Source organism: Juglans regia, chromosome 3 (assembly GCF_001411555.2).
Source record: "Juglans regia cultivar Chandler chromosome 3, Walnut 2.0, whole genome shotgun sequence".
Lineage (NCBI taxonomy): Eukaryota > Viridiplantae > Streptophyta > Magnoliopsida > Fagales > Juglandaceae > Juglans > Juglans regia.
The window spans coordinates 5,443,761-5,496,564 of NC_049903.1; the positions used below are offsets into that span (position 1 = coordinate 5,443,761).

At 35.3% G+C, this 52,804-nt stretch overlaps 4 protein-coding genes, 1 long non-coding RNA gene and 1 other non-coding gene across 10 annotated transcripts; 3 read left to right on the forward strand and 3 right to left on the reverse strand.

Moving 5' to 3' along the window:
- Window positions 1–5,123: 5,123 nt before the first annotated feature.
- On the forward strand, window positions 5,124–12,661 carry LOC108990623 (callose synthase 11-like). Of its 2 annotated transcripts, XR_001996025.2 has the most exons (3): window positions 5,124–10,592; window positions 10,688–10,826; window positions 12,302–12,661. XR_001996025.2 is itself a non-coding variant. In XM_018964629.2 (2 exons), exon 1 carries the CDS (start codon window positions 5,264–5,266, stop codon window positions 10,577–10,579), a length of 5,316 nt encoding a protein of 1,771 aa, XP_018820174.2. In that variant the 5' UTR covers window positions 5,124–5,263; the 3' UTR covers window positions 10,580–10,592; window positions 12,302–12,661. The 2 variants fall into 2 exon arrangements, 1 of the variants encoding a protein (XP_018820174.2); XM_018964629.2 differs by lacking the exon at window positions 10,688–10,826.
- On the forward strand, window positions 8,253–8,332 carry LOC118348113. Its single transcript, XR_004801258.1, has one exon. It is a non-coding gene; the product is annotated as a small nucleolar RNA J33 (small nucleolar RNA).
- A 1,709-nt stretch (window positions 12,662–14,370) lies between the features above and the next one.
- Window positions 14,371–17,405, reverse strand: LOC108990636. Its single transcript, XM_018964651.2, has one exon. The coding sequence runs from the start codon at window positions 17,352–17,354 to the stop codon at window positions 14,463–14,465; it is 2,892 nt and encodes a 963-aa protein (XP_018820196.2). The 5' UTR covers window positions 17,355–17,405; the 3' UTR covers window positions 14,371–14,462.
- Window positions 17,406–18,436: 1,031 nt separating this feature from the next.
- On the reverse strand, window positions 18,437–26,784 carry LOC108990632 (probable ubiquitin-conjugating enzyme E2 24). Of its 2 annotated transcripts, XM_018964644.2 has the most exons (11): window positions 26,372–26,784; window positions 24,313–25,106; window positions 24,113–24,181; window positions 23,812–23,886; window positions 22,252–23,711; window positions 21,214–21,351; window positions 20,439–20,849; window positions 20,284–20,347; window positions 20,031–20,170; window positions 19,461–19,772; window positions 18,437–18,917 (listed from the first exon to the last, which is right to left on the reverse strand). In XM_018964644.2, the coding sequence occupies exons 5-11, from the start codon at window positions 23,701–23,703 to the stop codon at window positions 18,672–18,674; spliced, it is 2,763 nt and encodes a 920-aa protein (XP_018820189.2). In that variant the 5' UTR covers window positions 23,704–23,711; window positions 23,812–23,886; window positions 24,113–24,181; window positions 24,313–25,106; window positions 26,372–26,784; the 3' UTR covers window positions 18,437–18,671. The 2 variants fall into 2 exon arrangements, with proteins under 2 accessions (XP_018820189.2, XP_018820188.2); XM_018964643.2 differs by having other exon boundaries at window positions 24,113–25,106.
- An 8,295-nt stretch (window positions 26,785–35,079) lies between these two features.
- On the reverse strand, window positions 35,080–37,737 carry LOC109021787. Of its 2 annotated transcripts, none has more exons than XR_002001134.2 (3): window positions 37,391–37,737; window positions 37,200–37,294; window positions 35,080–36,217 (listed from the first exon to the last, which is right to left on the reverse strand). It is a non-coding gene; the product is annotated as an uncharacterized LOC109021787 (long non-coding RNA). The 2 variants fall into 2 exon arrangements; XR_002001133.2 differs by having other exon boundaries at window positions 35,080–36,221; window positions 37,391–37,722.
- Window positions 37,738–39,080: 1,343 nt separating this feature from the next.
- LOC109021786 (vesicle-fusing ATPase) lies at window positions 39,081–51,092 on the forward strand. 2 transcript variants are annotated; one of them, XM_019004505.2, is made up of 22 exons: window positions 39,081–39,364; window positions 39,918–40,013; window positions 40,092–40,173; window positions 40,258–40,308; window positions 42,189–42,359; window positions 42,952–43,106; window positions 43,197–43,305; window positions 44,454–44,553; window positions 44,637–44,692; window positions 45,723–45,788; window positions 45,885–45,967; window positions 46,140–46,273; window positions 47,121–47,331; window positions 47,695–47,826; window positions 47,918–47,978; window positions 48,091–48,150; window positions 48,413–48,471; window positions 48,634–48,721; window positions 49,245–49,367; window positions 49,968–50,033; window positions 50,558–50,738; window positions 50,830–51,092. In XM_019004505.2, exons 1-21 carry the CDS (start codon window positions 39,189–39,191, stop codon window positions 50,699–50,701), a joined length of 2,223 nt encoding a protein of 740 aa, XP_018860050.1. In that variant the 5' UTR covers window positions 39,081–39,188; the 3' UTR covers window positions 50,702–50,738; window positions 50,830–51,092. The 2 variants fall into 2 exon arrangements, with proteins under 2 accessions (XP_018860050.1, XP_018860049.1); XM_019004504.2 differs by having other exon boundaries at window positions 50,558–50,728.
- Window positions 51,093–52,804: the final 1,712 nt, after the last annotated feature.

Genomic DNA, 52,804 nt, shown 5'->3' on the forward strand with positions numbered 1-52,804 from the left:
TGATTTCTCAGTTGGGGAATGAAAGGTCAAAAGAGAGAAAGAAAGAGGGAGAGATGTTTTGGGTACATGCGACTGTAATGAGAATTTCTATAGAATATCTTCGTGTCATTATTCTATTGGTAGGTGTGAAAATGGGTTTCACACCCGTCTGGCCTGAAACGCGACTCTTTTCAAAATTCAACACCATGGTAGATGAATAGAGTATTTGACAATGCGTGACGCTCGACTTCAAAGGTACTGTAGTCTGTTACTTTAATGCTTAGACATTCGAGAGAGACACGGCAAAATGCATGCATGAATTTGAGAGAGAGAGAGAGAGAGGTGTTGCTTGACTATAAGTTTGCTTTGACATTTGTTCGCTCAAGTTGAAAACTTTAAAACCATTCATTAGGTTTGAATTTTGATAGGTGAAACAGAAATAGAAAATCGGAGTTTCTCTTATCGTGAAATGGCCATCGTCCCAGTTCTCATAATCACGAAAATTGAAAACGAATTTATAGATATTTATATATATAGAAAAAGATTTTAACTATAAAGTGATTTTATTTAAATAAATTTATAAATTGATATATTTTAACGTGATAGGTCATATTGTAAATTATTTTTATTATAAAATATTATGAAATCCTTTCACAATTATAACCCTTCTCACACACATATACATATACATATCCATATATATATATATATATATATATATATATAGAAAGAGTTTTAGGAAAAATAAAAAAATATAATAAAGCGTTGTAAAAAATAAATACACAAGCTAAAAGTATTGATATCAAAGATAAAATCTCGGTAAATAATAAAAATGTTTAACTCATTTTAAATCAATAGTTAATAAGACCTGTTACTTTTTGAACTTTTTATATAAAACAAATTAAATTCATTTCAATCTAATTCATACATTTTAATATAAAAAATTAAATTTATTTTAAACTAAAAAAGTTAAATTTATCTCAATAAAACTCACAAATAATTATTATTTACAACACATCTCAACATTCAAATGTAGTTTTAAAATTTAGACTTGATCAATAAATCTAAAGAAATCGTTCTCTTTTAATTGATGTGTCGTTTTAATAGTGAGGTGAGATGAAATAAATTGATATGAAAATTGAAAGTTGAATAAAATATTATTATTATTTAAAAATTTAAAATTTTTGAATTGATTATTATATTTTATATAAAATTTTAATAATGAAATTTTAATAAATTTTTAAAAAGACCTTTGCTACACAACCTCCATCACACTCCACATTCCATACTTTTTAAAATTTTTTAAATTTTTAATATTTTTTTAAAATTTTTTTTTGAGTTTATTCTTTTTAAATTATTTCAAATTTTTTATTTATTATTCATATAATAAATATTTAATAAAAGAAAAAAAAATAAAAAATAAAAATAATATGAAGTGTAGAGATTGTGTAAATAGTAGGAAATTGAGTAGATTTTTTGTTTTAAAAATTTTGCACTCGCCCGGGAATGTTTCTTTAATAACAAAAGTCAGGGAAACGTTAAAGACACCTCGAAACGCACAGGCAAACGACACTGGGGCTGTGTGAGATGACACCACCAATCTGTTGTTTCCGGCACGTGGCTCAGTTTTCTTTAAAAAATGGGACAATCACAAAACTTGAAGTCCACACCTCACAGCGAACTTCTTGTATTAATATGGATTCTGACATTTCGCAGGCACCGTTAACGTCTCTATGCATCACTTCACTCCCTGTTTTTAAATTGTGAGAGCATTGGTATTGGACTCATCAAATGAGTCTAATCTTTAAAATTTGATGATTTTAATTTTAAACTCTTGGCATTAGATTTATCATATGCTCAAATGTCAAGCTTTAAGCTACAGTAAATTTCTCTTCATCTTCAAATTTGAAGATTCACTATTCACACTCTATAACCATTATTTTATTTATTTAAATTAGTGTTTCCCAATTTTGAGCCACAATATATTTAAGTTGAGAAACAATAATTTAAATATCAAATTAAATTATTAATTAACATATAGTTAGTGTAATTGTAAAATATAAAAAAAATAAATTAAAATATTATTATTAACAAAATAATATTATATTATTATTTTGATGAATCCAATAGCTAATCCAATGTGGGGTTATAGATAGAGAAGTTTTAGATTTATGAAAAACATGTACTTTTCATCAAATTTTGAAGATGAAAATGATGAACCCAATGCTAATGCTCTGAGCAGGAACAAAATACCAAATTTAGATTGGTAAGATATTTTGTTTTTAAATTGCTCGTATTATTTTTATTATTTTAAAATTAAAATTAAAATTATAAGATTTACATCAAATTGTGTTATGAAAATATTTTATTAGATATATTTTACAATCGTGAAATATATAAGTGTCACGTAATTATTTTAAAAAATAGTGAATCTATGTTTAAAAAATTAATTTTTTTATATAGATTCTGTATTTTTTTTTTAAATGATTATGCAGCACTTGCATATTCATGACTGCATATATCATTTTTTTCTACTTAAAAATATGATTTTTCTTCTTTGTTGATTTCTATTTAGATATTTAAAGAGCAACGAGTTTAGCCTATTGACATCTCTATTACAAAAGACTTTGCATGCACTTTGTAGGAGTTGAATCAGCAGCGAAATGATTTATATTTACAAATCTCAAACTTGTAATTTGTATTATACTTACTTATTTAGTTTTTTGTGAAAACCTTTCATGACTGGCAAACTCTGCCTCACACCACGACAGTGCAAATTGCGATCAAACTCAACCTCTCGCTACAATAATGAGGTCGAGCATCCCCTCCACCATAGTTGAGTCCTTAGACACGCGGTGAACGACGGTTCTCAAATACCAAAGTTGAGTTCAAAGAACTTCGTGACCCTCGAAATGGAAGATCAGGCCAGAGAATCCTGTGGCACTCGCCATCAAAAAGGCCGCATAGGTAAAAAAACCCCACAACCCTCGCACATGGCATTTTCCAACAAATGCCAAGTGATAATGCTCACACTACAACCGTTGCGCAGGAATGAGCTTCCGAGCTCCACAACTGTCTCGCGAGGGTTTCCTTACGGAACAAGTTGACCGGCTTGGCAACCGCCTAATGCGGACCTAGGGAGTCAACGAGCTTCCTCACCACTTAAGCATGAGTCACACAAACAAATTCTAACATGAACCCAGAAATTAGAACATCAAACGACGATTTACACTAAATGGCAAAAAGTCTACTACTATCAACAACAGCAAAAATGATCATGGTAATTAATAATAATAATGATAAATCATGAAAATATACACTATTTGTCGACAATCAGACAAACATAAACAAACAAACTCAATGCCGAGTTGCATGCTCACATCTAATGCGGTAGAGTACATCTATTGCCAAATTAGAGCTCCGCACTCGCATATAATGCGGTTGAACACATCTCCCGTCTATATTTTAAAGTTGAGTTTTTCACCACTTAGCACAAAAATAAACAGAAAACCAGGGACCAAATAGAGAACTGTGGACAAAAGTATTGACTTGAAGATTCTCAATGCCTTATTGTTGAGCGAATTGACCTTAAAAATCATAGGCATCTATAGGGTTCAAATTAGCAGCCTATAATTTAGTTTTGAGATAAAACTGAAAATCAAATTAAGAGATAAGGAAAGAGACTTAGACACCTAAAAAGAAAATGTTTTATAAGGTAAGTGAGACTCAATCACTCAAATGAAATAGATCTTTATATAAGTAGAAGATCTTCACAAATGTACAAGAGCTATGTATAGATTCTACCACATATAACAACTCTATTAGATTTTTCTTAAAAGAGGTATCGTCTTCAACCTTTCAAAACTCTAGATTTTTCAATTGTATTGAACAATATGTGAGGTCATAAGAGAATGTAAAATTACTAATCATAAATGATTTTGCCCTTAAACAACTTATGGACGTAGACTTTTTATGCTGAATTATATAAATTTTTGTATCTCTATTTATTTATTTATTATTATTTTATTAATAAATGTAAAGAATATCGTATCGAAATTAGGCATTAACACTCTTAATGTTTCTATGCAGCACTGGAAAAATGATTCTTTTCATTAAAAATAAAAAAAATAAAAATCTCTTATTTGTCATATAAAATTCGCTTTGGACACTTTTGGAGATAAAACAGTTTATCATGAACAATGTGGATTTTTTTTTTTTAATTTTATAATTATATTTACTCTTGATATTCATGATTAATCTATCTATGTTTTTAACTCTATTTTTCTCATTCTTAGGGTGAGTTTGGATCACAAACTCATCATTATAATTTTTTCAAATCTCAATAAATAATTTAATTTTTTTAAATTTTAAAATAATAATAATATTAAAAAATAATATTTTAATAATATTTTATCATCTCTACTCAACTCACTTTAATATCCAAACACACCCTTAGTTCACGTAAATAAATAATTATTTGAAATATCTTACACCAATAAATAAAAGGGAAAGATAATATAATCGAAAAGAAAAGGTGCGATCCCATTAATAAGTAATTTTTTTAATTTTATGTTTCTTTAAATGCACATTACGAGCCAGTACAAAAATAATACTTGCATTATTCTGTTCCTTGCTTTCTCGAATTCCTAGACACATCTGTTCAATCTCTGACCCCCGGTCCGTGTCACGTTCGCCCCACTTTCAACCCAAACGATATCCATTGAGTTAACAACGTATTGATACAAAAAATCTTCACAATTTTCTTACATTCTATATTTCATAATTTTTTTATAATTTTTATTATATAAATAATAAATAAAAAATTTTAAAAAATAAACTCAAAAATTTTTTTTAAAAACATTTTAAAAATATAAAATATAAAATGCAGTAGAAATTGTATAACAAAACTCTTTACAATACATATTAAAACATAAAAATATTTTTATAAAATAATATTAATTTTCTAAAATATTTTATATTTAAAATGTTATAAAATATTATGAAAAGTAATATGTTTTTATCATTTTCATAAAGACTCCTGACCAAGCCGCACGTGTCTACAACCCTTCCCCTCGCGCGTGGCTTACACCACAACAATCCCAGACTTTTAAAAAAGAAACCGCACTGGGGCAAAACCCGACGAGTATCACGTTAGGATATACCGTTCGTCACTTCCCGTGCTTTATCCAAAGACCGAAGTCTGCTGCACTGGCAAAGCAAAAAATGAAAGCGGAGGCGCTTTTGAAGGAGAGAAACAGTCACGGTAGTTGATCGATCGATAGTCATGAACCTGAGGCAGCGTCCTGCGCCGGGGCGCGCCCGTATCAATTCGCACGCGCCGCCGGGACTTTTGGAAGCGGACGTCTACAATATAATCCCCATCCACAGCCTCCTGATAGACCATCCTTCACTCCGGTATCCGGAGATACGTGCCGCTGCGGCCGCTCTACGCGCAACGGGGGACCTCCGGAAACCGCCGTTCGTGCATTGGAACCCAAACAACGACCTGCTGGACTGGTTGGGACTCCTCTTCGGCTTCCAAAACGACAACGTCAAGAACCAAAGGGAGCACCTGGTCCTTCACCTGGCCAACTCCCAAATGCGGCTTCAACCCCCTCCAACTATACCCGACGTGCTCGCACCCTCAGTGCTTCGACGCTTCCGTCTCAAGCTCCTCCACAACTACACCTCCTGGTGCTCCTACCTTGGCGAGAAGTCCGAAATCTACCTCTCCAATCGAAGATTCAGAACCGGTACTGGAAACGACGAATCTAACGGTCTTCGCCGCGAATTGCTCTACGTTTCGCTCTACCTTTTGGTCTGGGGTGAGTCCGCTAATCTCCGATTCGCTCCCGAATGTTTATGCTACATTTTTCACCACATGACCAAGGAACTGAACCACGTTCTCGACGGTAAAATTGACTCCGAAACTGGTCAATCGTTCTTGCCTTCGATTTCCGGGGACGGTGCGTTCTTGAAGCGTGTGGTCATGCCAATCTATCAGACTATTAAAACCGAGGTTGAGAGCAGTGGAAACGGCAAGGTGCCGCACTCGGCCTGGAGGAACTACGACGATATAAACGAGTATTTTTGGAGTAGGAGGTGCTTCCAGAGGTTGAAATGGCCGCTGAATCCCTCGTGTAACTTTTTCGCCACGACGCCCAAGGACGAGCGCGTGGGGAAGACGGGGTTTGTGGAGCAGAGGTCGTTTTGGAACGTGTTTAGGAGCTTCGATAAGCTCTGGGTGTTGCTCATACTGTTCTTGCAGGCCTCGATTATCGTTGCGTTGGAGGGGAGAGAATATCCGTGGAAGGCGTTGGAGAGTAGGGATGTGCAGGTGGAGCTGCTGTCCGTGTTCATCACCTGGGCTGGCTTGCGAGTTTGGCAATCGTTGCTTGATGCTGGGACTCAGTATAGCTTGGTTTCGAGGGAAACAATCTGGCTCGGTGTGAGGATGGCGTTGAAATTCGCAGTCGCCTTGACATGGACTGTGTTGTTTGCTGTTTTTTATGGAAGGATTTGGATTCAGAAGAATGGGGATGGAGTGTGGTCTGATGAGGCTAATCGGAGGATTGTAAGTTTTCTTCAGGCTGGTCTAGTTTTCGTGTTCCCTGAGTTTTTGGCTTTGGCTTTGTTTATTGTTCCATGGATTAGGAATGTACTTGAGGAATTGGATTGGCCTGTGCTCTACTTGTTGACATGGTGGTTTCATACCCGAATTTTCGTGGGTCGTGGCCTGAGGGAAGGGCTTGTCAATAATTTCAAGTATGCTATGTTCTGGTTTGCTGTATTGGCTTCGAAATTCTCTTTCAGTTACTTTCTTCAAATCAAGCCTCTGGTCAGCCCAACAAGGGCTCTTTTAAATCTTAGGAATGTACATTACAAATGGCATGAATTTTCCGCTAGCCCCAATATAGTTGCTGTTGTGTTGTTGTGGATTCCTGTGCTGCTGATTTATTTCATGGATTTGCAAATTTGGTATGCAATTTTCTCGTCCTTTGTTGGTGCAGCTATTGGGTTGTTTTCGCATCTGGGTGAGATTAGGAACATTGGGCAGCTAAGGCTAAGGTTTCAGTTCTTTGCTAGTGCAATGCAATTTAGTCTCATGCCAGAGGTGCTGCTGATAAATACTAATATGACACTGGTGAAGAAGCTCCGTGATGCTATCCACCTCTTGAAGCTGAGGTATGGAATTGGTCAGTACAAGAAGATTGAATCTAGCCAAGTGGAAGCCACCAGGTTTGCCTTGATTTGGAATGAGATCATGGTAACTTTCAGGGAAGAAGATCTGATCAGTGATCAAGAACACGAGCTCTTGGAACTGGCTCCTAATGGTTGGAATATTAGGGTTATTCGATGGCCATGTGTCCTCATCTGCAATGAGCTGCTGATTGCTCTCAGTCAGGCAGAAGAGTTGGCAGATGAGCCTGATTGGTCGCTTTGGTTAAAGATATGCAAGAATGAATATAGGCGGTGTGCTGTCATAGAAGCTTATGATAGCATTAAATATTTACTTCTTATGATCCTTAAAGATGAAAATGAGGAGTACTCAATTGTCGAGACTTTGTTCAGGGAGATAGATTTCCAGATTAAGAATGGAAAGTTGACACAGGAATTCAAGATGTCTGTGCTATCAAAAATTCATGCTAAGTTAATAGCACTTGTTAAGCTACTGAATCAACCAAATAAAGACTTGAGTGAGGCAGTGAATATACTACAGGCCTTGTATGAACTATCAGTCAGAGAGTTTCCAAGGAAAAAGTCGTCCATTGGGATGTTGAGAGATGCAGGTCTGGCACCTCATAGTCCAGCCATCAATGCAGGGCTACTCTTTGAGAATGCTGTCGAGTTCCCTGATACCGATGATGCTTTATTCTTTAGGCACCTACGGCGTTTGTATACTATCCTTACTTCTAGAGATGCCATGCACAATGTCCCAAGGAATCTTGAGGCAAGAAGGCGTATTGCTTTCTTTAGCAATTCACTATTTATGAACATGCCTCGTGCTCCAGATGTTGAAAAAATGATGGCTTTCAGTGTTCTTACGCCTTACTATGATGAAGAAGTTCTCTATAGCCTATTGAATCTCCGAAAGGAAAATGAAGATGGCATTTCTACCCTGTTTTATCTGCAGAAGATCTATGAAGATGAGTGGGGAAATTTTTTGGAGCGGATGCATAGAGAAGGTGTGGTGGAAGAGAGTGAACTCTACACAATAAAGGCAAGGGAACTTCGTCTTTGGGCGTCGTACAGAGGTCAGACCTTATCCCGCACTGTGAGAGGAATGATGTATTATTATAGGGCTCTTAAGATGCTTGCCTTTCTGGATTCTGCATCTGAGATGGATGTAAAGGAGCGACCAGAAGATGGTTTGGATGGCCTACACTTGGGTACGCCACTATCTTCGCGTAATCTCAACAGAGCAACTAGCAGTGTAAATCTTTTGTTTAAGGGACATGAGCATGGGAGTGCTCTAATGAAATTCACATATGTGGTTGCATGCCAGGTGTATGGGAAACATAAGGCAAGGGGAGACCCCCGTGCTGAAGAGATATTATATCTGATGAAAAACAATGAGGCTCTTCGAGTTGCCTATGTTGATGAGGTTCACTTGGGGAGGGATGAAGTTGAGTATTACTCTGTTCTTGTGAAATATGATCAGGAGCTGCGCAGGGAGGTGGAGATATATCGGGTCAGGTTGCCTGGCCCCTTGAAACTCGGGGAAGGCAAACCAGAAAACCAAAACCATGCCATAATCTTCACCAGAGGCGATGCACTTCAGGCCATTGACATGAACCAAGACAATTATTTTGAAGAGACACTCAAGATGCGGAATTTATTGGAGGAATTCAACAACTTCTATGGTATCAGGAAACCGACCATCTTGGGAGTTCGTGAGAATATTTTCACTGGTTCAGTGTCTTCACTTGCTTGGTTCATGTCTGCTCAGGAAACAAGTTTTGTGACCTTGGGGCAGCGAGTTCTGGCAAACCCATTGAAGGTGAGAATGCATTATGGTCACCCAGATGTGTTTGACAGGTTCTGGTTCTTGACTCGGGGTGGGATCAGCAAGGCTTCTAGAGCGATAAATATTAGTGAGGATATATTTGCCGGCTTCAACTGCACCCTGCGAGGTGGCAATGTGACACACCATGAATATATACAGGTCGGTAAGGGGAGAGATGTTGGGTTAAATCAGATCTCAATGTTTGAGGCCAAGGTTGCTAGTGGCAATGGCGAGCAGGTTTTGAGCAGAGATATATATCGGTTGGGTCATAGATTGGACTTCTTTCGAATGCTTTCAGTTTTCTACACAACCGTTGGATTCTACTACAACTCAATGATTGTGGTTCTCACTGTCTATGCATTTTTGTGGGGCCACCTTTATCTTGCTCTCAGTGGTCTCGAAGATGCAGCCATGGGTACCAGTAACAATAAAGCCCTTGGTGCAATCCTTAATCAGCAGTTTGTGATCCAGCTTGGTCTCTTTACTGCTCTTCCTATGATTTTGGAGAACACTCTTGAACTTGGGTTCCTTCCAGCAATATGGGACTTCTTGACAATGCAGCTTCAGCTGGCATCATTCTTTTACACATTCTCAATGGGCACTCGTACCCACTTCTTTGGCCGGACTATTCTGCATGGGGGTGCAAAGTATCGAGCCACTGGTCGTGGTTTTGTGGTGGAGCACAAGAGCTTTGCTGAGAACTATCGACTCTATGCTCGGAGCCATTTTGTGAAGGGCATTGAGCTTGGGGTTATTTTAACTGTGTATGCTTCTCATAGCCCCTTGTCTAGAAACATTACTTTTGTTTATATAGCCATGACCATATCTTCCTGGTTTCTAGTGGTGTCATGGATAATGGCGCCATTTATATTTAATCCTTCTGGATTTGATTGGCTGAAGACTGTTTATGATTTTGAAGATTTTTTGAATTGGATATGGAATAGTAGTGGGGTGTTTTCAAAAGCAGAACAGAGCTGGGAAACATGGTGGTATGAGGAGCAGGACCATCTGAGGACAACTGGTCTCTGGGGTAAACTGTTGGAGATTATTTTAGATCTACGATTCTTCTTCTTCCAGTATGGCATTGTGTATCAACTGAAGATTGCTGCTAAAAACACAAGTATAGCTGTTTATTTACTGTCCTGGATATACACGATTGTGGTTGTTGGGATTTACATCATCATATCATATGCTCGGGACAAATATGCTGCAAAAGAACATATCTACTACCGTCTAGTTCAGTTTCTTGTCATTACGCTTACAATACTTGTACTTGTTCTATTGTTGAAGTTCACTCCCTTCCAGTTTCTTGACATTGTCACAAGCCTCTTGGCCTTTATCCCAACAGGCTGGGGTATGATATTGATAGCCCAGGTGCTTAGACCTTTTCTGCAGACCACTGTGGTGTGGGATACTGTGGTTGCCTTGGCCCGGCTATACGACTTGGTCTTTGGAGTGATTGTTATGGCTCCTGTAGCGTTGTTGTCATGGCTGCCCGGATTTCAGGCGATGCAAACGAGGATTCTGTTCAACGAAGCATTTAGCAGGGGTCTCCAGATATCTCGCCTTCTTACTGGGAAAAGGTCCAATTGAGATGTGAATAGAGGTACTTTCTATCTAAAGCTTTTCTTAAACGTTCACTTTCTCCATCATTTATTCAACATAAGCTCTCTTTGATAATAATGAAGGTTTTGGTTTTAGTGGCTTGCTCTCACTAGGTTTAAGGTTCGAATTCTTGGGTGCAAATCATCTCTAGGGACCACGTTCTATCGGTGAAAAGCTGATGATTTACTTGATCCGTGTGATCGGGACGCATTACAAGGATTCAGGACATAACTAGGTAAAAGACATGTTGCGTTTGCAAGGTCTTTGGGATTCCTGGTCATAAAAAAATAATGAGGGCAGTACCATTTTTTTTTGTTCTTTTTATACATAAACGTACAAACATCCATCTATGCAGACGTATTGTTCTCCTGCTGTTTTATCCAGATAGATTCTATTTTAGTAACATCTCATATTTGATGGAAATTGTATTTAGCACTCTTCCCTATGAGAGGGTGTGCGAGATGAACCCCATAGCCAGCATTTCGTTTCTAATCCTTTATTTGATTTACCTATAAAGAGAGAGAGAGAGAGAGAGGGTGTGCGAGTTTTTTGGCGGTGGGGGGAAGTGTTCCCCAAACCCTCAGTTTTTGCTCGAATATAATGTTGGGATTTGTGCCCAAAAGCTAGTTTTGAATACGACATTATTGAATAATAAAAATTGACGTTATTGAATGGAATTAAAATCAGTTGTTTTTTTTTATGTCATCGTAATATCTTGTTTTGACAACTTAAAAAAAAAATAGAAAAAAAATCTTGTTTTGACAATCATTGTTCATAAGATGAATTGACGTCTTCTTTTGTGCCTGATTTAGGTGTGTTGAGTGTGATTATGTATGGAAGATATAAAGAACAAGTTCCTAGTAACTTGTTAAATTAAGTTTAGAGTTAGTGATAAACTCTGTGAAAATGTTATTTATGCTATATTTATTATTATATTATAGACTGGTTTCTCTTATTAGTATAGTAGTTCGTGTAGAATGCGTTAAACTGGACTTCAATTAGAGCAATATTTGTCAAGTTACTGTTCTATGAATAAATTTCTCTCATCTACATAATTGCAAGGACTCTCGACCCCAAGAGATAAATGGACTCAAAGATGGAGTGTCGGGCTTTTATATTACTTATGAGTGAGATTTTTTATTTTCTTGACAAGTAAAAAGTTTTGTTAATAGTAATAGAAGCACAGGCTAGCACATTGGACATATACAAGGGAAAACACCTAGTTAGGTAGAATAAATAGGTACAAGGAAATCATAAAAATCAAGCCTGTTAAAATATCTTGCATATAGAAATAATGTGATGAAAAAGAGTGATCTAAGCTCCACTAAGGATCTTTCCTTATCTTTGAAGTTCCTGTCATTTCTTTTTCTCGAAATGCAATATTTAAGGCATGTGAGGACCATTTTCCAAACTCCCACAATTTGGGGATTGCCATAAAGATTTCTCCAACTAGCAGGAAGATCAATCACCCTTCCAGGCATAACTTATGCCAGCACGAGTGACATCTTATATGACCAATGCCCCCAATACATTAAATCACAACTAATGCGTTGAGGTATTTGTCATATGAGATCATTAGTTCCAGTCACTTTATTCGTTTGGAACAAGAAACATATTTGTTCATTAGTTCTGGTTTGCCTTTTCATCTGATAATTGATGACTGCTGATGTCGTTTTATGTAATTTTAACTGGGTTTGTGTTGTGTTTCAGGTTATGAGGTGGGACTAGGAGCAGAAAATGAAGTAGATAGGTGGCCTTTATTTTTACGGACCGAGGTGTTTTCTGATTTCTTTACGGTGCTGTGGCATTGTTTCTTGCCGGGGAAATTATGTTCTTATTTTTACCTTTTCAACTTCATCTTCCAATCACTGTTACATCGGATTGCACGCATACGTGCCTTTGCTGCTGTAATCTTGTGATGGCACTGCGCATAATCAGTAAACGTAGAGTTTAGCCATGTTTTCAGGGTTCGGTTATGTACAGATTGTCCATGTACAGTGTAGTTTCCATGCTAGTTTTTGGCAATCGTACTAATTTTGTTGATCCTTTTAAGCAGGGTTATCTCAAATTTATCCTGGCGGCATTATTGTTCTGCTTTTGCGAACGCCCATTTTGTTTTAAACTTTAATTGCTTTATAGTCCTGAAATCTGTAATGTTTTGGATATGAGATATTGAACACCTGTGCCCATGTTTTATTCACCCATGAAACTTTGGTTCTCATGGTACATGGGTCCGAAAGGAAGTTGTAATGAGCGAAACAATCTGGGTTTTCAGCAAGTATGCGGTCCTAAAATTGGCTGGGTTTACTGCGACCATTATGAATCCACTAAGCAGTAATCACCCTTGAAAATCGTCTTACAAGGAAAAGGTACTTTGAAATTTATAAACTACCAACTAATCTCATATTTAGTCGATATGAGATTGTACAATCAGCTTCGCAGCCGACGTCTACAATGGTTTCGGCGCTCATACGAGCTGGCTGTGCGCTAGGTTTTTCTTAGCTCCGAATGAACACTGACATGTCTGCATCACCTTCCGTGCCGCACAATTGCAACCGTGTCAACATGGACTGCATACGTGGCATGACTTTGATATCATTTGTTATGAACTCACTAGGTACAACTCACCATTGAAAATCAACTTACAAGGAAAGGGTGTTTAGGAGTTTTTAAACTACCAACCAATTTTATATTTAGTCGATGTGGGATCGTAATAGGGACATTGGAAAATTGCATTTTGTGGAGGTCTAGAGGTGCAAATCGATTGGTCCGGTCCGGTCCGGCGATAGACCGAATATTTTCGATCAATCATTTTTCTGGACCGGACCGAACATCCATAGGGATCAGACCAGACCAGTAGCTATCGGTCCGGCCTTTTTTTTTTTTCTTTTTTTTTTTTTAAATCAATTAATAAATTTTTTTTATTTAAAATACTAAATTAAACTAAGTGACTTATTAATGTGGATTATGTAACAAACTCAATAAAAAAAATTTTATATAGTCAATGATAATAAATTAGATGAAAATTATATTATTAATTTATATAATTATTATATAATTAACTAATTGATATTATATATTGGTTAATTCATAGAATATTAACGAGTGTTGATAACATATTTAAAATTTTATATTGTTAATAGTGATAGGTTAGATGAAGATATATATAAAATATTGTTAATTTATAGAATATTAATAAGTATTAATAACATATTTAAAATTTTATATTATTAATTGTACAATTATTATATAAATAATATATATAAAATATTTTTTTATTTTTATTTTTCATTCGGTCCGGTCCGATCCGGAAAAACCGTAGACCGGATCGAAACTTTTCTGTTCTCTAAAACGTGGACTGAGACCGACCGGTCTCAGTCTTGATCCGAACCGAAACGATCGATCCGTTCAGTCCAACCGGACCGTTTATCACTCATACGGAGGTCATCAAGCACATATCCGCCGATTATAAACTTTTTTACCAACCTGCAGCTAAAAGATAAGATAAGTCACGAGGGAAAATAAAAAGAAGTAAAGTAAGAAATCAATAAAATTTGGTAGGCGTATATTTTTTTTTTGCTTAAAAAAAAAAAGAAAAGAAAAGAAGAAAATTGTAAGTTTGTAGCTTTCACTGGAACAGCCATTCCTAGGAGCCGAAAGAAAGTGAGTACAAAATACAAATGCCATAGCCACTCGGAGCAAACGATGAACTCCAATTTCTTTGGGGTCGGGTCCGTCCTATCACTGCCGGATCATAAAATTGGCATTGCAGTAGCAAATTTTGTAAAACTATAAGTTGCATTATATTCGTGGAAAAGAGTGAATAGAAAAAGAAAGTGATTGCTATATTTATAGAAACAGAAATCATGTATCACAATTCGTCATTGCTAATAACAGATACTCTCTCATATACAGATGTCTCTCTAAATCTCTTGGGAAGAATACAACGGCCTCCAAATCGCTGCTGCAAGTAAACAAGCACGGTGAATAGCAGACCACCACATGGGATGATGATGTCCCATGCAGTGGAATAAAAATCCATCCTATGATTTGCATAAAGGTATGATGAATCAAGGTACCACGTAGAACTGTGAGCCCTGTAAAGGTCATAGGCATGAGGCAGCAGACGAACAATGGTGGTTCCAATGTAAAAGGAAGAGGCAAGAGCCTTTTCTCCTGAATTAGAAAATAAGTTGAACAATATTTGTGGAAGTAGAAAACCATCCAGGAGCAAACCAGCATAAGATTTGATGTCCTCCCAGAAAGGAGGAGCATGCTGCTTGTAAACATTGCGCTGCGGTACTAGAAATTTCCCCAACTGTCTCTGGTAAGGCTTCTTCCATTGGTGCACAGACCAAGCAATCAACCCACCGGCTATATACATTGGTAAAGCCACATATAGAGCCTTTCTTTCTGAAACCCACAACTCCTTTTGGCTTCCATCATCTTGTCTTGCAGACCAAGTCAGTTGGAGAAGGCGCAACTGCAAAAGGAAAGCTACCATTGTTACCACCCTTACTATTACTTCATTCACTTCAAGCCATCCACCGCTCCCAAGAAAAACATTCGTCTGGTTATGGCTACCCATGAACAAGGCTTCAAAGTTCAACAGCAGAGGAATCATATGCCCCAGCGTAAGAACGATGGCCATCACAATGGAAATGAAGGGAAGCACTTGTGGGTGCCTTTTCATGTAAAAGAGCTGCAGGCCCACAAAAAAGCATGCTAGTGTATTAGAAATCAGAACCATGGTAATCTCCAAGTCCATTCTCCAAATAGATGCTTTAGCTTGGGTATTGGTTATTGAATTTGAGGACAATTGAAGGGGTTCAAAGTAAAGAGGATCCAACTTTTCTCGTTTGCTTTCAATGGTTCCCTTTACAATTTCACCATGCTCGGCATGCAACGGAGGGAATTGAACATTAATCTGTATTTCACAGTCTAATGAATCATTTCTAACCAAATTTTGATTAGTCAGTCCAAGATGCCGACACCCTATCATGCACAGAAGACCTGTATCTCTAGAATATATTCCTTCTGCAGAAATATCAATGGCTTTGGATGAAGTATCAACACTGAACTTGAAATCGGGTCGAGGTATGAAGCTCATTTTGTAGCTGATATTGAGCATGCTGCTATGGCTGTAGTTCATGTGGAAGGCAGCAGGCCCTGTAACACTTGGAGCTGTCAACACAACTGTGTGCCCATAATACTGTTGCAAATAAAGCTGATCACCTACAAATAATGGGGTCGAATAACCCGTTGCTACTTTTCCTGTGCTGTTGCTAATAGACATATCAAACCTCATGTCCAATGAATACCCATCAGGATATGTCTTTCCCTTGCTCCTAATCTTCCTTTTTGCACAATAATTTCTTGCATTCTCAATCTCAGTATACTCATATTTAAGACCTTGGACGTCAATTGATCTTGCCCAAGAACTCTGAAATCCAATTTTGCCAAAGTAACCAAAATCGTTCACATGTTTCCTGCTCCGAATTTCTCCCACGATAGTACTTCGGTTCCTTAAGGAGACAACTGGAGGAAAGATCAAACTCAACCCGATCGAGCAATCTCCAACAGAAGCATTTGCCCAAGACTCTGTAACATTCAAAATTCGGCATGCAACACCACAAAGCCTATTCTCCTTCTCATCCCACTCAGCCTCAGCAATCAACGTAGTATTAGGATCAAAAGGAAAGTCGTAACCAGTATAACTAGAGTGACGAAAACTCAACAACATCTGCACCTTTCGTCCCTCCCAACACCAAATTCCCCGATAAAACATAGAATTAGGCAAATACCGGATACTCCCACCAAAAGGATTACAATTGCCACTACCACAATGACGCCCATATTCCAGTGAATAACTAAAAGTCTGTCCACGGGGAAAGGGACAAACAAAACGGTTCGTCCTGTTTCGAGATAAATTCTCTCCCCCATCGTAACCACTCAAACAATCACTCCCATTTTCTTTCTCAATAAACGTGTATTCATGATTCGAGTATTTGAACCCCATTATTGAAATTGGCTCAAAATAGTTTGAATCATCCTTATCATTACTCGAACTTTCTAAAGTCCCACCAATCAAACTACCATAAATGCTTGAATTAATCGGATAATTAAGCTTAAGAACAGCATTAAAACGGTTTCTCTTACCTGGATCAACGTAAGTCGAGAAGGATCCGACCATACAGAGTTTCCCAGAAGATTCAGACCAGTACCCATCAAGCAAAAACCGGGCTACGGGCCGCCAAGGCAACCGTCTCGGTCCTCGGAACCGAATCTGGCGTAATAGCCGGTGCGTCGTGTTGCTGAAAACTGGGTACATAGCCGGGTTCCGGAGGTTCAGGGTGGCTTGGACCTTGAAGACGCCATCGGAGGAAGTATTTTTGGAATGTAAGGGTATGAATGTGAGAGATTTCGGGGAATCGGTAGAGGTTTGGTTGAAAATCCGGTCGCCACCGGAAAAGAATCCTGTGCGGAAGAGGAGGAACTGAGAGGTGCTAGTGGAGTAGGAGAAGGGGAAGCTGTTGGTGGACTCGGGAACAACTTCGTTGCAGTGCTGGGTGTACGATATTTCGGGTATTGAGTTCGAGGTAGTGGTTAGGCTTTGAACCAGAGATGTGTTGGTGGGGATGTTGGCAATGAATAAGAAGAGGAAGGAGAGGAGGGGAGCAAGGGGGGATTTGCTGGACTTTGAGAGTTTTCTTTGGAATTTGGGCAATGAAGGTGAAGAAGAAGAAGAAGAATCGGAGTCCATTGGTGGGAGTTGGTAGGGAAGGTTGAGAATCTGAGATGCTTTTCGGATTTCAAACTTATATAGGCCTCTCCGAGCAGGGGAGCTGTAGCTTCGTTTGGTTGGGGTCCCCAAAAACTCCATTTGGAAAACGCTTTTTTTATTCATCATTATTACACATTACAAGTTATATTTTTTTATTTTTATATTTTTTTCCTATTAAATATGTGTTATATAGATAATAAGTTAAAAGAATTTAATAAATTTAAGAAGAATAAAAAAAATTAAAAATTAAAAATATTTTACAAAATAAAAAAAATATGATGTGAAGATGATGAGTCGCAAAACTCACAAAATTCAAAATTCAAAATCATGTTTCTTTGAAATTATCTTATATTGTCATGGGCACCATTTTTTTTTTTTTTGGGGGGGCGGTTTTTGTCTTATTTATATGCGACCAGGTTTATGCTTTGTCATGCCATGATGCCATCAACAAAACATCTGAGAGGTAAAGTCGATGCCTTTAGATTCGAAGTATCTACACATAACTTGTATTGAGTTTATTTTAGTTTATTTTATTAAGAAGATATGACTTTGTTTCCATCGCCATTATTCGTCAGTGTCGATGTGAACTTTGCTTGGGGTCTTTTGAATATGTAGATTGAAGAAACCAGCAAGTGTACATCCAAAACTCACAACAAAAAAATATTACAATTATATGACAACCGTTATCGTATTCTGCTCAAATGAGTTCGGCTGAAAAATGTATTATAATAAAGCCTTTGAAAAATGCAATTCATGACGTGAGACTGATAGATAAGTATAAAATAAAATATAACTTTCTAATAATTTGATATCATCTAAAAGGATGATGAATAATATTACTCGCAAATGGCTTTCGCATTTATTTTCCTCGGTCGAGGAAAGAATTCTTGGGAGGAAATACATGGTGAATTTGTGGGAGAGACTGGTGGGTTGGAACTTGGGATGGATGTCATGGATTTAACTTCATGCCAAGGAGATGTAAACCTCTGAAAATTGGATATGGGATCTATTTCCTTTGCCATGCTAAAACATCCTTGTCAAAAATTACAGACACAAAATCATTATCAAGCACACCAACCCAACATGGAATTTTATTTCATAGCCTGAAAGTCTGCAAGCCATAATCTATGATACATATATAACACAGCCTTACTAAGGCACTTTTCACCACCATGCATGACACAACAACCATATATTGACAAATGACCAATCTTTTGCCAAGCAAGTGTTGATATCATACATATTTACAAACAAAATAAAGGTCTTGGTATGGTAATTCAGGAGTTACCAGCAAATTCATTTTTCAGGCTCAATAAAGTGGCTGTAGTCCATGCCCTTGTCAGAAAATGCTTCCACAAGCTTTGGCAAGAGCTTAGCAACCATGATTTTGAATCCCTTAGAACTTCCCTTTATATTTTCAACCTCGGCCTTTCCGCACCCAAAAGCATAGCCCACTGGAGCTCCTTCCATATATGCCTTACAAGCCATTAGAATAGACTCTGCGCATTGCCTGAAGTGTTCTTCCACTAATGCCTCGAAGTGCTGCACCAGCAAAAAGTTGAACATAAAAAATAATGCTTAATCATGAAAAAGGATAAATTCAAATGTAATAGCATTTTCTCTAATAAAATAGGGTTTGGTCATGTAAGTTGCCAATTTTTTTTTTTTGTGATGTTCAATTCCTGAGACAGTATGTATTTAATCGAGACATCTTTAACATGGACATCCCATTTGAATCCTCTTAATAGATTAATTATAGACAATGGAATTTACGTAATTCAAGTCATTGCAAACAATAACTACTGAAAATATCTTGATCCAAAAAAAAAACTATTGAAAATGGTGCAATACATCATTTGTTGAAATCGTGGCAGTGATACCGAACATGTATGGATACTCGTGTTGAAGGCTATATGCTAAAAATTGTTGAATACTATTATAGTAATTCAAGAAAAATATAGTGCTCAAATTGTTGCTTTCATCTTTCTCTATATTGTCCAAGACTCCAGAGGTAATTATCATAATAGCTGCCACAAACCACCACAATGGTAGAGTGAATTGAGATTTGAGAACTAATTATTGTACCTTAGGAGGTTTTCGTAGTAGGTACAGCATGGACTTGCAGGTGACAAGGAATGCATTTTCATTGTAGCTTACAGAGTTTTTCTCTCCCTCAGCTCTTCCAATCTGCTTATCATACCCTGCCTCATTGAAATAAGGCTTCTCATTAAGCACGAGGGCCTGGAGGGAGAGAAGAACTTGAAGAATAGTTGAGCTCCCTGGATTCCATACTTCAGAGCCTGTACCCGTCCATGTATTGAGAAGACTGAGACAGACCTTTCCAGATTCATACAAGTTAGGGTTGACACGGAGCCCACCAGAATTGTAGTGCACCAACTGCATAGGATTTCATGTCACGATACCAGCATTAGATTTTGTTTATGAGTGATTTTCATGCATGTATATATGCAGAATAGATTCATGCATGGACTGTGAACTTGGACACCCTCACTTTTGACGGGGTCCTCATTCATTTTGGGGTATGGGCAGTCAAATAAACATTAACTTCTATTTCATAAAAAATGTAGGAATTATGAGGGCAATTCTTTTTGACACAACAAGCACAAAATCGACAGGATAAGTACGATAACTTACAGGTGGTTCGTAAGGATACTCCGTGGGAAGGAAAATATCAAAGAAGAAAAGCCCATCATGATATGGAGTTCCAGGTGCACCAACAATGGCTGCTCGCAATAGATCCATCCTTCCATCAAAGACACGGACATAGATTGTTTCTGTGAGGTCACGAAGGTGTAATGAGCAATAGTACATTGAATAGGGTTTCGAAATTTGAATAGTAACCCTTCTGATTTCCAGCATAAAAAAGAAAAGGATAATTAGTGCTAACCAGGAAGATCTTTCTCTAGAATGCTCCATTCTTGCTGAACCTTCTTCAACCAAACTCTTTTCACCTATAACAGAATACAAAGGGGGGAAAAATATCATTCTGACTGATTGAATAAGTTATATTCTACATTTAGAGGGATAAGTCAAATTTCTTGCCTGAGACAACGCCAACCGTTTGTCAGCGCCAAGAAAGTGATGGTCTGAGCAATCACCAACCATTTCAAACTGCCTAAACTGATCAGAGTTCTCACTGGTGGTAGAAAATGGAACAGCTTCAGCATCCAGAGACTCTTCCACTTCATGATCTGAACTTGTCTTTCTAAATGTTTGCAACAGTTCGCAAGTTTCCAGCACTTCTTTCTCATGGAGAATTTTAGATTCATTTCCACCTTCAGAAATAAGCCCAGATACAACTGGGCGTGAATCTGAAGTTGAACCAATAGATCCAAATAGGCCTGTTGCAATGTTAATGAAAAATCCAATGGCAGCTTGAGGAAGGGGAAAGTAACCAAACTCCCATGAATGCTTTTTGTAATTTTCACCAGCACCATCAGAATCCAACAAATCCTGAACATTAAAGCTGCTATTAAGTTTGCTCCAACACAAATGCAGATGATACAAGGTTTCTTTTTCTAACTTCCAGAATTAATATACCGGAAATACTAAACAACCCACTCACCAAAAAAACTTAGAAGTACAGAAAGACAACTATTTTTTCCAACGAAATGATACTCATTCTTAAGATACTCAGTACCAAGTCTAAACTGCCACCAAATCTTCCAGTTCTATATCACAAATTATCTTAATCACCCATTTCCTAAATATTTTAGCCACCAATTAATCCAGGGCCACAAAACCATCACTGTAAATATTTAACACTACTTATAAGTGAATCACAGAGAGAGAGAGGGAGGGAAAGGGGAGGCTTTACCTTTCCTTTATGGTTATAAGACCATTTGTTATGTTCAACTATCTCCTGATTTGATTCCTCAACATTTTCTTCATAGAGCACATTAGTTGCAGTTGAGCCTTCATACTTATCATTCCGAAATATCTCATAAGGTGCAACCTGCAATGATGATCATCAAAGAATTAGAAGTTACTGAATCCCAACAGGATACTACCCAGTTATGCATGAACCAAGAATAGATAGTAACTCACAAAAATACAAGTTTTATAAGTAGCCGAAGTTGGCTGCATATCATAACACTCTTGTTTAGTATGGGTGGCTCACTACCACATCTATAACCTAATCACTGCATCTTACTAAAAGCTGGAATGATGATCTAGTGAACAACAGCCCCAAGAAACAAGAATAGAGACACATCTTCCAAATAAGTACACGTTCAGCTAAAATTGGTCTTATAACATTACAGAATTACCTAGTTGGTTACTGTAACTATTACATCTATTACAGGACGATGCTTCATTAAAAGTTTAAACGTATGCTGCAGTAACAAACTTTTTCCTCTCTCCCCTAGTGTAATTCATACAAAATACTAAAGTTGGAGAAAGATCATATGACACCTCTAAATTGTCAAGTTAAACAAATCAAGAAGACATAATACACCAAGGCCACTGGCATATCATTGGAAAAACACTGCTCATCCATATTTCATAGGAATGAAGATAATACATCAAGCTCAGTGGCGTTGTTTTCTAGTTCAGTGGCTGTTCTGCACAAATTACCACCAAATTCACCAAAAGTGTGTATCAATCTACATGCACAACAGGCTTCAGGCGGGAATCTCATATGTCCCTACACGAGGGAACCCTGAAGCAAACCCAACTGGATTAACAACGGTCACAACTCATCTGTAAGTAAGGTCGAGAAAATTCTCAACCTTAAGAAAGCACAAGAGTACATAACCTGTCCAAAAACGGTAGTATCTTATATAATTAGAAAAGTGTCAACAAGTTACTGACTATGTATATGCATAAATAAAGAATTAGGATGACTACATCATACCTTGGTTACGAGACCAGTAGCCCACCTCACCTCAACAAAACCGTCTTTAAAGCCCCTCACATTGCCAATATAAGATAGGTAAGACTCATTGGGGTACTGATTCTGATCCTTGCTGCAGTTCTTGCCTTCTGAAACAGACTCCACACCCATGCCAGTTTCTGAGGTGGCATGATCACTATTCGCTGAATCCCCAAACTGGTTCTTAACTAACCTAAACACAATATCACCAAAAGAATATGAAAACTCCGGGTGCTCGGCCAATTCATAAGCACTCAAAATTTCCTCCATGTCTCCATCCAAATTGCTTGCTTCACTCACAGAATCAATTTTCCATTGGACCTTTACAGTTCGTTCCTTCGCATCCACAGACTGCACAACACCCCATCTGTGGCTGATAGACACGAGTGGACCATCACAAGTTCCCTTTTCCAACACAAACTGCTCAGGAAAGAATTCATAAGAATTTATAACAGTTGCAGGGAGTAAATTTTGTGAATCGAGTCCAAACGAGCGGCTGCCATCCTGCCACACAACATCAACTTTAGTCTTTGTCTTCACAATTACAAAGACTTCATCTAAGTTTGAGTTTCTTCTCTTAAATCCTCTTGCCAAGTTCTTATTTTCTTTGATTGGCTGACCAGTAGACACATTAAGAAAATCCAGCTCCATTGTACCCTCACTGCCAAGACTTGGAAGTACACACCAGTCACCTAGTTGCCAATTTGCATGTGAAAAACATGACAACAGATTCAAGTTTTTTGAATCCTGCAAACATGGTGGAGCAGGCAAACTCAAATCACAACCCACAGGAGCAGAAGCAAGCCAATTCACATAAACCAAACCTGCTTCCACAGCACAAACAGTCCCTTCATCTTGATTACGCCTCCAAGAACCACATAACCAGCTAGCTGATTTAGAAACGTTCGAGAGCCTAACCCGCACTCTCTGTCCTGGGTAATATGGGTACTGTGAATCTTCCAATACATCAGGAGAAATTGGCAAGAGCTTCTCTTGATCTGTGGCAGTGACTACACACTTTGCTCCATCATCAAAGACAACAGTGACTTTATCAACTACTTTATCCACCCTTCCAAGCCAAGGTCCACAAACCACATAATCCCCAACTGTAATGGAGCGGATCTTCAGAAGTTTCTTGGAATTGACATATTTTATTGTTTTTCCTTGAACACTCTCCAAATCCACCAACATATCAATGCCAATCACTCTACCCATCTGTCCAGATCGGTCTGTTACACAGCACACTAAATCCCCGTGTACAAATCCTCTCTCAAATGAGAGAAACTCATCAATTTTCTCAATGCTTTCCTCAAGGCTTGACAAGATGCTCCTGGCCTGCCCGCCATATATGCATTCTGTTTCCTCCTGATCCTCACTACTACTGCTTTCACTAGAACTCTCCCAATCAGAGTCACTAAGGAACACATCCATCATTCAGATGCCTATTATAAGATATTACTACAACTCAGTCTTGCAGAAATTACATAATTTCGAGAATAAAAAAAGAAAGGCAATGACACAGAAGAATTCTGGATCTCTCACCTCAGCTGAAAAAGATACAGAATCAGAATTATGTTTTCAGGTGGCCTTTTGCTCTAGTTCCTCAGCTGACCTTCACTGGAAATCACAAGAACAAGGTTCTTTTAGAAAGTCAATATCTTCACAACAAAAGCACATATTTCAAACATGTATAAGAGCTGAAACCAACAGTTAACCACATTCCTATTCGCTAAAGCAACTGTGAACAACTTAGGATGTACTTTTCAGGTAGTAACCCTATAACAATATTTGCCACAAAGAAAACTAACAGTAGATATTGAGAAAGGTACCATAAAAGTTTCACCTTTTTAGACGAACTGGAGAAGCCAACACCTCTATCACTCCTAGTTTGAGCACACGTTCTTAATATGTACTGCAATAAGGATATGCAGATTGTAGTCGTACCAAAGGATGATAACAAATGCTAAATTAATATATATATTCCAACAGATGTGTATATTGATAGTGTGTCTATATCTCCAATAGGATATGTAGATTGCTAACACTGGAGATATGATGCCAAAGGAGATTTGCCCTATAGGGATAACGGGAGTCGAGTTACGACCCCAAATGCCAAAGGAGATTTGCCCAATGAATGAACTGAAGTTCCCCCTAGAAGAAACTTCTCAAGGAGACTTTCCCACCACAGAAGAGCTCAAAAGCTACCACTGCCGGATAAGAGATTTCCCAATAGAGCGGGTGGAGTTCCAGGGAGATTGATGACAAATGATGTTTTTCCAACCAGACAGCTCTTCTCAAATATCTGTTGCCAAAGAAGTTACCCAACCAAAGGAACCTTTCGTAACTTTTGCCAAAGGAGATTTGCCCAAACGAACAGAATCCTCACAAAATTATGCAAGCAATTTGTTCTTCACATGCTTATTGCCAAAGGAGATTTGCCCCCAAAAAGCCAAAATTTCTGCCACGTTTATCTGCTGCCAAAAGAGAATTGCCTCATGTAAGGAGTTCGATTGAACAGCTGAAACTGAAAGTCACAATCAGGAAAGATCATGCCACCTAACTGACCACCAATCTTAGATATATCTAGCAGCTTGATTGACAGAAACTCAGTTTTGTATTGTGTCTCTGAGAGAGCTATCTGAATAATCACTATCTCAAAAAAGCTTCTCTAAGTGGCTTAACCCTTAACCCAACAGTTGAACCTGCGGCAACACTATTTTGTACAAGCAACCTGGCTACAAACTGGATGTTGACTCTGAGAAAACTATCAGCGTAACCAAGCTTCAGTGCCAAAATACCGAAGAGCTTCTCCAACCAATTTTACATTTCCTGAGAACCTGCAAACACAGACTGTTAATAATAAGTAATTTTATTAACACAGAATAGAAGCAGTAAAATCTGAGAATCTAGAATTGGTTATCTGATTGTTGCTACTATTCTTACAAATTTTGTAGACTGATCAAATAAAGAAAGGCACAGAAAAGGGGGCCACAAGTAGATGCAGAAGAAAAAAATAGAGGTTTAAAATTGTTAACATTCAATGTGAAATTTGTCTTTAAAAGGCAAAAAAGAAAAAAACTATTTGCGTGTGTATGAAGGAGATTTTTTTTTTATCATATGCATGGAGGAGAATTAACGGACCATTACCAGAATATTGCATTCATACGTTTAAGAACAATGGATATGAAAATATGCTTGATTTGGTTCGATGAATGAACCTCACAAAGTAACTATCAATTCAGAGAGAGAGAGTCGTCTATGGAGTAACAAAATCCACTGTTGGTCCCTCACTTTTGGTGTTGCATTAGAATTTCGGGATTTCAGACTACAAGATGCATTACTTAGAAATGTAGTTTAGACAACACATGAGAGTTAAGGGAAACTAGAGCAACTATTGTACAGATACTCTACTTTAACCAAGGCATTTTGAGGAATAAATCTGAAACAACACCTTTAACTTAATCACTTCTATTTCATGTATCAACAAGGGTCCATTTTCACAGAGATAAAATTGAAAGAAACACATAAAAAATTGTAACTGTCAGTTCTCATATCTCATTCAAGAAATTAAGAACTTAAGATGAGAAATCAAATACCTTGCATCAAAATCTTCAAATGCAAATGAAAGACAAAGATATTCAAATCGTAGCAGCCATAAGTTTCCTATACAAACAAACCTTCACTCCAAAGAACATATCCTTCAATGACTTACGGAAAGTATTCATGATAATCTATTCACAAAACTTGTACCCCTCAAGAAACTTAACAAAGAGAGAACTTTTGGAAGTTTTTCATAAGAGATAGAACAGAAAACATCTTACAACAGGCTTTCATGACAGAAAATCACAAAAAAAGAAAAACCTCCAAACTTGTGCGCCTAAAAAATTCAAGTGCTCTAAGAGCCAAAATATGACCAAAAGTAAAGCATTTGCCATAATCTATCAAAATTAAACACCATATTTCTGAACTGCGAGAAAAAAGTAACATAGATACTAATAATGGAAAAGATAAAAGCTAATTCATCAACCCCACAAACAAATAAAAATGACATTTGGAAAAGACAGAGATTAACCGACAGAAATTGCAGACTGAAATACTGTACCATTGCAGTTGCCACCTCTGCTAACCACTGGAACTCTAAATTTTTTCACCAAACCCAAGAAAACCGCACAAAGTCTCCAAAAAGCTGATCTAAGGAATTCGACCCAGAAAATTATTGACAGAAACAAAGTTTCTCCTACAGTTCTTTCTTCCGTTTCTTGCACTTTCTCACTAACTTTCTTTCTCAGCCACTAGAACCATTTACTGTTGTTGAAAGAAGGGAAACGATGGGAATTCAGAGAGGCCAAGCTCCTCCCCGAACGCCGCCCTTCAAACCATACTCGAGCCTCCAAACCATTAGAACTCCCTCTCTCCCTCCCTCTCGCTCTATCTCTCTGTGGGTTGGTGTGTCTCACTGTTCTGTTGCTGGGAAACGTTGAATATTCCGAGTGTGCTCTGCTTCTGTCTCTCTCATCCAATTAGACTCGAGAGGGCGACTATTAAATGGATACGAAAGAAAGAATATACCAACCGTATCAGACGTGCCGTCGTTATACAATCATATCATTTCATGTAAAGTTATAAATAATTATAAAAGTTATTATTTTTCTTACCATTATGCGCTTTGTTTCTTTTTTTTTGGCAAAATCTAATTAATTGTTGGATAAAAATACACGCATCTATATATCGTCATTTATATCTCTAAAATGGTAAAAAAAAAAATGTAGAATATAAAATTGAGTAATAGGATAGTGGTATGATCTTTATTGTCATTCATCCACCCAAATATAGGATCTATGGGGGGGTGCTAGATTGTCCATTACCCTTTACAACGACATCCATGACCTTCCTTAAGAGTGATCTATTCATTATAATTTATTTCTTTGATGCATGTGTCAGCTGCCTGCTGCTGCCATACCTAATTACATTAACTTTTGGCAATGGCTTTCTTAATTTGTTTCCAGCACTTCACATGTTTAGCTTATTGATCTTCGTATTATTTTCATGTAACCTTTTTCAGTATGGCAAAAGAATATGCTTAATTGGTAGCTTACAACGTCACATCTTGTGGCGAAATATTATTTATAGATAAAGAGTACACTGCTTTTCATGAATAATAGTGAGTTGAGATGATGAAATGAGTTTTGTAAGACTCATCTAAGATGAATTTAAATATATTTATATGAAGTTAAAAAAAATTGTTACTCCGCATGTAAAAAAGTGTTGAATTGAAAAGAGTTTGAATCTCTTGACACGAGGTGCCAAGTGATTTATTATAAAATATATATATTTAAAATAAAAGGGTGTTTAAAATACAAAAGAGAAAATTTGAATTTTTAGATTTTCTTTACTCCTTTTGTGTTTATGTTATTTTAATAAATCAAGTGGCACCACATGATGTAATATCAAGAGGGTGATATGAACTCTAAATTTAAAATGGTCAAATAGCATTTTTCTTAAAATATAGATCACTTATATCAAAATGGCATGATTGTGTAATTCTTATAAACAAACCTATACCAATTAATGTACGTGACAGTGAAGTTCTACACAGCTAGAGAGTGACGCAAGGACGTGCTTAAAGAAACCAAGTGAAGTCATTCGTCATTTCATATGCTTTTACACGTAACATGAAACCTAACACACAAAGCAAATTCACGCTGTAATCATCATCCATTAGAGAAATTATACATGCCATTCGACTTTGTTCCCTATAATTCTATATATGAGCCAGATCAGGGGCCGTAGCAAGAAACTGAAACTCTGCAAGTGCATGCACGCGTACGGGCACATAGCTTAGCTATGGGTTCAGGGCCACCCCCATCAAATTATGGGGCTTTTTGAAAATCTTCAAATATTTAGGTAGACAAGAACCGAACAAAAGCCATCACTTACTTCTTCTTCTTTGAGCCTGTTTAGGTTTGAGTTTGGAAGTTTAAAAAGTGTTTTTAACTGTTTAAAATTTTTTTTAAAGAAAAAATTGTGTGTTTGATAAGTTAATAAAAAGTATTTTAATCGTCTAAAAAAGTTGAAAATCTATTTTTATTAAAAAGCATCAAATTAAAATTTTTATCGAAAAACTCATACAGATAATTGTATATTTTTAAAAAATTAATATGACTAATTTTAAAAGTGATTTAGATACATGTTTATCAAAAAGTTAACAGTTTTTGAAATATATAACTTATTATTTAAGTTATATGCTATAAGTCTAAAAGCTACAAGCTATATTTCCTACTACAATTCTAAACATATATTTCTTCTTTTTTTTTATTGATAAAAAAGTAGGCAAAAGCTCAAATATACGGGACATATACCCATCACTTTAATTAGATTATGTTCACCGGCACATAACATTCTTTAATTTAAGAATATTGATAGTCACTTTTTAAAAAAAGATGCAATCTTTGTTAAAAAAAAAAAAAAATGTAATTTATTCTATCAGCACCAAGACATGACTATCAACTTGGTGACATGCATATGCCCTGAATATGCCTCCAAATTCAAGGTGACCCGTCCCGTAGAAATCACAAAAGGACAATCAACTGCAGAAATTTGAAAAGGATACTTTCGAATGTCTGCTGGATGTCATGGCCACGATACACTTAATAATTAACTTAGCATACCCAACTGATCATCACCCATGCATTCTTCTGGTGATCAAACTCCGTATCTATACAACCAGGGACGAAGCCAATTGCCACCCACGCCGCCGCGCGGCGGGCTCTGAAGAACAAATTTTATTGGTTGCATATCTTTCCAGCTTGCAATTTTTGACAATTCAGGCGTTGTTTATTTTTACAATTGGGTTGAGATTAAAATTAAAAAGTTAAATAAAATATTGTTATAGTATATTTTTTAATATTATTTTTATTTTAAAATTTGAAAAAATTAAATGATTTATTTTATTTTATATTAAAAATTAAGAAAGTTATAATGATGAGATGAGATGAAATAAGATAAGATGTTTTTTAAAAACAAACAAGAACTTAATTTGCTCATATAAGTTTATAATATAGTCGGTCTCTCATAAAAAAATTAAGGGGTGTGTATTGTCCATAATTTCTTAAATTGGCCCTTTTATCATCATTAAATGAACTTTTGGTCTTCAATAATTTTTGTTCTATTGCATATAATTTAAAGAAAATTATAATTTTATATTTTATATTATTTCTCTTTTATAATTTTTAATTATAAAATCCGCGTTTGGCTCGGTAGCTAACTATACAGTATGTAATTCATATACTACTTAAAACCTCTTAATATAATTTACTGTTATACATTATTTAGAAAATCCAAAGCTTAGTTTATCATTCACATATAATTATTTATTTATTTATTTATAATTCATACATAACTTATTTCCAAAGTCTAATCTCTTATTTTTAATTACAATATATGATAAGCATACATGTAAAATTTCTGAAATTATTGGAAGAATGAGATTTCAAAATTTATGATCTTTTCCTTTCTTATATTTTTACTCAATTTATTTATATATTGTATCACTTTATTGATGGTGTTCTTAAAAAATTTGAATTAAACTATTTATTCTAGCTTAAAAATATTTGTAATTGTCAAAATTAAACAAAAAAGTACAACAACAAGCTGAAGGTAACTTGTGCAAGCATTGGTCATGATCGGTACTCCTCGTCCACAACATATCCTCTCTCTCTCTCTCTCTCTCTCTCTCTCTCTCTTATATCTATATATATATATATATATATATATAAATTAATATAGTATTTTACTCGAAGTGTCTCCTACTGTTGATACAAAGTGTTCCCAGTCTATGGAGGCCGGAGAATATTGATTTGGATTAAGGCGAAGAGGCAACCACTGCTGAAGATAAATGACTTTTTTCAACTGATTATTTTTTTAAAATCTTATAAATTATGATTTTAATATTTGTCGCAAATAAAATACTTCTATAGCATAAATTTTATTTGTGGTGATTTTTTTTTAATACATTGCGTTTGATTTTAGCGGAGATAAAAATTATCGCAAATAAAGATTAATTGCGGCGACTTTTTTTACAACGATTATAAAATTGTTAAAAAAGACTTGATTTTTTGTAGTGTACTATTGATACCCTAATACTATATCATTCAGTGTACTCTCTCTCACACACACACGATAGTTGGTGTAAATGGGGAGGCTAAATGAGCTATATATGTGGAACAGTAGTAGTAAAGATATATATTCTCTTATTATTCGCATATATAACTTAACCGTTGAAGGTGGATACAGAATTATTCTTTATTATTCCATTATTCTTTCCTTGAAAGACACGCATGCATATATGGTGGAAATATTACCTCATTAATTAGATTGGCTTCAACATCCGTCTTCATCATCTTGACTCACTTGTATGTTATCCTTTTTAAGCAATATATACACTTTTAATGTACGTACTTATTATGACTGTGAATATTGTATCAATTATTGTACCATCTCTCTATTACTCTAACTAATGTATATGCAGTTAAATAAAGGTGAGACATTTAGTGATAAGCAGCGACACTTATTTGATATGCAGTGGAGAGGACATATGTTGGACACGTGAGCAACTTTTGACTTATCTGATATGATGAATGAGAGCCGCTGAATCAAAGACACGTGCTGCAATTTGTTGAGCATGTATATATATGCCTTTTAGCCATGTTAGGGTTATGTGTGGTTTTACATTTGGACATTTCTTTCTGCCGTCTTCAAGAGCTCTGTACAGAATAGAGAGATAAGCTAGGGTTTACTGAGGGAAAAATGAAAGCTATATTGTGGCTTGTATTTGACTCAGTATTAGCTTGATCTTGTATAGGATACATTGGCTTTTGAATATTACTCAATAAAAAATAATCTCTGAGGCTATTCCTGCCGTGAATGTAGGCCATAGGGTCGAACCACGTAATCTCTATTTGTATTCCTTATTCTTTATTATTTTATTATTTCTTGTTGATTTTCTGCTTTATTCTAGCTGTTCTTGATATTTTATCTCCAATACGTGTGATTCTTTAGTTGGATTTCAAGGTATTGAGTCATTTAGGCTATTAGAGACTGTGGTTGTATTTCTCACAATGACTACATTAAAAAGAAAGAAAAAAAAAAAAGGAATATACTCATTATGACAAGAATTTTGTTTTTGTATAAAATCATGCATGTCGTCTAACAATAAGATCATGATCTAAATTGTTAATCGAGTAATGTTATTCTAAGATCTCTATGCTACATATTATTCACATAATTTAAATTATAAGATTTGATTTATAATATTTAAATATTTAAAATTTATTTTATAAATCAAATTACGTTAAATAAATGATATGTGGTGTATATGTTTAAAATAACATTTCTCTTGATAAACCGTTTGGAGGTCAACTTGCATGCACTCTCTAAAACCACTTCTCTCATCCTCTGACCTCTTTGATCTTCTTCCTGCGCCAATGAGATGTGATTTTCAAAGGAAATATGTGCATGCATCGATCTTTGCATAGTGAATGGGTGAGAGAAACATGAGAAGACTCTCTCTCTCAATCACCTCATCATGACCTGTGGCAGTCGTCTCCTCTTGCCTTGCCCATTTCATGTCACGAATATTTTTTCTCTTCAACAAAATGAGAGAGAAATAAAATCAATAATGTATGGAGAATATAAGCATGAGTTCGGAGTTGTTAATCACACTAATTTATTTATTTTTTTCTCTTCACCAATTTGTTTATAATGAAAGGGCAAAAAATATTAAAAAAAATAATAATATTAGAAAGAGGAAGAGGAAATCCACGTACTGCAGTGCATTATCTTTTTTTTAATGCATAAAAAGTTGGTACCATTGACAATCGTTAATTAATAAATAATTAAAATCGCACTACAAAGCACTAGAAGGATTTGATGTAGTGCTTGTTACAGGGATTAAACTTAGAAAAATATGGTGGAGTTCTATAAATGCATTATTTTATAATGCTTTTTCCTTAAAAGGTAGCTGTTCGTTCCGTGATGAAATACTATAATAAAGCCCGTAGGAACCAATTACCAGTATTAGATGCACACCATATATTAAAATTAAACAAACATGAAGAATTTGGTTCATCGAATTTCTTTCTGTTTTGGATTTAAAAAAAAAAAATAGCAATTGCTTTTCTGTTTTCAGCACAACTAGTTTGACCCAAATGAATAGTTGTCCAAAAGCTGTCTTTCTTGTACTCCATCCGCAAATTCATGGTAATTGAAGAATTTCTTTTATTTAAAAATTTAAAAAAATTAAATCATTTATTTTATATAAAAATTTAAAAAATTTATAATAAATAAATTAAAAAAAATTGTAAAAACAAACGAATCAATCTACCATTTTTCTTTTCGCTTGAGACAAAGTCGATGCTCTTGTTTCAGTGAATAATCGTAGAATACCCTAAAAACAACTTTTATATATGAAGTTTGCTGCGCATCAGCCGGAAGCCGCCACACACTCAACGCAACGAGTGAAAAAAGAAAAAAAAATATATACCCGTGAGGTGTGCGGCGGCTTCTGACTGATACGAATATTTTTTCTTTATATATATATATATATATATATATATATATAAGATCTAGCAACCACGTGTGTGTGTATATATATATATATATATATATATATATGTATATATATGAGAAAATTTCTCTCCCCCATGAAGGGCCGGCGCCTAATGCTTTGTTGAAAAGACAATGGAATACAAGTCCAATCGAAACTCCACCATGTTCCATCAGACAAAGAGGAAAAGGTAATCTCTAGTTAAATTACAGTGAAGCAAAGAAGTTGTAATATTTTAGATATATAGATCATGCAGCATGCTTATCAGAATCCACTGATTTTTATTTTTTTTTCTGTGTTTTTATAAAAATCAGTTTTCGACATTATTATTGTCATATGGTGTAATGGAGAGACTATTGTGGCAAAGAATTCCATTAGCATAATCATATATTAAATGAAAGTGGATGCAGATGAAGGTGCTATAGCAAATACCCAGTCTTCATGATATATAGTTTGTTGCAGAAAGGGGGAATGGATAGGTGGCCAAGAAAGAAAGCGAGTCCACTTAGAAGCACTTTGCTTCATGGAAAGGGATATTCTCCAAATACTATATGCTCAAGAGGCCCTTCAACCACCCATAAGATCAAAGGAGGGATTGAATTTGTTGCAAACATCAGAGGGAAAAAAAGCAAGATCCATAAAGTTGGATTGTTGGGGTCACCATATGACCTGTAAATAAATCCCAGCTGTCCATGAGGCATTATTAATACCATCCCCCTCTAATCTTTCCCATTGAGAGAGAGAGAGAGAGAGAGAGAGGAAACAAGTACTATTTCAAGCATATACTTAAAACTTGGTAGTGGGTTTTAAAGGATTTAACACACCTGGCATGCATAGAATTCATGAGCATTGGGGGGGCTTAGCCAACAAAAGAGCCTAACAGTATAAAGATAATCTTATTTCTGCACTGTATATAATTTGTTTTATACCGTCATTTCTTATAATATGGTTTTAATCTATTATAGTAATGACGCGGAGGAAACCAACTATGAATGAAAATATTAATTTCCTATCTAAAATAGGGAAAATAAAGTTTCACCCTGACCAAGTCAGCTATATATATATATTTGTTTAAGTCCATTTAGTTGGGAGGGGGTTGGAGTGGACTAGACTGCCTCTACTGTTATTAGTGATGGGGATGGACTGCCCTGCCATTATCATTTGAAAAAAAATCTATTCATTATCTATTTTCTTATCATCTCCTCATCATCTCATAATGTAATATTAAATAATAGGTTCACGAGTAAAATATAATAAATAATCTCTAATTATCTAATACCACATAATAAAATAATGAGAAGATGATAAAAATTAAAATGATGGATAACATTACTTTTATATTTATCCATACGTTCCAAAACTTCATTCGTAGCCATAGGATTTATCTTTTATCTTGTTTTAATTTTACAAAATTTATTTTTAGTATAGCGTGAAACATGTGTAGAAATCTGTTTTTTGTTTCAAACAAAGTTATTTGTCCATACTCTTCCATTTGTTTTTTTTTTCCTAGTATATTGAAGAATGAATTATGCTATATATCACACTTTCATTATATTATAGTGATATTGTCTATTAATTCTTGAATTTTTCTTTCCCAAAATAAAAAGGATCAGCCAAGGACGTAACATTTTCTTTTTAAGAATTAGTTGAATTATCTTCACAATGAGAATTAGAAGTAATATAATTTGCAAGTGAATCTAATCATATATTGCAAGCTTATGGAAGTGGTGGGTTTTAAGCCTGACTAAACGAATCACCAAATGGCTGTACACATTGATGCCGTACATCCGCTATGGAACACTGTCGAGAGTTTCAAAGAACACCGATCAAGGCTCAAGTCGACCAGTGGATCGAGAATGACTCTTTCTCTCCTTCTGGCCTGTTGTGCAATTTTTTCAACATCAATAGACATCATCCATAATCTTTAGATGTAACTCGAAAAAATTCAACAATTAATTATCATCAACTTCACAGAGTGAAATATACATGAAATATATAGTATATTGTTTGGATCCTAAACTCATCTCAACTCATCATTACAACTTTTTCAAATCCCAATACAAAATATAATAAACAATTCAACTTTTTCAAATCTCACAATAATAATAATATTAAAAAATAATATTCTAATAATATTTTATCATCTCAACTCAACTCAACTCAACTCACTTTAACATCCAAACACAACTTAGAGCAATATTGTCAACTCACACGTAATTATTTCTTTCGAGGTAAAACAAAATAAAAGGCATCAGAAAGACGGGCATTTGCATAATAATTATCCACCAAGCAAACATACGGATCTAATCGGTTGATTAGCTAATTATGCAGTTTCAAGCACTTTCAACGACATAGAGTTAAGAGTCAATGGACACGTATAGACGCGACACAGTAAATAATGCTATTTGCTCATATCTCTGCCATCCAAGAACCACTTCTCTAGAGAATCGATTATGGTTTGACTCGGATATAAGACAGGAGGCCGGTGCACCCTCGATCGAGCTCACGAGTTTTGACTTTAGAAGAAGTAAAAGCAATGAATCAATTGCAAGGTACAGCTATGATCATTATGCAATGGTACAAGAACCAAACAAGTGCCACTTTAGAAAGATTTGGGAAGATTTCTTACACAATTTTGCCACTACATATATGCTTTTGACTCCTAGCTCTCGGCAGAATCTAGCTAGGAGCAAATTTAGTTCTCTTAGATCTTGAATTCATCTCTCTATTTGGGAAAAAATCCCCGGAAGGTTTAATGATTTGAACTACCAACTACAATAATACAAAGGAGAACAAAATGTAAACGGCCCAACATGATTTGCCTAATTGGTTGGTAGTTGATTACCTGCTTGACTTGACATCCAAGATGTATATGGTCCAAATTAGGAATGGGAGAATGCTCATCATGAGGCATCAAAAAGTCAAAACCCAGGAGTTTAAGGCTTTAAGCAGGACAGCCATTATTGTCAATGTATTATAGCCTTGGGAAAATCCCTCTTAAAGCAGCAATTGCAACTTTTTCCAGCTTCTTCTCAGCATCCTTTAAAGGCTTCCCAGTGACTATCTTTTTCGGGTTTCTCAATTCCTTGAATATCAGTTAACCTTTAGTGCGATGACAATTCTTACTTCTCTCTTTTCTTTCTTTATTAATATAACTACCTTTGCATCTAGTGCCCGAGAGAAAGAGTAACCCAGTAAAAATAAGAGAAGCCATGACATGACTTTCACGGTGTGTGTGTGAGAGAGAGAGAGACAGAGACAGAGACAGAGATTAGTTTCACACTCACGTGCTCTTCAAAGACTGCATCAACAGCTGCATCTGGTACAATGGCCTGCAATAATGGTCTGGCTACACGGAAACATCAATAAATTAATCAGTTAATTGAAAGTAATAGGTGTTTGGATTTTTGTAGGGAAAGTAAACTAGATAACTTGCCAGTAAGCTACGGAAGACCACAGCGGTTCAAATCAAGGGAGTCCCAAATTAATGTCATTTCCATAATCCATATCACCTCCCAAAAAATGCCTACAATGGCATATGCATGCATGGAAAAGATATCACAAAGAATATTCACTATAGCGGGAATGTATGTAGTACAAGGAAAATCATCATGAGTTTATATAAAAGCTGACTTGCTATATCTATTTTGACTTGAAAATAAAATTGGTTTCCTCTCTTTAGTATAATTTTCTCGCCCCTTTCTTTGTTGTGAGAAAAGTAAGTTCTTGATGAGAAGATAAAAGCTATTCACGGATGAGCGATATCCTCCCATGGCAAAAGACACATAAACAAGTATGGCATAGTTCATGGAAGTGCTCTTCTTTTAGCAATACTATCTGCTTTAAGTCACCTATATTTTATATATATATATATATATATATATATATATCTGCTTTCGAAAATTATAACATAATGAAATACTCGATGGACCAAAAAAAATGAACCGACAGGACATTTTCGAACAAAATCAGGACCAATTCTCACCCGTATATCTTTTAAATACCATGAAAGAGCCATAATCTCGGGAGACAGCAGTTCTTTTAATTCAAGCACATCGAAAAGAAAAATTTATGCCACATTATTGCTCGTGAAGACAAGATTACAAGCAAGAATCGAATTGTTAATGTGAGTGGGATCACACAAAGATGGATCAAGCCGTATGATATCCTATTGTGCCAAACCCAGGTGCATGCTCAATCATATGTAACCAAAGAGCACGCCAAAAAGAAAATGACACACCTAACCATTCATTCCCAAAGCGTATCAAGAATGCATTAGTACGAACACATTATCATACGTGACGAAGCAAATACAAGAGCAACCCACCTTGTAATTCAACTCGCAGAACTTCTATCTCTCGGGGAAAATGCTATTGCCATTGCTCAGCTGGGACTGCTGCGATCCAATCTGCAAATATTACCCTACATTCAGTACGCCATAAACATCCAGTCAAATATAAGACCCAAATAATAATAAGGACGACGACGAAAACCGGCTAGTAGAGCTTGAAAACCCACCCGATTGGATCGTTCAAGCGGGCGCACTACTTTGTAAACCATCGCCTTCGACTCCGCTTCTCTCTCCTCCGCCGCGAACTCTGTCTTCAAATTTAATGCGGAAGCTCTCCCAGCGATATCATCCTCGGTACTCTCGCCTACTTCTTCGTTGCCGTATCTTCAGTGTCTTCTCCAGTCTTCTTCTCTGTTGGAAGAGAAATGCCGAGGGTGGGGCCAGTGGTGGGAGCACCAAGTGGGTCCAAGAGTGTTGAAATCGTAGGCGTATTTGGAGGCGAGGGGTTTGTGGTGGAGGGAAGGGAGAGTGGTGTTTTGAGGAGACGAGAATCGAAGCGTGGCGGCTAGAGTGTAATCGGTTCGGTTTAATTTTAGACAAAATTTAGCATCGTATATACTGATTTTATATTTTTTAAAATCAATTATGGACAAGTTATCCTCTTAAACATAGATTTCTATCTTAACAGTTTTCGATCTGATTTTCGATTCAGTCCGATTTTTAGATTTAAATAATTTACAAATTTATCATAAAAAATCAGTTAAAAAAGAAAAACTGCTTTAAAAAAATCTATTTTATTACAAATTTGTTACTATTTACAAAAATCTACTTTATAAAAAAACTGCTATGTAAAAAAAATTATGCTATAAAAAATCTGCTTTATAAAAAAATCTGTTATGTAAAAAAAATCTGATATAAAAAAACTGCTATAAAATAAAATGTTATACAAAAAATTTGTAATAAAAAAAAATTATTTGTGATGTTAATTGCGAATTTGTTACTAACTTAAAGTATATCAATGTACTAATACTATATATTATACATTATGGAATATATATTATATATTATATAATAATACTTTGATACTAAATTATTACTAATACTATATACTAATAGTAATGTTAATATTAACATATTAAATTAATTATACTATTATACATATATTATGCTATAACTTTTAAGGCCATGTTTGGTAGGTGGGATGAGATACAAAATTTTTATCTTATCTCATCTCATCATTACACTTTTTTCAAATTTTTATACAAAATATAATAAACAATTCAATTTTTTCAAATCTCAATTCACCTTTTTCAAATCTCAAAACAATAATAATATTAAAACATAATATTTTAAACTCTCAAACAAAACACAAAATTTTCATCTTATTCCTTAAACTTGCCTACTAATACTATATACTATACTAATAGTAATATTAATACTATATAATAATATATGGTCATAGTGATAATTATATAATATTTTATATATAATTATAATATATATTATTATATATAATTATAATTTATATTACTGTATATATTATATAATATAAAAAATATAATATATAATATTAAAAAAATTAATTTAAATTTATATTATAATTAACTAGTCCGGTACTAAAAATCATATAACTAGATCCAGTCCAATTCTAACCGATTTTTACATTTTAAAAACCGATTTCACCTATTTGAACCAGTTCAATCCGATTTTCCTGTTAAAATTTACATCCCTAGCCGTCAGTGGCAGACATAACGTGGAGGAACCGCCTGTTCGCGTGGGTTTTGGCTGCAAGATCTCTGATACGGGCTAAAACTAAAGCCCAATACTAAGTTCTAGGCCTCAGACCATTTTATATGGGCTTTCTGTTTGGACCTTGTACCATCACTCGTCCTCCTTTCTATTTCTGTGCCACACCTGGATGACAAATTCGAAGTTCCTTCACGCACTCCCTTTTCTTTTCCTCCATTTCTCCTTAACGACAAAGCAACGACCAACGAGCCGATCTCTGCCAGACCCGATCAGAAAATGCGGTTCGCTTCGTCTTCTTCTTCGGCGAACATGATCGTGACCAGCACTCCTGCTCCGGACCTCGCATTCACTAACCTCGCCTACTGCTCCCACTCCGATCTTCACGGCTTCGCCGTCCCTGGCAAGAAGCTCTACCTCGCTTCCGTTGGAGATTTATTCGTTCTCTCCGTTGCATATCCTTCTACGTCAATTACTTTAAACATATGGATTCCAGTTATGAAACTCTTGTCTGTTTTCTTACTGCTTAGATGTGATCGGAGAGCCTAGATAGTTTGGGAAATTTATAGTTTTTTTAATATTCAATTATCATTATTAATGTTTTTTTATTTTCTTCAGTGCTTCCACCTTTGTGTTTCTGGTCATCAAAGTTTTTGTAACGGTCTTAAATTATGATACAATTTGCATTGTTGATTGCAGATTGTATTAATAAATCTCAAATTGTATATTCTAAATTTCCATACTATTACTCCCATTCTTATTAGAAAATTAATTCTACATAGGTGTATCTTCTGTACACTCCCTTTCGCTCTTTAATAAAATTACCTTTATTTAAAAAAATCAGTAGAAGTGTTGGAATTTGCTTTTGATACAGTGCTTGGAGCTGATTCAAAATGTTGATTGAGCATTTTCTTAAAAACTTTATTATGAGATTGAAATTTAGAGCGACCATCAATTGGATCTGGGAAGAGTTTCTTGTTTTTTTTGGTGGCCTTAACTACGATATACCGGTCACGAAAGCATACGCAATGGTCATATTGCCCTAAATTCGATTCAGCGTCGGCATGCTAAAGTTTCTGCTGGCGATACGATATCTGTTAGCAGGTTATTCAATACCAATATATATTCTTCTTGTCGTGCATTTTTTTCCTTGTTTCTAATTATTAATGGGAATTGTTTTAGGTTTATCCCACCTGATGGTTTCGATCTGGCATTGCTGACACTTGAGTTGGAGTTTGTGAAAAAGGGAACTAAAAATGAACAGGTTATATAGACTGTCGAACTTTTGTTTCTTTTAGCTTCACGGAGGATTTTGTGTTTGAAATGTTTTATTTTCTCTCTCTTTTAGATTGATGCTGTTCTCCTCAGTAACCAACTAAGAAACAGGTTTATCGACCAGGTATATTTGTGCATTTTTGACATTCCATATGTTTGGTAATATTTAATTGTTTGTGCATTAGCTGTGATTGATTGATAATTTGATTTCAATAGAACTGTATCACTAAACTAGCAGCATTGCTCTTGTATATGTCCCGTATACGTGGTCTTTTGCCTACTCTTTTGATCAATAAAAATTTTGTTTACCAATTAAAAAAAAAATTGATTTCAATAGAACTTTTAGGAACTTGGGTATCTCATCTACTATCAAAATTTGCACTCTGATGCTGTCATGTGGTCACCAAATGCTAATAAATCACATTTAATTTGATTTTAATCAATGGCTTTTTGGAGATGTCGTATTTTTTACTTATCAGAAAAAGGAGATGTCATATTTTTTTACAAGAACAATGGATAGTCCAGGGGCAGGAGCAACATGCATAATGCTTTATGTGGAGGAGGCACATAATGGTGATGTGCTAGAAGAGTGAGAAAATTACCGACCATTTGTTGCTTCATTGTGAAGCAGTCAGGGCCTTGTGGGTGTTGATCTTCCAACTTCTTGGGATTGAAGGGGTGATGCCTCAATGGGTGGTGGAGTTAATGGTGGTTTGGGGAGGTAAGAGACAACTTGAGTGTAGAACTATAGATATATGGAGGATGGTTCCGTTGTGCTTAATGTGGAGTATTTGGAATGAACACAACGTCAGTTTTTCTGCTTTTATTGATTTCTTGAATTCTTGTTCCCAATCTCCTTCTTTGTTCTCCGATGTATACTCCTAGTGCACTTGGCTTGCACCGCTAGGGCTCTTCAATAAAATTCAGTGGCTTTACTATAAAGTAAAGGAAACAATATGGCCTCATGTAACTAACTGAAACGATTATGTTGTGATGGGTGGAAATTGGAAAGTAATATTGGAAAAGATTGAATAATATAGACATTAATTGGAGAGAAGTTGGGGGTTCCAATTTCCATCCTTTGTGGAAGAATGAGAACTACTAAGGATGGTTCAATCATGTGCAATGAAGACCACCAATTGTGTTAGTAATGAGGATTTTTTGGCTGAAGTTGAAGAAGCTACAAGGATTAGGGGAAAAACTGAAGAGAAAATGGATTAATATGGTCATAGTTAACATAATGGTTTTAGAAAGCCATAGCGGTTGACTAAGATTAGTAAAAAAAGATATATTTAAGTTAATAGATTTGTTGGGTTATTACTTCGAAGTTCTATGTTCTGGCCGTACATGCAACAAACACAAGGAATATTTGAATAGATTATTGTCTTACATTTTTTTTTTTTAATGTCGGGAAACCTCTCCTAGGTAGGGCCCTTCGGACCCACCCTTGCAGAGAAACCCCGGTCCCGTGCACTACACCCTCGGAAGTTTCCCTACACGGAATTGGTTAAATCGCTGGCTCTTTACCAGGGAGTGTGGCCCCAAAGAATTGTTTGCACCCATGAGGTGTTGAACCTTGGACCTTAAAGGGAGTGATACCCCCAAGGCCAAGACCTTCACAACTTGGGCCAACCGCTTGGGGTTTACTGTCTACATTACACGGTCATGTTTAAGTCCAAGTCTTTCTTATCCAAATTGATGTGGTACTTTATAACAAGGTGAATGTTGGATTTTTGGTGTTTTGAGTGTGCATGAAAATAAAGAGGGAAAAGACTAGGAAGTTTTAAATGGGACTTTTTATTTGATGATGTATCCTGGCTAAATGTCTGCTATTAAAAGATTAAATATGCCACAAAAAGTAAGTAGCGGGAGGGGGTGGGGGGGGGGGATAAAGGGAAAAGTAATTATTCTGTTATTCTTCCTTCTCCCTCTCTAACACCCTCTCTCTTTTTCCTTATCAAGAGGCATTGAGACTTATATTTATATTGGTGTTCTGATTTGTAGGTTATGACAACAGGGCAAAGAGTAACATTTGAGTATCATGGCAATAATTACATTTTCACTGTCAATCAAGCTGCTGTAGGGGGACAACAAAACTCTAATTCTCTTGAAAGAGGGATGATTGCAAGTGATACACACTTTGTCTTTGAAACATCAAATGCGAGTGGAATAAAGGTTAAATTTCTGTCTTATTGTGTATACATCCAGTGTACTCGGCTACACTTATTGATATTAATAAATTTTTACTTATCAAAACAAAAATTTCTGTCTTATTGTGAAGTTGTCCTTATAAATACTGTGCTTGTCAACTTTTTTTTAGCTTATTGGTTTAGTTATATTGAACTTGTAATATTTAGCCATCCCAAAGTTAAATATGATGTGAAGAACATATCTGTATACAAATGTCTTTGATAAAACTAACTTGGGTTATTTTCTGTGATTGTCATAGCAAAATCTTCCATGATTTATGTCTTTACATGAAAAACTAGTCATTGCCATCCTAGATTGGTGGCTTATATAACTGACATTTCTATTACTCTCTACGGATGCTAGAAAGAGGCGCTTCCTTGAGAAATAGATCAAAACATCTCTTTCAGCAGCATCTTTTCTTGATTGTTCTTGGTGCTTGGTCCTCGGCTGAACTGGAACCTATCTAACATAATAACCATTATAATGGACATTTTCAATCACACTTGCCAATCGTAATTATCATTTGTTCTGTTTAATGTCAAAGATTGAACCTATTGCCTCATATTTTGATTTTCAGATTGTCAATCAGCGTGAAGCTGCCAGTAGCAACATTTTCAGGCAAAAGGAATTTAATCTTCAATCACTTGGTATAGGTGGTCTAAGTGCAGAGTTTGCAGATATATTTCGAAGAGCCTTTGCTTCTCGCGTTTTCCCTCCCCATGTGACAACTAAGTAATATTATTGGTTTTTCATTTATTTTAAGTCCTGTCTGTTTTTTATTTATATAAGGTGCCATTATTTGAAAATCTCATAATCTTCCAGATTGGGGATTAAGCACGTGAAGGGCATGCTGCTTTATGGGCCTCCTGGTACTGGCAAAACACTTATGGCTCGTCAAATCGGAACAATGTTGAATGGGAGAGAACCAAAGGTTTGAAGACTACAGGCATCGATGATCAGTACCGAAAGGTGTACTGATCAGTGTTTGTTTTTTAAATCAATTGTGTATTTAAAAAAAAAAAATACTAAAAAATAAACACATACAAATGCTTTAAAAAAACACTGATCGGTACACTTTATTGGTGTACTAAGCATTTTCCTTGTTTATTATACATACATACATACATACATACATACATACATACATACATATATACATATGTTTCAGTTGAATTAATCTTACTTATATAAAAAACATATATATATACATATATTTGTATTCACAAAAAGTAAAAGTGTATGGTTGTTTGAGGCTAAACACCTTCCTATCATTTACCATCTAGAGATGCGAGTTTTATTTTGATTTTTTTATTTTTTATATCATTTCTAAAATGATAGGGAGATCTAGAGACAGAATGTTCTAGTATATGGATCTATGGAAACAAAATATTACTTATAACCATAATAGTAACTGATTAATAGTATTTGTAGACGTCATCGATAAAAAAAAAATGAAATTGTAAAATTAGCCTTATCATTTTCAGTAGATTAGGCTTTGTCATTTTTACTTTTCTGTGGGCAACAGAATTGCACATCCTTATTGTCATTTTCAACAATTTTCTTACACAGATTTTATAGTTGTTTGTTAGATTGTAGCATGAAGGGTTGTCCTATTGAACTTCATTTGTTAGTTTGTTTTTTTGATAAATGGTTGGCATCAGTTGGCACTGAAGCTTATTGTATGTGCTGCCCATCATTTTGTTTATCACTTGTCTGATATGAGAAGACAGGCAGTATTATCACTGTTTTGTTTCATTCCAACATGCAACACTGCATGTCCACCACATGCACTTCCGATTATTTTATGGCTTAAATTCCAAAGCCATTACCACTTTTATTTGCTCAAGTTGCATGTGAGAATTTACTAACATCATGATTTAAATATCAATATCAATACTGATTCATGTTTTATTTCGATGCTAGACATTGCTTTTGGGTTACGAAGCTAATTAAACATGCCTAAATGATATCTATAATAGAAATTAATTATCAGTGTTTGCACTAAGATCGTGAAAATCTATGCTTGCAATTGACGGATCAAGTGTTTTATTTTCCCCTCGTTTTGGTGAATTTTGATAGATTGTTAATGGCCCTGAAGTTCTAAGCAAATTCGTTGGTGAAACTGAAAAGAATGTTAGGGATCTTTTTGCTGATGCAGAAAACGACCAAAGAACTCATGGTAACAGAGAAGTACTGACCAGGCTTATTTCTAGGTTAGTCTGTTGATGATCAATGATGCCAATATGTTCTTTTCCTTTTCAGGGGACCAAAGTGAGCTGCATGTCATAATTTTTGACGAAATCGATGCTATTTGTAAGGTAATACCCTAACTCTATGTTAACCTTGTTAATTGCAGTATATTGATGGGAGCATTTTTTTACTTTTGACGACTATGTATAATTGGCAGTACTTTCACATTGGTTGTTCTCCTACTTGTGTGATATACATACAATTAGCATTCCTTTTGAATGAATCTATTGTTCTCTAATTCCTGGAATATCGTTGTCTTGGAAATTTAATAAACACACTTACTGCTCCATGTATGGTTAGAGCTACTATATATTATTATATCTTTTTATGTTGGCAATCGACATAATGACCATTTCAAGAATTGGGCAAAGACTCTGGCATTTGGACGTAATCTGGCGGATTGCTTGGATATGTTTGTGTTTGTATATGTATGGGTTTTTGTGACTTATCAAAAAAATGTATGGGTGTTTGTGTGTATTACACATACAGCAAGTTGGATCCTAGTTCATTTCTTGACCTCTAAAGAAAAATGCTATTGTGAGTTTGATTTTGAAAGCTTCAACACAAACACGCATGACAACACCAAGATGGTTAGGCTTCCATCTGAGACCTGCATGGTTTAATCTGTCAAAGAAACAATGCTCACTGCTGGACTTAGGGTATTTATGTGAACTAGAAATTTTGGAGAACTTTTCAAAAACTATTCACTCTCAATCCAAACATCTTAATACAAAAACAATCTCAAAAATAATTTTCCTCTTAAAGGTTTTACCTTGATTCCGCAACAAACAAAATCCAAAACAAATTTCACAATTCTCACAAAAATGTTCTTCCCAAAATATATTTTCATTGGACCCTGCAACTTTTTCAAACCCCAATAAAACCATCTCTCAAAAACTCTCTCAATCCAAACACATTTTTAATGCATCCCACCACTTTCACAAAACTCCAAAAAACCCATTGGCAAAAGTTTTCAGAACTTCCAGATTTTTTCAAAAAAATCTTTTATTTGAATGCACCATAATGTTGTTTGGTTATGTAATGCTAGTTTTTTCACTAATGGAAAGACCATAATGCATTTTCGCATGCTATATGCAGTCAAGAGGATCAACCAGAGATGGTACTGGAGTTCACGACAGTATTGTAAACCAGCTTCTTACGAAGGTTAGTTAAGAGGTTCTGTTGCTTTTTTTAATATTGCAAACCAATACAACTTTTTTCTTTGCAAATTTCAATACTAGAAAACTACTTGTGTTTCAGATAGATGGTGTGGAGTCTCTAAATAATGTTTTGCTTATTGGAATGACCAATAGAAAGGATTTGCTTGATGAAGCCCTTTTGAGGTCTCTCTCTCTCTCTCTCTCTCTCTCTCTCTCTCTCTCTCCCTTGTCATTTAACAATGTCCATGCAACCTTGTACTGTCTTATGTTGTGAAAACTGAGATTTCCTAGTCATTTAACTAGAATAATATTACTCTATGAAGATATATTTTATTTATGTATTCTTGGTTTATAGACCAGGACGCTTGGAGGTTCAAATTGAGATAAGTCTTCCCGATGAAAATGGTCGTTTACAGATTCTTCAAATTCACACAAACAAGATGAAAGAGAATTCTTTTCTTGCTCCTGATGTGAACCTTGAAGAGCTTGGTATGTGCATTAGTGACATATGCTTCTGAGATTTACTCATTCATCTATTATTTGGCCTAAGTGATCATTAAATGAAGACTCTATTATTGCAAATTGTATTTTTTTTAGTAAGTAAGATTTTATTGATGGTAAAAGGCATAGCCCAAGAACACAGGAAGTATACACAGAATACACCTAATAACCACTAAGCACTGGAGATGGATAATTGCTAATTACATTTGCTAAATGTTTTTAACTAGAGAATTGTTTTACCCACAAAGAGATTCTACAAAAGTAAATTCACAAACTGACATAATTTAATGTGATACGTCAGATTGTAAAATTATTTTTATTATAAAGTAGATTTAACATATCATATGAAGTCATATGTCAGTTTGTGGGTTTACTTTTGTGGAATTTCTTTGTGGCTATAGCACTTCTCTTTTAATTATATTGAAAATTCCTTGGGCTGGTTTGGATATTCAAACTCATGAAACAGTCCATGCAGTTAAATGGCATTAGAATGCTTGAAATGCACCAAATGATTTCTAACTCTATGGAATGTAATCCCTCCTGTGTACCTCACCCCAGAATGCCACAACCATTAGGACTTGCTACGCTACAACCAATGGGTAAGTGGTGAAAGTTGAGCATGTGATGTTTTCTTTCTTCTTTTCTCTTTTTGTTTTTTTTGGGGTGGTTTACTGTGTTCTAAATTTATCTGCTGTTCTTAGATTGTTTCTTTGTTCATTATACAAACACTGGTGGCCATTGTTTGAACCCTTACTCATTAAATGCTTTGGGCTGTAATGGTGTATATTTGAAGGGTTTTATGAGTTTTATTTATTCATTTATTTTTTGTATGCAGCTGCTCGTACAAAAAACTATAGTGGTGCCGAACTCGAAGGTGTTGTAAAAAGTGCAGTATCTTATGCTTTGAATAGACAACTAAGCCTAGATGATCTTACTAAGCCAGTGGATGAAGAGAGTATTAAAGTTACTATGGATGATTTTCTGAATGCACTCCATGAAATAATTCCTGCATTTGGAGCCTCTACTGACGACCTTGAACGGTGCAGGTAGTTTAGAGCTAAAGATTAGAGAACTTTTCACATCCCCTTCTTTGTGCAGGGGATGGGTTTTCCCATTGAGATTCTGATAACATTGAAAGTGAAGCCCTATGATGTTGAGCTAAGTTCTTTATGTTGCTTGACATTCATAACAAATGCTTAACCCAACTACACAAAAAGTATATTAAATAAGCAAAGGCATAGCCCAAGTACACAGAAAGTATACTGAAGGAATACCTAACTGGAAAATAACTAATGTCCAATAAGTAAGAAACATGGGCATAATATATAGTTGGCTATGCAAAAAATCTGGTGACACACAGCACTTTGTTTCTGATGGTAGTAAATGTTATTTACTGACATGATTTACAGACTTAATGGCATGGTGGATTGTGGTGATCGAAATAAGCACATTTATCAAAGAGCTATGCTGCTTGTAGAGCAAGTTAAAGTGAGTAAAGGAAGTCCGCTCGTTACTTGTCTTCTGGAAGGCCCAAGTGGCAGGTATTGCATGGCTTTTAAATGACTTTGTTAATTGAACCGATAAAAAATGAATTTTTTAATTGAATATTTTTTAATCTTACCCTTTTAACAGCGGTAAAAGTGCACTAGCAGCTACTGTTGGCATTGACAGTGATTTTCCATATGTCAAGATAGTAAGCTCCCTGTCCTATACTGGATCATGGGTTTTTACTTCGTGAAATTCCAGCCTCTTGTACTGTCCATATATGTTAACTACTTTTAATTTTTGCATTTCATACTTGGTAGGTCTCAGCAGAAGCAATGATTGGCCTTCTTGAAAGCACTAAATGTGCACAGATTGTCAAGGTTTGTCAACATTAAAGTGGAACCATTTAAATTCTTCTCAAATTTTTTGTTTTGTTTTTTTTTGTTTTGTTTTTGGCTTTGTTGGGAAGAACTAGTCAAGGATGTACACTGGAGACTTGGTTTTTCTCCAAGATATGTTTATGTTATACTTCCAGGCTCGTGAATTATAGAATATTGATAACTAGGAACAATGTAGGTTTTGGTTTCATGAATCACTGGAAGCAAATTCCAAAGCCTCATTTATAGCCGTATCCTTTAATAGGTATTTGAGGATGCATACAAGTCACCACTGAGCATCATTATTCTTGATGACATTGAAAGGTAAGACCTGCTGATTTGATCTAATTAGTCTAAAATTATATTCTCTAGAACACCCCTTCCTCCAGCGCTCTAATTTTTTTCTTCTTCTTCTTCTTCTTCTTCTTTTTAATTTCTAAATGAACAAGTATCTTGGGATCATTTGCACTTTAATTGTTAATGCAGGTTACTGGAGTATGTTGCCATTGGGCCTCGTTTTTCGAACATTATTTCTCAGACATTATTGGTCCTTCTCAAGCGACTTCCTCCAAAGGTTTCTCTCTGTCCTTTGTCTGTATTGCATAGAAACTGGTGTTATAAATTTGTCCCCTATTGACATATCTAAAAAAAAAAAAATTGTCCCCTATTAGATTAGCAGCAGGGAATTTCTTGAAGAATAACCATTTATCCAAATTGTATAACTGTAAGAGGTGCATCTTTTTTTTTTAACCTTTGCAAGTAGTGGAGCCAGAACTTTTCTTCAAGCATGGTCAAGCTAAATATATCAAGAATGTTAAATTCAGAAACAACCTAGCAGTACATGTATATATACATGTTACACACACACACACACACATATTTGTGTATATATTCTTAAAAAAAGGTGTATACTCAAAGTACGTCTTGAGATGGTTCAACATATACTACTTTCTCATATGTAACAAAAATGGCAGAATGCTCTAAAACTTGAACATTATCGCTTGTATCTTTCATAATTGATATTCTTCTCTTTAAAAAAATAAGTGATATTCTGATCTTGCTCATTATTAGTTCATTTTGGGAACTTTTGCTGTCAGGGGAAAAAACTTCTGGTTATAGGGACGACGAGTGAAGTGGGCTTCTTAGATTCAGTTGGTATTTGTGATGCTTTCTCTATCACTTACCATGTTCCTATATTGAAGACAGATGATGCTAAGAAGGTGATTATTTGTTTCTAATCTGTTCCTGTCTCAGATAAATTAGTGTTTTTGGTATTCTTATTTTGTTGGATTGCATCAATTTTCCATCAATGCTAGTAAATTAAATGAAGTGAGAGTATTATAAAGGAAGTTGTCACAGTGATGAAGACCTGATCTATATCAATGTGAAATACTGGTTTTTGTCTGGTTCTTGGTACACTTACTAATTTTGATTTTGGGGATGGATTGGTGTGGAAGTTTGGAAGAATTTATTGAAATTCTTCTCAAGTAGAAGGTTGGAAGAATTTATTCATACTTTGCAACGCCAGGGAGGTGTGTTAGGAGTCAAGGGGAAATTTCAACACTTTCTCTGCTAACATGTGTTTGGATTGATCACTTGGTCTTTGGATGTCACTGTTTTTAAGCATTATCATCGTATTATTGTCATTATTATCACCTTTATTTGAACTTTTTCGTTGCTTGGTAGTTTGTCTGGAATCGGATTAATATTTTGGCTGCAAGGTCATTCCATATTATTGCGAACTCTAAAAGGAAATTTAAATTACACTGGCAATAGCTCAAAGTTGGATACATTTTAATCTACCCTTGCTCTCATCTCAGGTGCTAGAACAGCTGAATGTTTTTGCTGGTGAAGACATTGATGCAGCTGCAGAGGCGCTGAATGATGTATGCATATATCTTGATCAGCCTTTGTCATTTATGTTTTAATTTTTGAAGGAAAAAAAAAAGAGCATAGCCTTTACCTATCAAGGAAGTTAAAGAAAATCTAACAGGCCTTAGGCCAATTAATTAAACCAGTTCAATATACAGTTTCCTGGGAATAATAATACGTTCATAAGGTGAAAAAGTTTCTATTTTTTTTTTCCTTAAGCCATCTTTTTCTTTTCTTGGGTGTTGAATGGTTTTCATTTCTGGTCCTTTCTGCCTTCTGGAAGCTCATTTGAATTTTACCCTTGCAGTAATATGCCTAGCATGTTCATTAGTGCTTGTGCTTGTGACCTGAATTTTACTTGTTTGAGTCACGATTTAATCACAATAAATGAACAGTGGAAATTCTGAAGCTCGGATATTGTCAACTTCATTTTCTTATGCACGATGCATTACTGAATGATAGTAGGGAAAAGGTGAAGGAGCTTGATTGTTTTTTATACTCACTTCTTGCTCCTTTTGTGTTCAATGTCTCTTCATAGATGCCTATCAAGAAGCTCTATATGTTGATTGAGATGGCAGCACAGGGCGAGCTTGGTGGATCTTCAGAGGCAATATTCTCTGGTAGAGAGAAGATTAAGATCTCTCACTTCTATGATTGCCTTCAGGATATTGTCCGATACTAGTTTCTACAACTGTTAGCTCCTTTTAAGGTACAAATCAGTAAGTCGTCCCTCTTGTTTACTGGATTTTCTTTTTTTATTTTTTTTATTTTATCTACTTATTTCTTTCCTCTCCCACGTTTGACTACCAGTCCCTTTAGAGTTTGGAGTGGCCTGCCATGTCATCATACTAGGTCTCTCCCATCAATTTTCTCTAGTGTCAGATTCTGAAATAGGTGCTTACTTCATATGTTGGGTGTGGGGCTGTAGCTCGAGAATACCTGTATTCTGAAATGGATTCTTGCCCTTTCATTACTTTGTGATGATTGTAAAGCTTTTCGAATGTATGGGAATGGAGAACCGAGCTGATTTGGGGAACGATTGTTTATTTCATGGATATTCCTTGTTGTTCAAAGATTTTTATTTTTTTATTTAATTACTGAGGTCTTTTTTTTTTTTTTTTAATTTTTGCTGTGCCCGCTGCTATATGACTCGTTAAAACCAATTTTGGATGATGTAGTAGTGTTAGTTTATATTTTCATAAACGAATACCAGTGAAATTTTCAAAACAACAAACATGTGCCCCATACTATCAGTAATATAGATCAAATAAAGATTCTAATCTTTTCATGTCCCTTATTTATGCAAAACTCCTGCATTGGTTATTATAAAATTGCTACTAAACAACTGCAGATTGTAGCATCAGGGTGCCCACGATGGGCTACTGTTATATATATATATATATATAGAGAGAGAGAGAGAGAGAGAGAGAGAGAGAGTATGCTTTCCACATTTTCATATTTTACCCAAAAAAATGGGATGAAGATTTTCTCCCAACTGATTTGGAACGAGTCAGTCGTCTATGTTTGGCAAGTGAGAGTACCTCAAGTACTCTCACTACTATTCTTTACTTTATTATTACTTTTTACTTACTTTTATACTATTCATTACTTTTTACCTACTTTTTACTATTATTCAATATTTTATTATTACTTTTTCGTTACTTTTTTACTACTATTTACAAAAATTCTCAACACTTCTCAACATTTCTCACTACCCAAACGTACCAAGTCGTCTATTCTTTGAGTCGCATGTAAAAATATTCAAGGCCACAAAAAAATCTTATAAAAATAAATTTATAAATTGACACTATTTAATATAATATTATAAATTTATTTTTATGAGATCTATTTATAATCATAACAATTCTCAAAATATTTTTGACTTATTAATAATAATAAAAAGCTTGTAAAATTAATCTTTGCTAATAAAACATGTGAAAGAAATCTCCGGACACGACAAATCAGAAGTCTATAAGAAGATGTCTATAAGAAGATTGCTTTCTATAAGAAGATGTGGTGATTAACTGTAAAGATAAATGCTTTCTTACTATAATTATTGATTGCTGTTGTTCACAGTCAGAGTGGACGCTATTAATCAGGACACTAATAAGACAAATCCGCTTTGCCATATTTTCAAAGGAAGATCGAGACAATTCGAGACTTGCCTAGTGTCACTTCAAACCCTAATAATTTCCAAAGAATAATTTCTGGATCCCACATCAAAATAAATCAGTTAGAATAATATGTAAAATACAATCTTAAAGTATATAAATTTTGTGCATTCATTTTAAAAATAATAAAATTTATTGTTTAAAAAAAAATTACGTGACTTTCAAATTTATTCACTTTTAAAAAAAAAATACGTTAGAATACACCCTACTACAAATATAATTCCTCTTTCATTTAAAAATATAGCGTTTGTTACGAAATACACCATGAATTTATTTAATTAATTTAAAAAAAAAATCCCACGACAAGTATATGTTCGAGGATTTCGTTGGTCCCACCCATTCATTACCACATGCTAATAGCAGCAGTGGTACTGCAAGTCTGCAGGCAGGCAGGCAGCCAGTAGTGCAAGTTACCTTATTTGCAGGTCAGGGGTTAAAATTAGAGTCGTACACCTACCGCCCAACAAATTCTCCGAATGCCTTTTTTTTCTTTTTCATACATTTATTTTATATCCTTTGACATTTAAAAAAAATTCACATCATTAAAAAAAATACTTATGGAACTGCAGCACTCTTGGAATCCAGTCTCGGATCCCAAGCATTTCTATAAAATA

What these genes read in the sequence shown, in the direction of transcription:
- LOC108990632 (XM_018964644.2), bottom strand. Translation starts at nt 23,703, where the DNA reads ATGATGGATGTGTTCCTTAGTGACTCTGATTGGGAGAGTTCTAGTGAA. An exon ending in CTTATAACCATAAAGGAAAG is followed by an intron (nt 20,850 to 21,213) that starts GTAAAGCCTCCC and finishes TTTAATGTTCAG; the next exon opens with GATTTGTTGGATTCTGATGG. An exon ending in TACTACGAAAACCTCCTAAG is followed by an intron (nt 18,918 to 19,460) that starts GTACAATAATTA and finishes TTGCTGGTGCAG; the next exon opens with CACTTCGAGGCATTAGTGGA.
- LOC108990636 (XM_018964651.2), bottom strand. Translation starts at nt 17,354, where the DNA reads ATGGACTCCGATTCTTCTTCTTCTTCTTCACCTTCATTGCCCAAATTC.
- LOC108990623 (XM_018964629.2), top strand. Translation starts at nt 5,264, where the DNA reads ATGAACCTGAGGCAGCGTCCTGCGCCGGGGCGCGCCCGTATCAATTCG.
- LOC109021786 (XM_019004505.2), top strand. Translation starts at nt 39,189, where the DNA reads ATGCGGTTCGCTTCGTCTTCTTCTTCGGCGAACATGATCGTGACCAGC. An exon ending in GACGACCTTGAACGGTGCAG is followed by an intron (nt 47,332 to 47,694) that starts GTAGTTTAGAGC and finishes CATGATTTACAG; the next exon opens with ACTTAATGGCATGGTGGATT. An exon ending in CTGGAAGGCCCAAGTGGCAG is followed by an intron (nt 47,827 to 47,917) that starts GTATTGCATGGC and finishes CCCTTTTAACAG; the next exon opens with CGGTAAAAGTGCACTAGCAG.